Here is a 71,820-nt window from a genome sequence, read left to right as displayed (position 1 = left end):
CCACGACTAACATCAGTGATGAGTGATATCAGAACTGGTCCTGGTCCCTTTCCCTCTTCACCAACCTTCACCGACCAGTGTGGCGAAGTATGGTCGACGAAGTAACAGTACAGCAGCAAGTTGTTGACTAATGTATGGATTATTTTAAGCGTTATACCCATGCGTGCGTGAGGTTTTCTCCGGGTACACTGGTTTCCTCAAACAAGCAAATTACATTGCAATAAATTGTCCAAACGTCTGCTTTGTAAACAACCCAGGACATTTTGCAACAAAAAGGCTTCAGTTACTTGTGGAAAGAATGAAGAAGTAGAGCAGCAGCTAAAGCAACATATCGGCAGTGACTCTACAGAACTACAGTAATGCCAGAATATCCCAGCGAAGATCCCGAGATTACCCTTGGCTTTGCGGGACCTCAAAGATCCTTGAATCATCCTCATAGACCAAGGGCCAAGTGCGGGTGTAGGAGCTCACATTCGGAGCCAGGAGCAGAACCGCGGCAAATGCATTTCCCTGACTGCCGCCCTCCCGATAGCACGCTGTAACGATGCGGTTGCGGTGAGGCGCCGTGTGAATGTAATTGTGTTTTAAATCGAGCGATAACATTTAACCCGTACAACACCACCGTATCGGGATGTTACCGAGGCAGCGACGTCGCGACATTACGGGGTCACGCGATGCTCGCAGCAGTTACCATGGTGGAGGTTGCCAAGGGAACGTGGAAACTGTTGCCATGGAAACATGCTTTACATGAGAACACCATTTAAACATGAGCGGCGATTTTAAGCCAAACTGAAGGACAGGGGACTGGTACCAGACACCCATCACCGGATGCAGGTTTGCTGGCTCATGTGTGTACAGCAATCCGCCTTTAGGCTAACGAAGTCTCTGTAGGAAGCAATACAGAAACTCAGTGTTATTCTCTCACGTGAAGGAAATCAACCCGGTTCTGTGTAACCAATTTAAAACATGCGAAGCATTCCATGTAATTCACCTCAAGGGGGTATTTTAAATTAGTAAAAAAAAAATTCAGTTTGGTGAAAATGGTTTAGTTAAAGCTGATTTTGTTTTGCTCTCCTCTTCAAACTGGAGAGCCGATTCCCTGCCCATGCTGAAGTTCAGGCTGGTCACCTACCTTCCACTTCTCGCCTGCCTGTCACTCTCCATCTTCTGTCTATGAAGTATCTTCATATAGAACGCCCTCTCGCTGGTTTCGGTGGTTTTCCGGAATGCGTGTGTTCTGATTTTTATGCAGCGTGTTGAGGTGCAGCTGCTCGTGGTGGCGAGATGCTATCTCCTTCGCCTGGTACACAGGAGGTCGTGGGTTCGATCCCAACCCTTGATGCCTGCTACCGTATATTTGGAGTTTGCGTGTCCCTCTCTCTGCTCGCGTGGATTTTTCTCTGGTTCCTCCAGTTTCATCCCTCCACATTTAGAATCAACTTCACGCGTTTTAGAGTATTTGGCTGCTATACGTTTCCACGTGATACGCCACTTCGTTGAGCTATCATTTGTGGCCAGGTCGCTTCTGAAAAAAGAGCTACATAGCTCGGTGGGCCTTACCTGGTCAAATAAAAAAAAAAAATAGTTTAATCGATCCTATTTGAACCCGAGTTGTATTTTAATTGCAATTGCAAGCAATGAGACGACGCACGCCTCGTACAGCACAGTGAAGCGGAGGCTCGGACGCCACCCTCCCTTGCAGAGAACCTGGAGCGCATGATCACGGTGTCGCGCGAGCGCGCAGCCCAGCGCAGGGCACGCTTCGCCAAGCTGCGCGTCTGCGTCTACAAGGAGGAGCTGCCCGCCACGCCGTACGAGCGGCCCCTCTTTGGGGGGCGGCTGGCGCTGGAGAGGCCCCCGATGGCCCTCAACCTCGAGGGCGCGGCGATGGCACAGGGCCCCGGGGCCGGGGCGGACGTCAGCTCGGCCGGCCGCGCCGCCTTCCGGCACTCGTGCGACGTGGACGTGACGTTCGGGCCGTGGCAGGCCGTGGCGGACGTGTACGACCTCCTGCACTGCGTGGTGAGCGACCTGGCGGCTCGCGGCATCTCGGCCGAGCACCAGTGCATCGGTGTGTGCGACAAGCACCTGGTGAGCCACTACTACTGCAAGAGGCCCGTCTACGAGTTCAAGATCCTGTGGTGGTGACCCTCGGTAGGGGGCCGGGGGGGGGTGGGCGCTGGCTCGCTGCTTGGCACGCGGTCCCGCCTGTGCTTCCTCTCTCCGGCTGTGGCATGAGCCCCGTGCCGGCGTGTGTGACGTCGGTCCTCGGCGGGTGTCGCCGGTGGATGCGCTTTCGCTTTACCCTGCGTTGTGAAGAGTCGATGCCAAACGATCTGATCTTTCAAGCAGGGAGAAATATTGTGCCCTTTGTATTTTTTCGCGTGTTGTAATTATATATTTAATGATGTCTCTGTTTACCCAGAAAAGCCTCGCTCAGTCTCAATGAGGGTCCTGCTTTTGGAATGTTAGACCGATGCCTTTTACTAAGTGTACGTGGAGTAATTTTGCACGAGGGAGGGAACCCACGCACGTAAAAATGGGATGACGTGCACACGGATAAACCTGTACGAAATCTACTCGCTGTACTGCCTCATATGGGTATAACCCTAGTCCCCTGTAGGTGGATGTCTCACACAGCCTTCATCTCTGTGCCCTCCACCGATGCGGCTAGATGCATGCAGCACCTAAGCATCCAAGCTGAGAAAACTTGGGAGGGAGGGGAGGGTGGGGGCTGGGAAGGAGGGATCATGCCACGGCTGCTGGCAGGGGCCGTATGAAATGACCAGAGAAAGCTGACGAATCCTGATTGAGTGTCGCGTTGTGTCACGTGCTACACCGGAGGTCGGCAACCTGCGGCTCGGGAGCCGCGTACGGCTCTTTAAGGACGGCTCCGTGACGTTATTTTATTCAGGACCACATGCATTGTGGCTCTTGAAATTTCAAGGGCCGATCTGAGAGAAAAAAAGAGGCTCTTGTTATTTTGGTTGCCGACCCCTGTGCTATGCGCTCAGTCGCCTCGTATTCCCTTGGACCAGCTGCCAGTCTAAATATTTGTTTTCGAGCTTCGTAAACCGCGTTGGTTTGACGTAGCTCGGAGTGAAGTCACGGGAGCGATGTCTGTGCCACGGCCTGATGTTGCTCAGGACTCAAACAGGGTTACATAAGATGCGTGGTCACAAGGTGTTGAAAGAAGAAAGTTAAAGTTAGCGCAGACTGACTGCACCATTTTTTTTCAAATTACCATTAGCAACAGCTCAGTGCTGTAACATTGCGTGATTCTTATTTAAAGATGTGACTTCACAGTAGGCCAAACGTTACCTTGATTAGACTTCTTTGAGTGTTTATTTCTCGGACCTTTTTTTTTACGACCCATTATTTAACATCTTTTATCACGACTTCCCCAAATTTGTAAAAAAAAAAAGTACAAAGCACTGCTGCCTTGTTGTTAGCCGTCTTCACGCTGTGCAAAAAACATCACGCGTACGGTAACTACTGGAGTTGTTGGGTTCTGCGTTCCAGCATCGGATTGATTTATAGTGGTGATTTTTTTTCTCCTTTTTTATGTAAGTAACATAAGCTGTCAGTGGCCTAAACCTATTAACAGATTTTGTTAATAAACACAGATATACCGGGGCGCTCCAACCCTAAATCAACGTGGCATTTCGAGGTCCCACACTGCTAACCAGAATCAGCAGCTGTTTAGCATCCGAGATCCGGCAAGATATGGCACATTCATCGTGATTTGGTCATTGGCGAATGTGCTCCCTGGGCTGCACGTTGCTTGCTTCATTGGCCACTCGTGGTGCCACTGCGTGTGTTGGAATACAATTAGGCATTCAACAGAGCAGCTTCAGTAGGGATGAAAACCCCTTCTCAAAAACAACCAAATACCCACACCAAACACAGGGAGGGACTGCCACGTGGTGGTGACACAATCGCTGTGAATGTGCCAGGCTAGGTCCACTTTGAGGCCATGTGGAGATGTGATAACTGGCAAGCGGTCTTGAGACAAATTCAGCTGTTGTTAGTTAACAGACCACGGTGACTGGCAGATGCACCACCTGTACTCTCCACTCTAACAAGTCTCACTGTGATTTAGTCACTTTTTCCTTTTTGTTCTGAGCATTGCCTCTGTGCCTCCTGTTCTAGCTGGAGGGTGGCTTTTTGGCAGCTGCCCAGTAGCTTCCTTCACAAGCTTCCTCCACTCCTTCAGAGAGGCCGATCCTGGTACGTTTGGCACCAGAACGATGTTTCCCCTGGAAGTAGTAGCGGATATTTTTTTTTTACGAGACAGTCAACAAAGGTTTTTCGAGCAAGGTTCTTGGGAACTTTGCATGAATTTATTGTATGGCGATTCACACAATCACAGGCTGAATTATTTTCGTTCAAATTTTCTTCTCGCGTTTGTTACCAATAATTTTATTGAGCTCAGTATTTATGTAACGTTTATGGAATGAGTAGACCTTGTTGAGAGTTTGGTTGTGGATCCGTATCGCTCGAGGCAGTGTCACCGCATGGCACACGTCGGCAGGGTAGATTTCAAAATCTTTGGCCACTCACGACTTCATGAAACCCTCGATAATTGCATTCACTGTAGTCCTGGTGCTCAAAGCGTGAAGATACTTTGCAATCCATCCATGGCACTTCAGCTAATTCGCATTAAAACGAATTCCCTGTCTGTGTGCACACTTAATTGAGTCCTGCGGATTTATGCCTGGCTCAACGACGTGCTTGCCCAAAAAGAAGCATTTCAACGACTCATTCGTAAGCACAGAGTTTTATTTTTTTTGGCACCGTGTTTCATATTTTTTTATTGTGAGCAAGCAGTGTACCTCTTTTAAACAAAAAAATTGTAACAGTTTGACTGGAACCGTCGAGGCCCATGTGGCCAGCTTTCCTTGCGTGTCGGGCGCTGTGTGAAACGTTTACGATGGGGGAAGATAAAAAGTGCTTAATGTAAAGTGCAACGCTCAACTTTGTTAAGCTGTGCTGTTTTAAGCCGTTGTATAAGCTCGTTGCAAATCCTGCACTGCACATTGTGCAAAATTGTTTAAATGTTAAAAGCAGTTTTCTAATTTGCATTACGTTAATGTATCATGTGTATCTTGTAAATGTGTAATGTGTGTATGGAGCAGTGGGATGGTACATTGCCACACTGCCCTACGATCCCAGTAACCTGAGTTTAATTCGTGGGCCATGGCCATTACTAGCAATCGGTACCAGTGTCTGATGTGGAAATCCCCAATATTACTAGCAATCGGTACCAGTGTCTGATGTGGAAATCCCCAATATTCACTCAGCCTAATACGAGTACTTGGCATGGTGTGCCGACACTAGGACTGGGGGAAAACAAAATCTTTATCAGTCTTTATTAATCCTGGAGAAATACAAAACAAAGGCGGATGGTGCATTGTACTGGCCCCACCGCGTCTCGTGTGCTTGTTGGCCTTAATAGGTTCTTACCAACAGCGCGCAGTCTAAGCGGGATTGTGCAGTGTCACAGAATGTCTTAATGACTCCCTGCGTGGCTACCAACGTAGAAGACCCATGATGTGGGCACGGATGCAGTGGTGGAGCCTCGTGGCGTCAGCATGCGCACCTTCACCGCTGTCCGTCACACAGCAGCTATGTACAAGAGCACGCGCCGATAACAGGCGATAAGGCGGGACCTGCGTTCGTTGGGTGCCATTCGGCAGACGCTGTGCTCGCGCTGCGCCAGGCCTGTGGTGGGTTCTGCTTCACGCTGCACAGCTGTGACTCCCAGCCTGCGGCAGTGTGCACCTTAATACACACGGATAGGGGCTGTTCTCCACTCACCCAGGCATAGCAACGAGCAGCTACTTTGTATATTCCAAAATAAAGGCACACTGAGGTACTATATATATACTAAACTATTTAAAGCTATTTTTTTTTTCATTTTTACCAGGTAAGGTCCACTGAGCTATGCAAGCTCTATTTCAGAAGCGACCTGGCCACAAATGATAGCTCTTACGAAGTGGGCTTATCACGTGGAAATTTATAGCAGCCAAATACTCTTAAACGCGCGTTGATTCTAAATGTGGAGGGATAAAAACTGGGGGGAAACATCCACGCAGCCACGGGGAGAACATGCAAACTAGAAATATACAAGCATCAGGGTCGGTATCGAACCCATATATATATAGCTGCAGAGATAGATCTATAGTTGTAGCTGCTCTCGCCAATGTTCTACAAATATTGGGGGAATAATGTGCACGGTCAGCACGTTGCAGGCAATCGTGAGGTAGATATGTTGCCCGGTCTATTATTCTTAATGATATTTTTTGGCAGTCGTTATGTGTGTTCATACGTACCAAAAACGAGATCTTACATTGTGAAGCATTGGTCAACATTACATTGTTATGGGTGCACGTGAAACCCATTTGTCTTTCCGTCTCTCTGCCCTCATGAAGAGCACATCGAAGTGAGGTGCGTGCTCATTACTCGCCCCGTATTTTAAAGAATTTGTCATGATCTGGGGTCACGATTCGATTCAAGAATTCTCCCGTCATGCGCCCACCTCCATGGGCTCACCATGGTCGGCTCCCAGCATGCACCGCTCATCCTCGCGCACAGGGTGTCACACATTGTCCCGTGATATCCCCATCTTATTCCGTACCATTGAATACACGAATTCACATCATCAAAGCATTCACTTTTAGCTGTTGTCCAGAGGGTCAGTATGCATCACAGTTATTCAGTCTCATGATAAGAGATAACCCTCCAGCACATTCTGTGTGGCATTCTTTTCACGATCGGTGCTTGTACCAGCCGAGGTCATAGCCTCTAATATACACAAAATAGTCAAACCAGACACAACCCGAGATGATCTGCGCTGGAAAGGACAGTGGGGACGCCCCATGGATTGAAAGTTATATCACGAGGGTGCACTGTGGCGGTCTTCCTAAAAGTGACTTTTAAATTATTTATTTCTCATCAACAGACGTTCAAACGCACGTCATTTGTGCGATACACATCCTGGGCAATTCGGGGGTTTAACAGTTCATCCATTACGCCACTAAAATCAGTTCGCATACTCAGGATGCATCAATTCATGCTGCGAGGATCAATTATTTTTCATATGTTGTATGTTGACCACTGCAGTCACTTGAGGTGCGACAGTGTGCCAATAAGATTTGAGTCTTGCCTTTCAAAGCCAAATCGTGACAATTTATGGAATTGCAGAGGGGGGGGGGGTGTCCAGCTCGAAAATAGACGTTTTGCTTTGGGTTGCATTTTCCTCTAAGACGTGGTACTTGATTGACTCAGCCATGCCAGTGCCCTGGTGCCAAATAAACAAAAAAAATATCACGCCTGCTTGATCAGCGTATAAAAGCGGCCTCGAAATTGACTTGCTCACCTCCTGAAACAAAACTTCATGCCACCACTCGTCCTAAAGAGGTGGCTTCGTGTTAAACAGCGTTGCATACTTTTGCGTTCCAGTGCACTACTGTTTACATTGCTGTGATTCATAAATCTGACGAGTTGTAATTCTGTCATGTGGAGTGTGAGGATGAATGGGGCACTCTGTCTCCCTTCGCCATGTGCTGGGATTTTCTAACTCGTGTGGAACCCGGCCCAGACGTGCGACCCATCTTGAAAGCGCAAGTTTAAAGCACACTGCCGCAATGCCCCACACACACACCTCCCTTGCCCTGGCGTCTCTGGCGAATGATTTAAGCAGCAGCAGCAGCAGCAACGGCAGAAGAGATATTCTAGTTATTTGAAGCTGGAGAGAGCAAGGGTGAACTGGGGTCTCAAGCAATAAGTAAATATATTTTTTTATACTTCCACACCTTCGGTAAGTGTACGTGCGCATGCAAGCAGCACTTGCATCAGATATAAGCTCGTGTGGGCTTTGGGGACAAGGGGAATCAGTGTTTGCGGTTTTTTTTTTCCTAAAATGTTCAGAGCTTCAGATACAGTTATATTAATGATTTGATGGTGCATGTTCTAAAAAAAAAAAATTCAGATTGTTAAACCAAGCATTTTTCTCACGAAAAGTTTGTTGTGTTTGATAATGACTACGATAATCACATACTGCCACCAAGATGTAACGATAAATAGATCGTCGATTGAAATCACTTCTTACACTCGTGATATATGCATCAAATTGTGCAAGCTTGTAAATCCGTTCTTTATGATGTATGCAAATTGTGTGCAAATCATGTACTGTTCATTTAGGCTAATGGAGCAAACAAAACTCTTATCAAAGAGGGAGTATATGAATAAGACTGTAAAAACGAGACAATATGTATTCTCGAATAGAATTGTAATGGTTAATGGAAGCGCTAAGGTGGGGGTGATGGGGGAAATCTATAAGAGCTGTCTCTGCCGAACATGATAAATGGATCAGCAGTTCAGTTGCTCAGAGCAAAAACATAAATAACCACCTGAATACTGTGCAAAGGAGTTTGATTAAATGAAACTGTGGGATAATTCAGGAGACCCAAAGATAAACACATTGAGAAAATTGGTTCTGAAATCATTACAATCACAAACCAAGTAGCCTTTTGGAAAGGACTGGACAGAAAGGTGATGGGAAACCATTTGGGAGACGCATAACAGAACCATAAAAAATAGGCGATGGAGAAACAGAATTGTAGCTTAATAAGAACATGGCCATTGACCCCAGCATTGTAAGCCTGCCATTCAGCAAGTGCTTTGAAAATGGCTAATAAGCACAATAGTTCACCATTCCTTGTGCGCACTCCATCGTGAATGTCCTGTGTGCAGTGTGACTGCCACCGGGATGTGTCGTGTTGTCTGTGTTAGAGGCTTCCAGTAAAGCACAGTGAGTTTGCCCGCCTTTCTACGGTGAGCAGTGTGGTTGCTTTTTAATGATATCGACAACTGTGGCCTGCTCAGGGGCAGTGGAGGGGCGTGTGAACTATTCAGATATTGACGGATGAGACGTAGCATTTGGCTTAGGCAGCCCAAACCCTGCCACCGTTATTTTCAGTCACGCTTTTCACAATAACCTTTAATACAGTATGTGTAAAGTTTGTGCTGATCATTTCAGCACCTTGGACAGTTTTACAAAACAGATTTGGAGAAATTTGTGCTCGACCTTTGCAAGTCCGAGCAGATATTTCTTTTGAGGCTGAAAATAAATGCATGGCTGAGGTTCAACAGAGGCACTGCTTTAGTTCGCAAACCGTGGCCAACACGCTGAGTTTAATCTTGTAGGAGATGTCGGCCTTTCATTGGAATGTATTCGACCTCTGGGTGCGAGTTGAGCATAAATCAGATCGCATCACTTCTCCACTCAAAGGGTACTTACATGGCCATCTCACGTAATTTTAGTTATGCCCGCATACGTACCATATATTATAGTGCTGCTATTTTTGGTGTATGTACTCAATACACCAGGTAAAAAAACGAGCTCAAAAGAATGTTAATAGTTGTATTATTTAACTATTGCATTTGTTATTTTGTGTGTATTTGTTCAAATAAGAGATATAATTTACTTTCATTTTGAAAAAAAAAATTCACGATGAATGCCTCTTCATAGTTAACTTGGGTAATTATGACGAATAATTATGGACAGTTGTGTGTGCTTGGTCATGTTTTTCAAAGTGCGTTCGTTCATGAGTGGCCGACGTAGGGCATTATACTTTTTGTATTCACATGTAGCTCATGTTGACTGCAAAGGCCCCAAACCATTGGGCCCACGGCTGCATTGAACACATTTACAGCAAGACAATTCATTGGAGTCGTAACAATACATCGATTCATTACTATCGATTCTGTGTAAGAATGTTTTATTTCGATTTGTATATGTTGTATGTAAGAATTTTACGTAAGCGCTACAGCCACTAGTGGTTGCTAAATGAACCACATTGTAATAAAAAGATTCCTCGATCGAATCGCGACTGAAAAGTGACAGTTTGCCGATCGCCGGGTGTGCATCATTACACTTTTCGAATATACCGGTACATTCTGTAATTCCAGTGTTATTTTCATTGCAATGTTTCACTTTGTTTTAAAAATCAAGAGCAAACTTGTGTTTGTGAGTTTGTGCAAGCATAACACGTGGCTCGCTTATCCGATGTTTTGTGCGTTAAGAGCATTTGGATAAAAGTGTGTGGAAACGCCTCCAAATAGCATAGAACACTGTGATGGATACTTTTAATGCAACGCTCGGGTTTTATAAGCAGTAAACAATACAGAAGGGTCATCGGTGTTGTGGCAAAATGCAATCGCATATACAGTACTCGTATAATTTGAGCTTAACGTGTAAGGGTGGAACAAGTGTGACTCAGTCATTGACCGCACCCCAAATTACGTGAGACGTTTATCAATCATCAGGCGCGTGCGGCATGTAGCAACTTAATTTGCATTTGAGGGGAGGCAGATTGTTGAACTCAGAAAGACGTGCGTGCCGTGGTGGTCGCAAGGACTGGGGTTTGGGAAACCTTTTCCGAGATCATGGTAAGGTTGTGCAACTTCCAATCACTTTATTTGAAGTGTTTCCTATGCACTTAAGTCTCTGTGTGCGTTTGAGTTTCGTCAAATAGCTGTTGGACAGCAGAGATGTAATGAAATGATTTCACATTCAAATAAAAAAGTGAATTGTGTTAACCTGCCTCTGATATCCATAAAAAATTGTTTTCAGTGTGGTCCAATATCTCTGGGCCTGTGTCCAGGCTTATACGGTGGAATCCCAATTCCTACCCGAAAATTTGGGATGGACGTCAAAGGTGCCAGGTGGATTGTTGCATCGCAATGTTATATTGATGGATGCTTGGGGCAGGCAGCCTTCATCCAGCGGTGGATTGAACATGGCCGGTGTTTAAATTACACCCTTGTCAAAACGTTTTGAATAGAATATCAACAGTTCAGCACTCAAACATGAAACATGTGCGTGGGATATTCGTCTTCACGTAAATAACGGGGTTTGTTCAATTAATGTAAATACCGGTGGTATCTCCAGGATTTTCCACGGCTACGGTCTGTGACCACGTGGCATCTTTCAGTCGATAAGGCCAAGGATGAGCCTGGTCAGGGTAATTGTTCTCAGCCATGTGGTTGCTATTGAGCAATCACGCTGCTGGGCGTAGTAGATCACCGGATACGTTTTAACCAGTGACGACAACCCCCAATTTGCCCTCGCATGAAGCATTTCAGAATTTTTTGTTTTCAGAATCAGAATTCTTATACTGGAGGAATCCGATCAGCTAGAAAGCTCTTTTTCACAGATGTCCAGTAGGGGTGCGGGGTCAGAACATTGCAGCAAAAAAACCGATAGCAATGCAAAGTAAATGAAAGTTAAGCAAATCATTTTAAAATACATCATCGATCTAAATGAAGACCTTAATCTGTATGTCTCAAAAACCTCGATGGTATTCCCCGACAAGGTAGAGAGCTGCAATTCGGTACATATGTAGCTTTTAGGACAAACAGAAAAATCTGAATTTCCGAAAAATGAAATTTTAAAGCCCCCCAAATCTCCATTTTAAGTGCATCATAAACATGTTTGTGCGTGTCATTTAGAAACCATTTTAAATGTGTTTTTTTCGTTTGATAGAGCGTTAAACAGAAAATAAAGTGAAAGTGAGAACCATTGATCTATTTTTGATTTAAAGCTTTCGTGACTGCAGTGATTCATATTCTTGGTTCTTTCGGTAAAGTCACGTTGAAGGGAAACAATAAAATAATAAAATATATATAACAATATAAGATCCATACTCTTTGGTTCTATTCGGTAAAGTCACATAGGTAAAAAATAAAAACAACAATATAAGAACCAAGAATATTGATCTCTTTGTTTTGAGATATTTCGGATTCAAGCAGTTTTGAATGGAAAAAATACGCATTTTATGATGTTCAAATTTGAATAATTCCAAAACGGTAAAAGACAGGAGCTTCCCTCAGAGTATTAAGTAAATTAAGTTTTGTAATAAAATGTATGGATCTTTAAATTGAGCTGTTTCCGATGGGTACGCTTTTAAATACAGGAAGTTGAATCAAGTCGTCAACAAATTTAGTTTTGTGGGAAAATACTATTTTTTGTAGTGTCTGATCGTAGATAAAAATGGTAACAAAAATACATATCAGGTTAATTATTTATATTTAAAATGTTTGCCTGGCGAAGAAAGGCTTTATGAACTAGTATCCGAAAAAAACTATTTTTTCTATCTTACCAGTTAAAGCCCATTGAGTCGATGTAGCTTATTTTTCAGAAGCAACCCGGCCATCGCGAATGACAGCTCAACGAAGTGGATTATCTTCTTTGGTTCTTTCGGTAAAGTCACGTAGTTAGAAGTCAAAGTAAATATATCACGACGTTTCGATTGCAACACAAGCAATCTTCATCAGGTGTGACAACATACTCTTTGGTTCTATTCGGTAAAGTCACGTAGGTAAAAATAAAATAACAAAAATCACGACGTTTTGGCCACAACACAAGTGGCCTTCATCAGGTGAAGGGACCGGACTGTCCAGAGGACAGCGTTGGAGTGAAGACAGCCAAGCCCAGGTCGCGTCCTTTAAGCTGTGTGGGAGGAAACAAAAAACGTCTTGACAAAGGAATTAGCATAAAATTATGTACTGTGACAACCCCAGCAAGAAAAAAATGCTGCAGTGGGCGAGAGAGCATACTCTTAAACGCATGTTGATTAAAAATGTGGAGGGAAAACTGGAAGAAAAAAAAATCCACGCCAACAGAGTAAACACGCAAACTCCCAAAAAAATACTTGAGACGTCAGGATTGGGATCGAACCCACGACCTGTTTTAATATAATAACATCTCGCCACCACGAAGCAGCTTGCACCCTCGACACGCTGCGTAAAAATCAGCACACGTGCGTGCATTCCGGAAAACCTCCGAATCCAGCGAGAGAGGGGGAGCTCTATCTGAAGAGACGGGAGCCTCCCGGAGAGAACTCTCGTCTCGCTTGCGGCGGGGGGTTAAAGCGTTGGTTGATCGCTGCACCGTGTCGGATGGCGCCGGATTCCATCCAGCGGCGGATCGATCATGGCCGGTTACGCAACGCGCCCTTTAAACGGACGAGGGAATCTCTAATCACGTGACGACCGATAAACCAATCGCGAACCGCATTGGTGGTGGTGGTAGGAGGGGGGGTGTGAGTTTGAAGGAATCACGTGATCAGAATATTTATACTGCAGGAGAAATCCGATGAGCTATGAAGCTCTTTTCCACAGATGTCCAGTAGGGTGCGGGTAAGAACGTTACAACAACAAACTACATTTAAAAAAACACGATAGTTCCAAAGCCAGCACTGATATGGCATCTAATTAAACTACACGAAGCTGACCATGTACCGGTACACGTGGCGGCGCTTCGATCAATCAGCGCAACAGGCGGTCAAGGGTGGAGGTGTCTGGAGGATTTATCTGAACCGGTCCTGGGCCTCTCTTAAGTCGACTCAGCCTCAAATGAGTAACCTGGTAGCGGTGGTGTGTAGTTAAACATCACCAGTGGGGAGACAAAGGCGGCCGGGGGTGGTTGTTGGCCACCCACCCCCCTCGTGTGTCCCCGTGGCCGACCTTCATAGGTTTCATAGTTTCATTTATTTTGGTATAGCCCTGTGAGCCATTCGGCTCTTGAATCGGGTGCAACCACAACAAACAAAAAAACAAAAACACGAACAAGAAAAACATCTTAAAGTGACTTTGTGTGACTGTGCAAACAGAAAATCCATGGAAAAAAAAATCAAAATATTCCTGAAAAAGCACCGTACACCAACGCTGCGTGCAAAAATCCCAGTGGGATGCAAGTCAAACAACAACAACAACCACAAGACAACTAAGACTAAGGCCATCAGTCTAACTCCGTACTACAATAAACAAAAACATGGCCAAACCAAAAAAACTTTTAGAAATCACCAAAATAAAGCCATAAATGCAATGTAACAGTGATCATAGGAACTGTGACCGAATTTTTAACAATAAACTACATAAATAACACGTAACACCAAACCCTATAGAGCCACAGCTGGCTGTATGAGTCACTCCACAAACAACAGGAGCATCAAGTCGGAGTATCACATTCTTCAATGCACCTTTAAGATCAGCACACTAAATCAAAATACAAATAATACTTTGCAGCGGTCATCCGGAGCGAAAACATTTTATTTTATTTTAGGCCACTGAATAGCAGTGACAGCTAGGGGTGTACAACTCCTCTAGAGCACTTGTCCCAACAGTCTGTTAAGGCTACACGGGCGACCTTTATATTTGTCTTGTATGGAGGAGGCTCGTGAAGGACGCTGCCAGTTACTGGGCTGTTGGAGGCAGTCGCCCTCCAGCAACAACAACAACGGAGGAGCGACGCTCACAACAACGAGCGGAGCGCTGGGCGGATAAAACGCAGCAAGTTGACACAGTAGGGGGTGGGGGGGGGGCACAGGTGGTGGTGCATCAGACTCTCGTCTCAGTCGTCTCGGTCAGTCGACACGTGGCACCTGCTGGGTCTGCCCCGTGACCTCCTCCCTGCCAGCGGGCGTTCGACACTTAATCTTAGTTGTCTTGTGGTTGTTGTTGTTTTGCCTTGCATCCCACTGGGATTTTTGCACACAGCGTTGGCGTACGGTGCTTTTTTTCAAGAATATTTTGCTGTTTTTTTTCCATGGATTTTCTGTTTGCACAGTCACACATAGTCACTTTAAGATGTTTTTCTTGCTCGTGTTTTTGTTTGTTGCGGTTGCACCCGATTCAAGAGCCGAATGGCTCACAGGGCTATACCAAAATAAATGAAACTATGGAACTATGGACACTTCACGTGGCCTCAACGTGCACCTAGCCTGGCACAAGCGCCGTGGTGATGTCACCGCCACTTAGTGGCGGTTGTTGTTGGTAGTGGAGGGTGGTGGGGGTTAGATGGTGGGGGGGTGGTGGGGGGGGTGATGGTGGTGGGGGGGGGCAAAATCCCCGAGCCGTATCACGTGACGACCTCCGAGCCAATCGCGGAGCACGCCGAGGGGACCAATGAGAGCGGCGCGAGGCGGATGTTGGTGACTGCTGCTCGCGGCGCCTTGAGGTCGCGGGCTCCCCTCGGCGGCGGCGGCGACATCGGCGGCTCCGAGTCTCGTGAGTTCCTCAGAGAGACGGAGACTCGGGGAGAGGGAGGGGAGAGAGACAGCCCCAGTGTGTGCCAGCGCCTCTCGCGATCGCGTCCGCTCGCAGGGCGGGGTGGGGTGGGCTCGCGTCTCGGGTGAGCATCTCGCTGGGCCGCAATCCCTTTTGACAACACCCTGCCGCTAACGCTGCAAACTACCACGAGCCATAACACTACCACTAACTAACACTACCACTAACTAACACTACCACTAACACTACCACTAGCCATACCACTAACTAACACTACCATTAACTAACACTACCACTAACTACCACTAACACTACCACTAGCCATACCACTAGGCCATACCACTAACTAACACTACCACTAACTAACACTACCATTAACTAACACTACAACTAACACTACCACTAACTAACACTACCACTAACTAACACTACCACGAGCCATACCACTAACACTACCACTAACTAACACTACCACTAACTAACACTACCACTAACTAACACTACCACTAACTAACACTACCACTAGCCATACCACTAACACTACAACTAGCCATACCACTAATACTACCACTAACTAACACTACCACTAGCCATACCACTAACTAACACTACCACTAGCCATACCACTAACACTTCCACTAGCCATACCACTAACACTTCCACTAGCCATACCACTAATACTACCACTAACTACCACTAGTCATACCACTAACACTTCCACTAGCCATACCACTAATACTACCACTAGCCATACCTCTAACTAACACTTCCACTAGCCATACCACTAACACTACCACTAACTAACACTTCCACTAACTAACACTACCACTAGCCATACCACTAACACTACCACTAGCCATACCACTAATACTACCACTAACTAACACTACCACTAACTAACACTTCCACTAGCCATACCACTAACACTACCACTAGCCATACCACTAACACTACCACTAGCCATACCACTAATACTACCACTAACTAACACTACCACTAACTAACACTTCCACTAGCCATACCACTAACACTACCACTAGCCATACCACTAACACTACCACTAGCCATACCACTAATACTACCACTAATTAACACCACCACTAGCCATACCACTAACTAATACTACCACTAGCCATACCACTATCTAACACTACCACTAGCACTACCACGAGCCATACCACTAATACTACCACTAACTACCACTAGCCATACCACTAACTAACACTACCACTAGCCATACCACTAACACTACCACTAACTAACACTACCACTAGCCATACCACTAACCAATACTACCACTAGCCATACCACTATCTAACACTAGCACTACCACGAGCCATACCACTAATACTACCACTAACTACCACTAGCCATACCACTAACTAACACTACCACTAGCCATACCACTAACACTACCACTAACTAACACTTCCACTAACTAACACTACCACTAGCCATACCACTAATACTACCACTAACTAACACTACCACTAGCCATACCACTAACCAATACTACCACTAGCCATACCACTATCTAACACTAGCACTACCACGAGCCATACCACTAATACTACCACTAACTACCACTAGCCATACCACTAACTAACACTACCACTAGCCATACCACTAACACTACCACTAACTAACACTTCCACTAACTAATACTACCACTAGCCATAACACTAACACATCCACGAACCATACCACTAACACTACCACTAGCCATACCACTAACTAACACTAACACTAGCCATACCACTAACTAACACTACCACTGGCCATACCACTAACTAATACTACCACTAGCCATACCACTTCACACTACCACTAACACTACCACGAACCATACCCCTAACACTACCACTAGCCATACCACTATCTAAAACTTCCACTAGCCATACCACTAACTAACACTACCACTAGCCATACCACTAACACTACCACTAGCCATACCACTATCTAAAACTACCACTAGCCATACCACTAACTAACACTACCACTAGCCATACCACTAACACTACCACTAGCCATACCACTGGACGTCTGAGAAAAAAGAGCGTTATAGCTCTCATACATACAGTATTCAGATTCTGACTAACACTGCCACTAACGCTACCACTAACCCTTAACACTAACCCAATCACGAACTAACGCTATCACTAACGCTAACCCCTCGCTTCTCTTTAATCCTTGCCGTACCCAAAAAGCCTTTTCAGTGTTGAAGTTGGCTTCCATTGGTAGTGACTCAATTCTCCCATGTTGACATTCATTTGTAGGAGACGTGCTATAGTCTTTTCACAATGCGATACTCATTTTTTTATGAGACGTAGAAGAATGATGGTGATGATGAGATTAAGCTACCGTGGATGGTGGTATGGACGATGATTGAGTGGGTAAATGGTGATGTGGTTGATAGTGATATAATCGCAGTGATGTTGATTACGTTAAATTCAAGCAACTCGACTCCATCTGAAGGTGAGGGAGGGGGGGTTAAATCCCAGCCAGGGATCAACCATAGCCATCGTCTTCATCATCCAGAATCAATTGAATGGGGAGGTACCACTTTGTGAGAAGTCAATAGTGTTTGTCCTATGGGTGTTACTGACGCCCCGAATGAATGGGGAATTTCCACCGCCGAATCGAGGCCAATCTACCTATGAGTACCACCCAGAGGTTATTTTAGTGTCGGAGCACATGCACTGTGCTGTACATTGACTTTTGACTCAACACGTTGATAGCATCACTACGGTATCATTATGTGCTGTCGTTGGTGAACACGTGTTTCATGTCGGTTGGTTAGCTGAGATTCGTCTCTTAGGGGAGTCCTCTGAGTGCACCGAGCTCACTTGCCAGGATCGACTCAAATCCAACCCGTCATCATTGATGGTTTTTACACGCTTTTAATTAACTCACTGTTGTATCCTCAAATCTTGTAACTCAATTTTAACCCACTTCCCAATGTGGTATCGACTGCAAACTTGGTATACTTATGTCATACTGATGACAATACTATATTCTATCATTAAAAATAATATATTTTTTGAAACATTTTTTATATGTTATGTTTCGGCTTTGGTCTAATTGTCCACGGTCAACTGACGTTGGCTGTAAATCACCACGGTCCCCTTACGTTGTGGCAAGCTTCGGGGCCACTTCCTGGAGTCGTGGAGTTCTTCCATTACTAGTAGGGTACATTTCATTAAAGCGTGTTTTTTAAAAAGTATTTTTAAATATTACTTATTTTAAAATGATATTACGATTGTTTACCCGGGAAAAGATTCACCGAGTCGAGTGACTCCTTCAAGAAAGGGTTCGGCTAAGTTTCCCAACATCATATTCATCACACCATGACATTATCATACAATCCACGTAGGATTTATAAAGCATCTAAATACATTATAAACTATTTTTTCAGAAGCGACCTGGCCAGACACGATAGCTCAACGAAGTGGCTTCTCACTTGGACATTTGTAGCAGCCAAATACTCGAAATGCATGTCTAAATGTGGAGGGAATGCCAGAGGACCCGGAGAAAAATGTAGGTGACCACGGGGAGAACATGCAAACTCCAAATATTCAGGTGTCAGGGTCAGGATTGAACCCACAGACCACTTGTATACTAGGTGAGGTAGTGAACACATCGCCACCAAAATAATCCTCATTCCCACCATTGTCATCTACGCAATCATCCTTACTATCAGTTTCCTCCGTGCCATCATCCACAAAATTATCCTTACTATCCTCACCAATGCTGTCATAAACATAGCTATTATCTTCCACACATCACACAACATCCTCACCCTTATTGCCATTGTCACCTTCATCTTCATTCTCGCTTTCATCTTCCTCACCATTTCTGCCATCATTCACTCTGTCATGCAATAATTTATTTCAGCTGGGTCTGTCCAGAAAATATTTCCGGACCCGGCACACCACATACAGTATACATCGCGATATTACTACTTCTACTAGTCAAGTGCCTATTGTAGTCGACCAGGTACGGGGGAATATTTATTGGGAATTTAAGCCCTCACACCACCATTGTCCTTACCATTCTCATGATCCACACAGTATTCGTCGTCATCAAGATCGATAACTGCACACGTTTTAGATATCTTGGCGATGGGCATCATCCCGTTGGACGCGAACTGAAATTGTACAAATGCACTCCCAGCCCTCAATACGGCGTTAAGACCGTGGGCTTTCCAGATGTCCTTTCGCTGTTGGACAGACTGCGTACTTTTCACGCATTGTCAACGTTGATCTCTGATGTGTGAGCACACAACTGAGCGCAAGTGAAGTTTTTAGATGCTGTAGGTGCCTTTTCCGACCAGGAAATTGTGCACCGAGACCACACGTCTCTTTAATAATAGCCTCGTAGAAGTATTTAGAGTGCCACTTACGAACTCCAAAGGAGCTCTTTCATCAATATGTGACATCACGTTGATTTCATGAAATCAAGTGTGATGTCCAGTAGAACAGAATTCAGCAAATCGGTTGTTTACTTGTACTGCATCTAGATTTGCAGTGATATGCTCTGGTATTCATGGGGCTTCTCTTCGTGATCTGCTTTCCTCCCACACGAGTTGTCAGTGATGAACATGTATTAAATACCTTCCATTTCAAAAGCAGATGCTTTCTTTGTGCCTGACAACTCAATGCACACTTATTGGTGGTGTTTAATATTACAAACTGCACGTGGGGTTTCTGACCGCATGTGTCTTCACGTGGAGAAAACTTAATTAATATTCTACCGTTAGTCCAGTTGAAACAACCTTTCACCTGTAAGTCACTGTTAATGGAGATATACTCGGGTAAGCTACCTGTGTGAACAGGGTCACATTTGAATGCATAATAACCTAGACGCTTTGCCCTGAGTTAATGAACCTTGTCAATAATCTATCGGTTATAGCCACAGCGACTGCACAGTCCTATGCATATCTGCAACAAAAAGTGCCTGGTGTATGAGTTAGGCTTTTTTTACGATGCACGGAGCACTGTGCATGTCAGTGTATTGTATAATTCACAAGGGTCCTTTCAAACGAGTGTTGGGAGATGCGTATCGCTTGGTCCTGAACTCGTGTTGGATAGTCCATATTAAAACTAAACTTTAGAGTATTCTTTGGGTCTTTCGGTAAAGCCACGTAGATAGAAAGATAAAATATCACAACGTTTCGATCGCAACACAAGCAATCATCATCAGGTGAAAAAATATAACAGGAGAGCTACTGAGGCAGGAAAAATATATATTTCCTGCCTCAGTAGCTCTCCCCGATTGCTTGTGTTTCGACCGAAACGTGATATATATTTTTTAATTATTTTCCTATCTACATGGCTTTTCCGAAAGACCCAAAGAATATGAATTCATGCAGTCACGGAAGCTTTAAGTCTATACTATAGAGTATTATCTTGATTGGAACCAGCTTCTCTATATGGTCACCACTGTTGAGTTCCCACAAAAGTGGGTCTCATTTTATCGACCCTCAAGGACTGATGATGATAGGCTGAGTTGACCCCTGGAGATTTAATATTCTGAGAGGCATATGAGATGTTACTATCGTAACGGATATCTACTGCCGTATTCATAGCAGTAGCTATGAAATAAATACAGTGATAATTGTTCTTACCTTGTCGACACTTTCCTAGGCTGTGTCTCAGGCTGTCTAATGCAAATTTCAAAATTGTGAATGAGCAAAAATATTCTTGAAAGTTACAGCCACACATGTCACCGGAATGTGTTTTAATATTATCATTGCATTGACGTTGAAATATATGCAGATGACTTTGCAGTGTTCTCACTAGAGTGTGAGTGCTATTCTGTTAACTGTTACTTCAACGTATTTTATTCTCACGAACAGATAACCACAAAACACATTCTAGGTGCGTGTGTACAAGATAAGAGCACAGACATGGTTACAATCCCGATCGGTCTCAGTCCCACTGACTTGCACTGGCCCTACGAACCTTCAGGAAGGTAGACGCACATCCTGCGGCCTTCAGAACCGGTATTTAAAGGTCTCTGTAGCTCCACCACTGAGAAGGAATCACACCTCGTGACAAATCACACCTTGTGACAAATCACACCTCGTGACAAATCACACCTGCGTAACCAGTCTTGAGGCAGCCGTGGCATGAGCACCGATTCTCATGGCACAGTTGTATCGCTGTCATAGGTAAAATTTGAGGCAAGCAATAATGGCATCGTTTGGTTTTCGTAATGTTGTGTTTTTTAAAAATCTGATTGCCAATTTGTTCCAAATAAAAAAATCGTGGTGCGGGGGTCATGCCACAGTTGCTCTCGACTGGCTGTGTAATTGTGGCTCGTCACAAGGTCGCCTTACCCCTCAGTGATAGAGGAACAGAGATCTTTAAATCAGTGTTGTTCATTGCAAGGCCCGTGGGCCACTGGCAGCTCCTGGTCGCCTTTAGTGTGGTCTCTTGACGTACGGCCCCCGACAATATACGCAAATGTGAAAACACCCCATCATGATGTCAAACCCCAATGGTTTGAAACGTGTGGTGGCCCTGACACTGATGATATCTTATTGGCGAAAGTGGCCCACCGCTTTAAATGTGGGTTCTGAGGTTAGCTGGGCACGTCCACCCCTGATGAAGGTTTGAAGTCAGATTTGACTGAAGATGGTCTCGCTCTGAACTGCGTAATCCCCGTGCTCCATCTGAGATGGACTCCTTTTCCAGAGTACAAAGAAATATTTCACGAACATGCCTTTGAAACTGTTCTGAAATCTGATGATGAGAGTGTTGCTTTGTTTTTTGTTTTGCTTCTCTGCCCGCCCTCGTTCCATTAAATGTGCCTGGGCGCGACGGACAGGAGCGACGGTGTGTGCCTGCCTGCGGGAGAGACTGAAAGGCGCGCGTGGTTGTGTGGGAATGCAGGGGTGTCGAAATGAGTGTCCGCACGGTGCGCAAGGGCATCCACGTGGACCAGTCGGAGCTTCTGTGCAAGAAGGGATGCGGTTACTATGGCAACCCGGCGTGGCAGGGCTTCTGCTCCAAGTGCTGGCGCGAGGAGTACAACAAAGCACGCCAGAGGCAGATCCAGGAGGATCGCGAGCTCGCCGAGAGGTCTGCGGGAACCCACAGCTACAGCAGGCACTGCAGTCGCACCAACTGGGTTCTGTCAGACAGTAAACGCCTCGGATCACAATGCATGCCTTGTGGCTACTTCCACATACCCCTCGTGACATTTTTTAGCCTCGGATGTTTTCGGATTGAGTTGCTGGACGAGCGTGTTGGCCTTCTCTCAATGCACCCAAATCCTTCCATTAAGGAAAGGATGTGGAGGCTGGTCGATGTCCCCTTGAGCATTGAGAGGCTGTATGGACAGATCCAAGCTGGGATAGTAAGACTGCCCGCTTTTTCTTGCTGTATAGTTAAAGGTGTCTAGGAAAGGCTGCTTCATAAACCTTATTGTGTCCTGAAACAATCTACTCCAAAAAAAAAATCTGGGTTCACTCTATCAGTGCAGTTTGCAGTTCCTGTGCGTTGGCTCTTGACTGTCAGGAAACCTATAAATGAGCCACTTGGTTGCCCCAGAGACCGACAGGCTCAGCATTGAAACCTCTTCTGAAGCTCATTTTTGGCCGGGCAGTATTCTCTGCCGTAGCCGATGCTTAGTGGATTTCGCACCGCTATGATGACGACATGCTTGTTGCTTGTCCAGTGGCGATGCATTTCAATCGAGGTTCGAACAATGTTGCAGCCCACGCGAAGCTGAACAACACGTGCAGCCAGCATTGCTTCGTGCAACATTATTGCATTAAAGTGACACCGCTAAACCTCATCGAGAGGTGTCGCGATGGCCGGGCCTGCGTCGTGATCCGTGCGCCGTGCCGTGTCGCAGGCTCCAGCGAGAGGAGGATGAGGCGTACGCCGGCAACCCCAGCGGCTCCCAGCCCATCACGTTCGCCAAGTTCGAGGAGAAGAAGACCCAGGAAAAGACGAGCAAGGTCAACACTGTCAAGAAGTTCTTCTCGGCTTCCAAGACCCCGCCAAAGAAAGGTTTTTGACTCTCGTCGCATTGAACTCGAAATTAAATTTTTTTGTGATTTAATACAGGGGTTCTTAAAAAAAATGTTAACGTTTCGGAGAATTTGCAGCAATACCACAAGAAATGTGGCTCTGGGCTCTGGAGAGACCACCTAGAGAAGATTCCAGGCACGCGTTGACAATGATGGCGAACAAGTGGAGACTCGTTGACTTTTTGAAGCTATTAACATTACATTTGGTATCATGTCACAGTGTATTATTATCCGTTCTTTTTCCATTAAAATCGATAGTCCCATATAAGTGTTAACATTTTCTTTGAAGCACCTTTTAATTATCAGCCAAGATGAATCCACTGCAGGATGAAGGCTTCCCAAATCCCTTCCCCATTACAGCACCATCCCATATGATGGTCCCGTGACACCAATATCTGTATCACACCTGCATTACCTGACCTCTGATCTCGTCGTTTCACCACCTCGGTGATCATCCTTTCAGGTGCATTCTCTCCATAGACCGCTATTCCATCATCAGTTGCATCCATTCACCATTTTCCCTTGCAGCGGTGTGACCGAGCCAAGGCAAGGTGGTACTTGTCTGAACAGTCAATATGATATCTCTAATTTGCGTTCGCTCCCTGATACGTACCTTTTGCGCTTTCTGCCTGTCATTGTAATTCCATACATGGATCTTTCCACGCATTATGTAATTCGTGTAATTTGCAGCATTGTTACATTTCTTAGTCAATGTCCATGTTTCTGAACTCCATGTTTCAGTCTACCTCCCAAACTATATTTTTGTATTGTCAGCTGTCTTGTTTTTGCCTATAATTAGCTTTAGCCTCTGGCAATGTTGCATTGTTACAGAATGCCGTGTTCACTTCCTGTGTTTAATTTTTCAGGGATAGAGCAATCTATAAAATGTTTGGTTTTGTCCACGAGAGTCAAGTGAATTTCAATTCTGACATGTTTTTCTTATTTTTATACCATCTAAATATAATTTTTTATAAATGTCCAACGTTTAAAAGTTGTAGAGTAACATACAATAAAAATCTAACCTAGACATATCAACTATAATAAGCAAACTGTAAACAAGACCGACGTTGACCATGCCAAAACACAACCGTACATAACATTTTCTCCGTATCATTGTTAGCCGGCAACAGTCGCCATGCAGCAATCAGAAACTCAACTTGTGTAGCTGAATGAGCCCTTTGAAGATTTTCAGAGTTCACATTTTTCTTTCTTCCCTGTTCCATTACATTAGAGTTTGTCCGTGTGTCGGGAAGCTCACAGCGCCACGTTACCCAGACTTCTCCATTCAAATGCAGATAATTGCGTGCGTGTCATGCCGTTGCACGTTGCGTGCATTGAAGTGAGATATGTGGGCAGTGGGTGTGACGAGAGGAGATGAACAGTGACGTGGCCTGTTTAACACGTAGGCTTTCGCAACCGGTATCCACAATAAAGGTTTTTTTTTTGGGTTAGATCGCGTAAATAGAAATGTGTCGTTAACCCACCACCAGCGGTCCCTCGTTCGTCGCTAGATGCAGAGGTTTCTGGTTTGAATCCAGCAGTCGCCCTGATTATTACTGTGTGTGTCATAGCCGTGATAATACGCTCCATCTGCTTCAATCGCAATGGTTAGTGCCGGCACCACGGTCCAAATATTGCCAAATTCGAAAATGACCCACAGATTGGCTTCATCATTGCAATCCCTTTGCCCCCAATGGACAGATTAATGCCCGTTTACACGGATAGCTGCCACTGGAGGTTTCCTTTCAAACGTTTGAGATACGATGTGATGTAAAGCGCTCTGAGACACGGTGACATAAGAGGTCATGATATGAAAGGCGTGATTATCCTGATTAACATTCCCTTATAATTCATAAATTGCAAGTGATGGATTCTTACAAAAATCGTTACATGTCTATTGGTATTGTAGAAGATTTGGCTGGATGAGTCCTTGCTGGCTGCAAAAGGGGGTAATGGCCCAGGTGACCCTGGCTCTCAACAGCTGGGGTGGCTCGCTCGGTAGAGCACTGGCCCTCTTAGTCACAGAGTCGAGAGTCCAAATCCAATCGGGGAGCATCTCCATCCATCAGTCACCAAGATTGTCATTCTTCCGATGTTCATTTAAGCCAGCGGTGCATTCTCTATTGAGAGATGGATACCACCGTATAAATGTGGACACATTTGGGAAGCGTATTAAGCTAATGCAAAAATGAAATAAATATCCGTGTGAAAGTGATATGGTAATGTTACCATGAGCTGTGACGGTCACGTCATCATGCGTCCATGCAAAATATTACATCAGCATTCGAAACTGGTGGTGTCTTGAAAAATTGTCTTGATGAACCCGCTTATATAGTAGTTTGGGAGCCATAATAGCAGCTGTGTGAGAAACACATGCATGTTGAAAAAACCCAACCACCAACAAGAACAACACACACACACACGATGCTGATAAAACGTGCGTGTAACGGACGGGCGCGTCGCGATCGGTCAGACGTGCCAGATTCCAGGCCTCCGGATAGCCGCCCAGTGATGCGCCAGCAGAGCCTGGAGAGCCAGCGCGTGGCCGGCGAGTTCACCGACTTCCTGAAGCTGCTGCGCAAGCCGGCGGCGCAGGACATCTACAAGCGCTGCCGCGCCTGCATCGAGGGCATGCAGCTCAAGAAGGTACGGGCGGTGTGGCGAATTACGGCGGAGCTCGCTTGCTTCTCGTGGCAGGCCCATGCCGCTGCGATCCCGGGCTTCAATAGTAGTCGTGTATTCTAGATTTAAAGCTTTCATGACTGCAAGGATCCATACTCTTTGGTTCTATTCGGTAAAGTCACGTAAAAATAAAAAGTATGTATTGTTGAATTTTCGCACCATGTCGCCAACCGTGCTAATCAGAGGTGCGGTGGGGAAGGACAGCAAACTAAACACAAAGCCGTAGAATCTGTTATTTTCTTCGGGATACTTACATTATTCTTTGGCATGTGTCGTGACGGATAATGCAAGATTCGGCAATGTCCGTCCAGTGCACACTGAGGTGCATTGGCTTCTGGTTTGCCGAATGAATACGTTATAAGGTCGCGCTCATTACACACAAAGTGCTTGCCACAAATGAACCACAACACCTTGCTGATCTCAAATAGCATAAATCATCACGCCAGCTACGGTCGTCCTCGCAGCCACTTCTGGCTGCGGTCGCTGCATCGCGAGCTTTCAGATGCGCTTCTGCGGCCGTCTGGAATGCTCTTCCTACAGATATTGGGAAGCCACTGGAGCTATGCACTTTTAAATCTAGATTGAAAACTCATTTCTTTAGAACTGCTTTTTGTGTTTAGTTTTGTGGTTCTTCCCTGGCCCCTCCAATTAAAACGGTTGGCTACGTACGGTGCAAAAGAAGTTCAACATACATACACGCATTGAATTGTATGTGTAACAATCATATTTTTTTAATCACTTTTAATCGATAACCTAATTGTAACATTTAAATTGTTGCTCAATTTAGGAGGTAGTAATGACTATTGCGATTCGATGAATGTCCATGATTCCGGTCACCATCTCATTTAAGAATGAATTGAACATCTCATTGGTATGCTTGTTTTTTAAAAATCTCATTTATGCAGTTTTGTTTGTGATTTTATCCTAAATGTAACTTTTGAATCTCTTTTTCCTTTCTAATTTACATCAATTATAATTAGGCCATCTTGAACAATTTGAATTTTTGGTGAAAGTAACGAATTCTATTTCATAGGTTAATGGGCGCATAAATACTTGCTTGCCAGTTAGTCATACACACATCTCAAGGCTTCACACGCACACTTAGTTTGTTCTCCTTCCCCTGCACCTCCGATTAGCACGGTTGGCTATGTACGGTGCAAAATAAGTTCAGCATACATACACACATACAGCGGTTGGGCAAAACCTTATGAAACCACTCCATATGGACAACCACAGGGCCGCAGGCTGGTGCTTTCTTTAAGACACACATTTGAAGGGTATCGTACAAAGCCTCTGGTGTCACTGCCAGCTTTCCTGCAGTAATGATGCGTGTCATTGTCACGACACGAAGGGGATGCATAAAAGCAGGTTTATGCATGGCAGATGGCATTGCTTTCTGATTAGACGGCTTGGGATCGTATTGATGAGATGTAAAGGTTTATTATGCAGAAACCAGGTAGAACTGCCTTACTACAAAAGCTCTTGGGCTGTTCCACCACCACCACATTTTACACGGACTGTTAACACCACAGTTGTGAGGTTCACAATTACAGGCCAGATGTCTGTCTTGACTTCCAGTTGCGCTCATTACACAGTGCTTGCCACGAATGAACCACAATATCGTGATAATCTCGTCAAGGAGCATAAACCATCACGCGAACCCTGGTCATCCCCGCAGCGGCTTTTGGCTAGCCGTCTAACAAAGATGGTCACCCCATCGCGCGTTTTCAGACGTGCTTTTGCAGCCGTCTGGAACGCTCTTCCTTCCAGTATTAGGAAGCCGCTGGAGGTATGCACTTTTAAATCTCGATTGGAAACTCATTTCTTTAGAACTGCTTTTTGCTTTTTTTGTTTGTTGTCCTTCCCCCGTACCTCCGATTAGCACGGTTGGATACATACGGTGCAAAAGAAGTTCAACGTACATACGTACATTGTGTGTAAGAATCGCCCTGTGGTCACGAGACGCTTCCAGAATTGCACCAAGCCTGCTCTTTGAGAAGGCGGCAGTGTTCCACGCAGTACTGTACGTGTGTGTAATGTAATATGTGCGGTAATGCAATATTGACATGACACAACCGCCCATTGTGCGATGCCACATGGGGGTCTCTGCATTGTGTGGTCTGTGGATCGTTTTTTGTGAGCACTCAGTGTGTGAACTCCTGTGTTGACTGCCTTTTACCAACCGCAGTTTGTTTGTTAGCAAAGCGGAGTCGCCCATTTGAACTGATGTGCAGCCTATCTTGACTAAACAAAGCGCAGTTCTCACTAATGGATTAATGTTGTATTTTAACACCTCTGTTCATTTGTGTTTTTTTTTTTTTAAAGGACAAGAGCATTGAAGCACAGTCGGACTTCGTACAAGACTTTTACCAGACCATGGCTGAGCGGCTGCAATGTCACTCTGTCTTCAAAGGTACTTTTACGCCGCGTTACTGCCGGGTTGGCTTGACCAGCGCTCACCATTCAGGACTCCCGAGTGCTTAATGCGAGGCTCAATCATTGATAAATAATGAAACCTCTTGGAGCTGTCATTTTCAATCTTGCACGCTAGGCAAAACTAACTTGGGCTTTGACAATATGAAATTCACTTACAGGATGTGCCTAATTACTTTGACGTGACTTTAATGAAAAATGCCGACGGCATTGGGCGAGCCACCCCGCGCGCCCGCGTGTACACGCATTCAATAACGCGGCGCCGAGCTGCAGGGGCTTCAATACTCGCTCGCTCGCTCGCATGAGCCGATTTAATTCGTGGGGGTGTCAAGAGGGTGGCCGCTGCAGCTCAGAAATTCTGTCTCGTGCTTCCTGCTGTATGCACCGACGCGTAAACGTGCCCCGCCGCAGAGGCTCCTTTCTGTTTGTGCGCGATGCGGCGGTCCCCGCTGCGCCCGTGAGCGAGCAACGCCGCGTCGGCCAAGTGCATCTCGCCAAACACGAGATATTGCGGATAATGAAAAATGAATGACGCCACGATTCAGGATCGTGAAACCGCTCCCCCCCACCCCCCCCCCCCCCCAATTCTATAAATAATTCATATATGCTCAGGACAATGGCATAAGGCTACACAGCTTGTATGACTTGAGTGATTGCGTGGTATGCTGAAATGCATTAAAAGGATAGAGGTTACGTTTTTATTATGAATTGTCATTGCTGTACCAGCAGTGCGTTCCCGCCGCATGGTACGTTGTTAAAGTCAAATGTTAAGTTTTAGGAATGATGGTATCGTTGGCGTGTACAAGGAGCGGGTGGTAGGGCCCACAAGTTGCACTCTCAAGGTTCTCCGAGTCCAACTCCTGGTAAAGGGTCAAATCAGCCCTCAATCCTCTGGGGTCAATATGTACTCTATGTATTGGTGACACGATATCAACAACGGTTCTGTGGACAGACTTGCCCCACCAAAGAAATGTGGGATTTCCACCACCAGCTCAGATCTGTAAATAAGGGATGAGTGCAGCCCCACGGTCAATTGGGCACCACACCACTTTAACCTTTTATCTTTAAGTGTTGCATTTATACTCATCCTGTGCTTCCCAGCACACTGTGTAAAGCTGACCCATGAGAGCTCAATAGAAGGCTCTCATGGGGATAGCCCCCATACAATTGTTTTCAGAATCAGAATGTTTATTTATACTCGAGGAATCCGATAACCTATAAAGCTTTTTTTCAACACGTCTCCAGTCGGGGTTTGGTCAGAAAGTTACAACAGCAAACAATATAGAAGCACGATAGGGGTGCAGTGTATGGGAAAGGTAAGCAAATCACAGAAAAATACAAGTACATCTAAACTATTTTTAAGTTACCAGGTTAAGCCCACTGAGCCATTGGCTTCTTTTTCAGAAGCGACCTGGCCACAACAAATGATAGCTCAATGAAGTGGCTGATCGCGTGGAAATTCATAGCGGCCAAATAATCAAGATTGTGAGCAGTGCCTGATTCACACAGTGGTGGAAATTGGTGGAAAAGTCACTTTTGTCCCAGACATGAATTTTTGTCGCTCGGTCTCTCGGGTCGTTGGCCGCAAGAGTAGAAACGATCTTCCCATGTCCCCGTGACAATACGGGATCCTGTACGTACAAATATGTTCTCGCTTGTCTTCAAAAGAAGTGATTTCATTCTTGCATTAGCAGGGAGGGAAAGCATGTCCTGGCAAAACTACCTACTGCATAAATGTGTCGATTTCCCAGCACGGAATGCACTGAGCACGCCGGCTGCTCCGGAAGCGTAAATCCGAGCGTTCCACGTGAGCACGTGAAGCTACGTTGTGTAAATTTCAACCGCAAGGCTCGCGGTACGTTATGAGCCGTGACCCCATCGGTTGCATTATGTGAACATCACTTCCCTTGGTTGTCGGATGCTGGTGTTTCTCGGCTATGCCTCACAATGACTCGTGTTATTTGTGTGTTTTTTATACAGCACGTTCTGTTGGAACGCGGCGCTCGTTACGCGGGTGCTCAATATGGAAACGCCCTTTAGTCTTGCTTTGCGCTGGGTGGGATTGTGTAATGAAAAAGAAGAGTGAGCAAAGCTGTGGAAAGACCTTTTCAATAATCATGACTGTGTGGAAGTAAAAAATATCGTGGCAATCTTTACACTGGAGATAAGGTTGGCAGATTCAATTCTAGGGGCAAACTAGCACCGCGCCTTGCCTCTTATGACCCCATTTGTTTTCCCACGGTCAGGAATCTTTTCTTGGGAGATTGCGTTTTCATTTTCCATTCGAGGCATCGCTCAGTGGTCCGCTGCAGTCCCAAGCCTCGAGCTCTCGTCGTCGTAAAAAAGCAGAACTGGCGATCGTTGGTGACGAGTCGCAGCGCGAGAAATAAAATATATATATCGACAGTCACGTGACCTGTCACGACATCCTTCGAGTACTACATATTTTACTAGTGTCAAAAAAATTAATGTTTTTTTCATATAATTCAGTGTAATTTTTACTCATTAATAAGCGAATACTATTGATGATTAAGCGCGACATATATGCATCAAATCGAGTTTTTTAAATGTGATTGTAAATGTTGTGGATTTGCTCTCCAACACACCGGTTTGCTGTACTAGTCGGGTGGTGGCTGGTTTGACGACACATCTATTTTTAAGCGATTGAACTAAAAAAACCCTATATTATGGTTAAAATGTGATGTTTGTTGACAAGTATATATTGTTATTGTATGTAATGGGATTTACAGCAACTCAAAGCACTATCATTTCACCACAATATTAACGTAATAATTTATTCTTAAATGGAATACCAATTACGAGTTGTAAAAAGTCATCAATTCACCAGAGCATTGTAGGGTGTCCGGTAAATATTTCTATATATATGTTTTGAAAAACATTTTCAATGTGCCCCCCATTTTTCATTAATGTCAGTTAACTTTCATCTCTAGCAACTTTGATAGTGCTGTTTGTTGCTGGCTTTTTGACATTTGGGGCCTGCGGCTTCGCAATGGTGTTAAAAACAAATGCCTCCTTATTTAAATTTGCATTTTCAAAGAACGGAAGTATAATTGTGCACATGTAACCAGTTCTGTTTTCCTGCTTATCCCAGATGACTCATAAAGTAGCCGGCCCCGTGCAAAATTAGCGAAACTGAGCTGTTACGATGCAGATCTCTGCTCGAATCGCTGAGGGATTGTGGCCCACTTGATGGTGCTCGTTAACACACTCAGGCTAACCCAGAGCAGGTGATGCTTGAAAAATTGCTACTGTTATGAGCTGTAAAAAAAAAAAAAAGCACCAAACTCATTGTTCATTTGTTTAAATGTATGTGTGTTGAACTTTCGCACCGTACGTAGCCAACCGTGCTCATCGGAGGTGCGGGCTACACAGTAGCTCGGTGTAGATTTGTTTTTTTACGGGCTAACAGATGCATTGTGTAATTCAACTTTTGTGGAATTAAAAAAAAATTGCCCTTTAAACGAGCTACTTCATCCGGCAGTAGGTTCACCAAGGGGTGTAAGTTACAGGAACAATCGACCAATCTGAGGAGACGCTGACGCCGTGGCCCCACAATGCCCCCCCCCCCCCGCGTGTTCCCACGTTCCCCCTCACCCATGGGGGGAGTCGCCGCTAACCTGTCTGGGGTGGCATGGTAGAGGCGGCTTGCGTCGAGGGGGCGGTGGGCGGCGGCGGCGGCGGCGGCGTCGGGCCTACGGGGCTCGCGGAGGAGTCGCGCATCTCCTGGTTGAGCGCGCTTCGACGCCGCAGTTCCCTGGGCCGCAGCGCGGCGGAGCCCCTAGCCCAGCCGTGGCACGCACAGCGCCGGCAGTCCAACACGGCGGCCAGGGAGAGTAAGGGCAGCGGCGTCTTTTGTGCACGCCTGGGTTGGATTTTTTTTTCCTGTTCTGGCATCGCGTCCGACTTCTTGATTGCACGGCCCTTGCCTCTGTGGGGTTTTCCTGGTTCCCTGTGTGTGCCCCCCCCCCCCCCCCAATTCCCGCGTTACTGTTAAGTACGTTTAATGGGTTGCTCTGGCTGGCAAACAACACTGCTAACATTTTAGAGAAAACTCTTTGAGCTATTAATGACTCCAGATCTGCACACATAGCTATGGCATATTTCCTTCAATCCATCAAGTATTCGCCCAAAAACCTTGCCCACATAATAACAACTAAATACCAAGAACGACAGCGCTGCATTGTTATGCAAAGGTTTGTTAAAGCATGTCGCTTTCATTAATCCACTCCGTGGGGCATTGAGGGTGATGTGTAGTACTTGAATTACCATTTTGGTTCACACACGCAAACAGATACACAGGATGTGAACACATGGAGCTACGCACGTAGAAATGTTTAACATATTAGTGTAATTTTATATACAGAATATGAGTACTTGTAAAAGTCAATTTACCTACATTTCATATTGATAACTTTATTAGACGATTTCATTCAGTGTAGGCAGTGTTCTGTCGCCTAACATTATTTCGTGTGGTTTTTATTCTGAGCAGTCGGGTTAATCGTACCTGACAGTTCCATCACAGCCACGATGATGCATTACCCACAGTTGCTACACCACCATGGTGACGTTTCTGATAGCTTCCATTCTCACAGGCAAGCACAAAATTGTCCTGTTTGCTCTTGCAATTGCCTTTGCTTGCGAGTCGGCGATCGGTTAGGAGAGTTTGATTTGTTTTTCCATCCGTTTTGCTGCTAGGATGAGACATGCTTTAACACGCTCGCATTGATGAATATTAACAGCAGCACTGGTAATGCCACCAGAGTAATTCTTTAAAGCTGCTGTGTCTGGTGAGTATTGGTAATTTGTTAAATTTTCCCACATTTAGGTGAATTACAGTTTTAAGCATCGTATTTCCAATCTTGCCCGAATGATGGACGTTGCTCGTCCTCTGATAGGCCGGTGAATCGTTGCATGAAACATCTTAAGTGTTTTTTTTCCCCTCCCCCGTAGCTTCGCATTGCAATTAAATGGCACACGTTGGGGGCAATTCTGCCTTCAGGCTTTCTACACACCTGGCCGCGAAAGCCAAGACACTCTTGGTCCAGGGACCAAGTGTCCACCTCCCAACCGGCATTGCAGTGGCACCGTTTGGCGCATCATTTTACCCACCCGCTAGGGATAAGAACTCATGGCTGCATGATTGGCAGCCCTGTCGCCCTGTTGTCCGAGCTATAAACCCTGGCTGTCTGATGCAGATGATGCCGGGTGTCCGTAAAGGTATCATCCGTCATAACATTTTTGGGGTTATGGGAACAACAATGCATTTACCAGAAAGCCACATAGCTCGTGATCTTCAACAGCACAACAAAAGCAGTCAAAATAATAATAGTAATAACCCCCAGATGTTGGCAAACACCTGAAACTCTGGAATTTCGGATGATACCTTCCACGATCATTCGATAAAATAAGTTTTGTGCAATGTTCTCTTGATCAGTAAAATCGTACTAATTAGACGAGCAAAAGTAACACGCTCTTAGTTTTAGTCCGTAATTACACAGAAGTTAGTGTGTCATTCTCCACTTTAAACCGTCCATCGACCCGAGACCAAGCCTTCCTGTTGATAGTCGTGTCGCCAGTAGCGTAAAACAACCGAAGTAAAAAAAAAAAGGTGTCTTAGTTGGCACTGATATGGACGGGGAATGAAGGGAAACCCTCACTTTTAATGTTTTATGCAACTGGCCACCGTGGTGTGATACCCTGAGAGTTGGCGTGGCGCTGTGCGCGGGATTTTTGTGTTCGCACAGCGCTGGGTCCTGCCTTAGCGTTAATGGTGGAGCCACGGGTGTTCAGCGATGGGATGTGCCCCGAAGTGCCTCATTGAAGCCATGGCCTTGCACAACATTCGGAGTGAAAGGCCCGAAATTGCTGTGGGCTCTAAAGAGGGGCTGTAGCATGTGCAGTTTGCTATTCTCTCCGCAAAGGACATAGAACAATTGCTACGTTTTGTTTATGGATTTTTTAATTAATAGTTTTGACGTTTTTCTTCGTTAAGCGGGCGGCGATGGGGGGGGGGGGCCCATTATCTGAACACCTGCAAGAGTTTGATTGCCACTGATCTACTGGCTAGGATGATTGCACTTTGCATGATTGTCTTTGGGTTTGCTGTATAATCATTGCTAGACAATATATGCTGTTTCCTCAATTAACCGGTGTGCTTTTCAAAAAAATGATCACGTTATTTTTTATTCAACATTTCAGGATAATGGTCTGTATAAACCTATATAGTCTATTGCATTTAAAAAAAAAGTTTTATTTCCGAAATATCAGTCTTTTTGTCATTGTCATGCCTTAATGGTACAAGAGGAGACATTTGGATAATTGTTTAATGAACGATAAGTAAAACAACCGTCGCACAGTTTCGCATGCTCGCGCGCACTCCTCTGAACAATGTTGAGCTGTCAAGTCACACTCTGCAGAAAGTAGCCTTGCAGAAAGTAGCCTCGCACGCGTTTTAACGCTGCCTTTCGCAACCAAGGCGAGCTCACCGCACGCCTCTCTCCGTCGACCAACGTCGTACTTGTCTTGAAGTCGCGGCTCTCCGTTATATATTTGTTAAACAGGCACCAACGGTGGCGAGATGTTAATGACCTTGCCCCGTATACAGGAGGTCGTGGGTTCGATGCCGACCCTGACGATGCCTGTATATTTCGAGTTGGCATGTTCTCCTCGTAGCCGTGTGGATTTTTTTTTCTCCGGGTCTTCCTGTTCTACCCTCCACATTTAGAATCAACATGCGTTTAGAGTACTGTATTTGGCTGCTATACATTTCCACGTGATAAGCCACTTCATAGGGGCTATGATTTGTGATAGCCAGTTTGCTTCTGAAAAAAGAGCTATATAGCTCAGTGGGCCTTTCCTCGTAAATAAAAAGTAGTTTTTTTTTATTTCAATAGTAAACTAGGAATTGGCTAAAGTTGGTCGCACATTGGGTGTGCTTGCGCGCAAGCCGAGCGCCCTGCTGATGACGAGTGTCTGATCGGTGTGACGTGAATTTGCGGTGCTCTAATTTGGTGTCAGAGGAGCCATTCTTCAATGGGGGAGCGATTGCTCCCACGAGACTATACAACTGAAATGAACCCGTTCATTGCTGCCACGTTAGGCTGCACCACCACGTGTCTCGGTGGCAATCCAGAGTCCATTATTGAATGCATGCTGCGTGAGAACATTTTTGTTTCTATAACAACCAAAATGATGCTTCGGCTAGATTTTGTGGTTTTTTTTAGGCTTGTGTCCCTTGCTGAAAATCCATTCCTGTGAAAATCACCGATGTGATTCTAGTGATGAATATTGGCAGTTAAAAAGTCCTCATGGAGCTGCCCCCCACATCCCAGGATGGTTAGATTTAGGCAAGACACAGTTAAACCAATGACTTACATCTATTAACAAATTTTATTTTTTTATTTTACTAGGTAAGGCCTCACTGAGCTGCGTAGCTGCTTTTTCAGAAGCGACCCGGCTATCACAAATGATAGCTCAACGAAGTGACTTGTCACGTGGACATTTATAGCAGACATTTATTTCTCATTCGGTAAACAAACTCCCCCTCTCTTTCAAGAGTGGCACTACGCTGTGGTGAATAATGGACGGTGGCCCTTAATAAATAACCGGCACGAAACAACCCTTGAAAGAGCCGCATGCGTCTCCGGAGCCGCAAGTTGCCGACCCCTGCTCCAAACGCGTAACGTTGATTCTAAATGTGGAGAGAAATGCCGGAGGACCCAGAGAAAAATCCGCACGACCGCGGAGAGAGAGAGACACGCAAACTCCAAATACACAGGCGGCAGGGTCAGGATCGAACCCATGACCTGCATACTAGGCGGAGTGAAAATCTCGCCACCGTGGCGCCCTGCGTTCACTACCCACGTGCCCAGCGAGCACTGCATCTTCGTGGATAATAATGAACACTTTATAATGCACATATTTCACAAATCGGATGCGTTGTTTGATCGAGATTTCCGAGACGCTCCGAGCCAGGGCTCAAAGTCCCTCGTGCGCAGCCTGGACGGGTGACTCGTGCAAAGGAGAGGGAACGAGACGCAGACTCGCGTAGAGATCAATATGCATCGTATGCAAACCTGAACACGTGCAGGTAGAGAGGCGAGCGGTTGAAGCAAGCAGCAAACCAGAAAGCAAGTTACATGTTTTCTCTTTCATGTGGTCACACAGGATGTGTTTCCAAAACAAGTGTGAAGACGCTTCATGAACGAGAAGGAAACACTTTAAAGTGGCTTTCGGCAACTCTGCTGTAGCGGCCGAGTGACGTCTCTGCAGTAATGCATTGAAACGTAAATAAGTGACCTTGCAGTGAGAATTGGTTATTCACTGAAGCGAAAAATACAGCACAGCAAGACACAACGGTACAAACGAGACAGCGAAATCTATACAAAAAAAATACCAATTTTTCCTTTGATTCGCCACCTTAGATTGTGACGGCTAAACTAGTTGTTGTGGTGAGAGTGGATCGGGACATGCTTACAAGGCTAGGACGTTGAGTGAGTGGTCCTGTGTTCGCTGCCTCTCGTGAATTGAGGAATCGGCGAAGGGTCCCTCTGAAACCGTTTAACTTTGGCCCGGCACGTGTCGTGCGCGCATGCTTCCGCAGGTGCTTCCCCAGAGCAGGTGGAAAAGATGATGGACAACATTGAGAAGTTCATCATGACGCGATTGTACAAGAACGTCTTCTGTCCCGAGCACACGGACGACGAGCGAAAAGACCTGGCCATCCAGAAGCGCATCCGGTATGCGTCGCTCGTGTGCATGTTGGTTGGCGTCTGGTGGGGGGTTGGTGCAGTGGGGTTGTGGGGTGGCTCTGACGCTTGTCCTCAACGATTATCGTCGTTGGTGATGTGAAGTACCGTAAGCAGGCGTGCGTCACCGTGCCGGTAATGTAGTCCGCGGGAGCATCTGCCATGAATCATCTTTAAGCAGAGGAGATTCGTAAAGAGGTCTAGGCATGAATCATGCCACAGCCATTGCGGTTTAACTTCTCAGTTTTTTTTTCTCATTTGCCGTTTTCGTGTAGAGACTATTGCTTTGCTCTGCAGACTGTATATATGCCAGAATGTGTGCAACTTTCAATTGCTGTCAAATACGTGCGGTCTTTGCAGTGCTGGTTTTTGCACGATTCTTTAACTTTTGTTGCCGTCTGCAGTTTCCTAGCTCTCCAATACAAATGAGAAATGTTCACCATTTCCTGCCTACTTATAGCAGGAAGTGGCGGGGGGGTGTAAATTGTTGCCGAACCACCGTGTGGCTGCCTTTCCCACTAGCCTGTGGTTCCTCCTCGCACCTCCCAGTCATCCTCTTCTTCTTCGAGAGAGAGAGAACACTCCGCGGCACGTTACAAGTCGAAATCATCACGCGAGATGATAACAAAAAATTGCACTTTTTTTAAAATCGCTTTTGCCCTCTGCGTGGGCGTGCAGGGCGTTGCACTGGGTGACCCCCGTGCTGCTGGGCGTACCCATCAATGGGGACAGCCCCCAGGTGATCGACATGGTGGAGAAGGCCATCACCGGTACGTGCATGCGGGGGACGCGCGTCGTGCTCCCACCCCTCCCCAGCGAGCCGCCGCACCTGTGGCTTGTCGTGGGTCGAACCGCAGCGTTGGGCACCCGTAGGCTGGCAGTATAGCACAACCGGCAAACAACGCAGCGAGGGTAACGTCGATAACGGTGGATGCAGAGACGTCCACGTACAGGCGTTTTGGTGCGAGCTTGCGAATGAGAGAGACGTGTCAGGAAAACGTGTCTGATGTGACTCGGCGAGTCTCTCCTGTGTAATTAAACGGCATGCTTATTTTAACACGTAGACTTTCGCGCCCAATATCGTCCATGAAATAGTCTTTTTTTGGGTTAGATCGTGTAAGTATAAATGTGTCTTCTTTGGTTCTTTCGGTAAAGTCACGTAGAATGAGAATAAAATAATAAATTGATAAAATAACACAATATATAAATTTATTATTTTATTCTCATTCTACGTGACTTTACCGAAAGAATCAAAGAAGATGAATCATTGCAGTCACAAAAGCTTTAAATCGAAATATAAATGTGTCGTTAAGTGGCACAGCAAGACTCGGATTGTAAACGTGGAGTTGATCTTCAACACACCGGTGTGCTGTATTAGTAACGAATTGGCATGTTCTGTTTACGTGACAAACCTTACTAATTGGTTATCTTGGGTGGTGGCGGGTATTGCGACACATTGATATTCACGTGGTCTAACCCAAAAAAAACCTCTAATGGCACGCTTATTGTTAATCATCACCTGTTGGCCAGCCTTGTGAAGAAATGACTACCGCCGAGCGGCGTTGTCGACTTGGCGACTCGTTGCGCGATGGTGCGCGAGTGTGCGCGATGGTGCGCGATGGTGCGCGAGGGTACGCGAGTGTGCGCGAGTGTGCGCGATGGTACGCGAGTGTGCGCGATGGTACGCGAGTGTGTGCGATGGTACGTGAATGTGCGCGATGGTACGTGAATGTACGCGATGGTACGCGAGTGTGTGCGATGGTACGTGAATGTGCGCGATGGTACGTGAATGTACGCGATGGTACGCGAGTGTGTGCGATGGTACGTGAATGTGCGCGTGTATGCACGATGGTACACGATGGTGCGCGAAGGCCGTCGCGAGAGCGCCGCGTGGCGCGTGTGGCCTAAACCTCCGTGCCCACCCACCCCTGCCACCCCCCCCCCTGCCCCCACTACCCACCTTCCCCGCCCCACCATGTGACCCCCGCAGACATCATCGAGATGGACTCGAAGCGCGTGCCGCAGGACAAGCTGGCATGCGTGACGCGCTGCAGCAAGCACATCTTCAACGCGATCCGCGTGTCGCGCGACGAGCCCGCCACGGCCGACGACTTCCTGCCCACGCTCATCTACATCGTGCTGCGCGCGAACCCCCCACGCCTGCAATCCAACATCGACTACATCACGCGTTTCTGCCACCCCAACCGCCTCATGACCGGGGAGGCCGGATACTACTTCACCAACCTGGTATACGCCGCAAGGCACACACGCAGCGGTTTGCTCGTTTTACCCACCACGGAGGAGTCGGTGGTGGTGGTGGTGGTGGTGATGATGACGATGATAATTAGGGTATATTCTTAGCTCGTTCGGTAAAGTCACGTTGAAGGGAAACAATAGAATAATAAAATATATAGATGAAACAATAAAATTCTCACCCAGTTTAAATACAAAAAAGATAATAATGATAACACTATATTCTTGGTTCTTTCGGTAAAGTCACGCAGAAGGGAAACAATAAAACAATAAAATTGTAGTAATAATTTTTTTTTTTAATTAGGGTGTTTTGGTGCATCGATATGGCACGCTCGCGATACGCATGTGGAACTGTGCGTTGTGAGAATGCGTTATTGTTGATTCTTGTAGGGTATTTTTTATTTGGATTCACCGTAAACAACCATTTTTTTAAATAAAAATTTCCCCCCCGAATCGTGACGATTATACAATCGGGAGGGATGTGAATTATCCAATGACGATGTTGATGATAAGTCGACTTGGCCCCTGACTGGGATTTAAACTCGCGCCCCTTACGAACGGGAGCTGAGCTCGCGGATCCTCTTCGCGATCTTTGATGACGAGCAATGTCCCGGGTGCAGCTGTCAGCAGTCGGTCTCGTGACCGCTGCAAAGGACTCCAAGCCTCCGCGTGCTTTGCTGCCATCTTCTGAACAAATGTGCTCGGTGAACGAAATCGGTTTGGGGGACGCGGCAACGACGTTTGACTCGCGTCTCTTGTCATGTCGAGATTTGTGTCGCCCCATCCCATTCCGTGAGCTTGACAATCCACCTTATTATTCTTGGTTCTTTCGGTAAAGTCACGTAGAAGGGAAATAATAAAAATATAAAACAATAAAATCACAGCAAGAAAATTTGAAAAAAGTGGCGGTTTTTTTAACGTTAAAAAAACCGCCACTTTTTTCAAATTTTCTTGCTGTGGGTTTCACACCTGATGATGATTGCTTGTGTTGCAGTCGAAACGTCGTGAGAATTTTATTGTTTTATATTTTTATTATTTTATTGTTTCCCTTCTACGTGGTGACTTTACCGAAAGAACCAAGAATATGAATCCCTGCAGTCACGAAAGCTTTAAATCAAAAATCCACCTTCTGCCAACAGCATTCCCATTCCTATCTAGATTAAGAACAAATTTCTTTACAACTGATTTTTTTGTATTTAGTTTGTCGTCCTTCCCCCCCCCCCCCCCCCCCACCTCCGATTAGCACGGTTGGCTACGTACGGTGCGAAAGAAGTTAAACATTCAGTGTCTTTACCCATGTTCGACCTTGCCTGGATCTGTCTGATTTTGTCTACATTGCCTTGTGTCCGTGTCTGCTTGCGTGGCAGTTGCCTGCATCTCACCGCCCGCGCGATTGTTTCTGCTTGTTTCTGAACGTGTCCGACCCCGCGTGCCTCCTCCGTATTCCCGCGCCTCGCCCGCGCTGCCCCGCCGCGACCCCCCCCTCAGTGCTGCGCGGTGGCATTCATCGAGAAGCTGGACGCGCACTCCCTGAGTCTGACGCCGGAGGAGTTTGACCGCTACATGTCTGGGCAGGCGTCGCCGCACCGGCCCGGGGGCATGCACCTGAGCAGCACGGAGCCCGAGCTGAGCCCGGCTCTGCGGCTCATGAACCACAACCTGAGCGCGCTGCATGAGCTACACGAGCGCCAAGGGAACGTCATCGCAGGTAGCGGCGGTGGTGGCAAGAGGGCGGTACAATGCCCGCTGCTGTAACAGTGCGGGCACAGTGCGGGCGAAGGGCACTCGTCGACAAGCAGATGCGCGCATCTCGCCCTGTGTCACTGCCCTTTTGTTTCAGGGGGCATGTAACAGATTCATCACTTGGAATCGACTGCTAATCTAACGACAGGTGTATCGAATCGTGAGCAAATCGAATAACCTTACGTGTATAAGCAACCGAGTTGTGCGAACTGTGAGCTGTGAATTGTAATATTCACATTGCCCAGTCGGCGTGAGCGGTGGCACCGCCCGGCATAACGCAGAATTGGAGGTTGTAGGTGACTCACGCTGTGCATGTGAAATAACAATTGCAGAAAGTTACCCCGCCCATAAGATGGACTGCTCCATTCTTGTTTGAGATGTTTAACATTTTATGCAATGTTACATTTGTGCATTTGAAAAGCAAGACCGCACTCGTGAGACATAACAAGTGAACCTTACAATGCCAATGCGACAGTGCGTTAGGACGTGTACATTTTTGTTGTTAAAACAAATCATGACCTCCCGACTTGAGAGTTCGTCTCAGCGTGGGGGAGGAGAGGTGAATTGTTACGTGCCTGCAAACGTAGCCACGTCGGCAGCGGTGGGATCGCATTGCTCAGAGGTAGCGTACGTCAATTTGGCACTCGCTGTGATGCATTAGCCCGTTGCGGTTGGTGACTCTTCACGGCAAGACCAGGGTTAGTGTCATTCCTTACAGACACACCTGAGCAATAATAATACATTTTTGTTTCCAGGAAAGTTCACAATTTAGGAGGGGGGGTGGGGGTGTGTCCTACATTTGGCTGATTCACCACTTACTTGTGCAGGGCTCTTATTTCGCTTAAAGGAGATCAGAGTACCCACAGGAGAAAAAAAAGAACCACACACACACATATAGGAGTGGACAACACTACTAGGTGCACGGCGATGAGTTAACAAACCCACTTTCGGTTCTAACATCTACGTGCAGCGTGCTACCCTCTGCCCCCCCCCCCCCCCCCCTGCAAAAGGTGCTCTTTGTAAATCCCATACGCAGAAAACCGTGCAAAGAAGAGGAATAGAAACGTTTGCTCCAGTCCTAGGTGTGCCGTGTCAGAATGAAATAAACTACGCTGCCCTAACACACATACCCAGTCACCAATAGGTGGCAGCACATATGTGTACAGTATTTTACTCCACACACACACACACCACTTGCTCTGTGTGTGTGTGCGTGCGTGGGTTAGATTTTTTTCCATGTAATTTAAGGGTAAATCATCTCAGTCTGTCAACCCATGGCACCTGGGTCTGTCCCATGACCTCCTGCCAGCGGGCATTCGACAATTCACGTGGCCTTGAAGTGCACATTGCCTCGCACAAGCGCCGCGGTGACGTCACCGACACTGGTGAATGGCGGTTGTTGGTGCGTTGGTGGGCATTTCGTGTAGGCAGGGGTCAGCGCTGACCATTAAACATTCTCACTTGCCTAATAACTTATCCAGGTACTGTAGTAATGTATGGCCTTGGAAATAGACTTTTGCGTTACCTTCATACGAAGCTTGAGGGACTGCGCGAACGGGACAAACGCCTCTTCCCAGGGCCTTTGCCATGAACGCTGCCCGAATAGCAGCAGCCTGCGTAATAGGTAGTCGAGGACTTGTGCGTTGTTTGACGGAACTAAAAGGCGGTTCTTGTAACCACGATGGATGCAACGAATTGTCCGTGAGAATTGTGTACCTTGCGGTATGTGCACATCTTTTCACAAATCGTGCTCGGTTGTTTCGCTTGGGCTATGAGAAGCAAGTGAGGGCTCGCGTGAGCGAGAACAAATGGGAAAAAAAAATACAACATGCCAGTCGACAAAACCTAAACTCAACACTTATTAAATCTTATCGCGACTGCAAATCTTTACGATTCACTGGAAGTGTTTGGCGGCTGGACTGTTCGTAATTTACGGCCTTTTGATTAATATCACTGCTGGATGAAGACTTCCCCCACACCGTGTCGGTGCTGGGAGTTGTGTGATCATACTTCACCGCGCTGGTCAGTGTGGGGTTGGCGAATGGGACGGGCTCTCGACCGGTTCAGGTATTGATGTACGACCGACTGACATTCAGATATGTACGACTGACGTTTAGCCATGGTCTGGAATCAAACTCGGGTCGTCAGGTTCTCATAGTGCACTGTGCTTAACCATTCCACCATCGCTTCCTGCTGCTCAACGTTGCATTATTGATAAAAGGCCATCAGTGAGGGCAGCGACCCTGCTAGGCAACAGGCGATGGTTACAATGTCTTCGCTGATGATGGCACGAACCCCTCCTCCAAGCCCCCCACACCACCGTGCGCTTCACAGGTGAAATCCTCAAAGTTTCTCATTCTCCAGCAGTACATATACTAAGATTGGAACGATACAGAGTAGATTAACATGGCCCCTTGCGCAAGGATGACACGCAAATCCGTGAAGCATTCACATTTTTTTGTTTGTCCTTCCCCCGCACCTCGTAGTACATACATAGATGTACACACATAGATACAAGTACATACATACACACACGCATACACGTACATACATACACACATTCATCTGTCGTATCCCTGCGACGGCGCCCGACCGAATCGCACTCTTTGCCGCGCGTGTGAACCTTGTCCGTCGGCAGGGGCACGCGAGATGGAGCGCCACCTCATCTCCTGGCAGGAGGAGGTGATGCAGCAGGTGCAGGACGTAGTCGACAAATTTCCACTGGAGGTGCGGCCGCCCAGCGCCCAGCAGCAACAGCAGCAGCAGCAGGCCGCGTGTCTCGCACCGCTGGACGCTGACAACGAGGACGACGACAAGCTGCCGCCCCCGCTACTGCCGCAGCCGGCAAGCAGCTAGCAGCAGCCGGTGGCCCTTCGGCACTCGCTGCCGCTGCCCCCACCCTTCCCATCGCGAAGCATCGAGCGCGCTTCCATCTCCCCCCCCCCCTCACCCACCCGCCCGCGCATTTAATTCAAAGGCGCCGGGTCATCGGGAATGTTTATCCGGCCGAGCGCAGCTCGCGCGCTCGCATCGCGCGAATATTACTCCCTCTGTGTTTTTTCCCGTGCCCAACCGCGGGCCCAGCCCCGTCGGCTGGAAGCTGTTGAGCTATCGCTGGGGAGACTTAAGCTGTACAAAATGAGACTGTAGTGTGTAGCTCACTGACCCCTGTGACGATGAAGCCCCGACCATAACGAAGCCACTTTGAAGCTGCTATGAATTGATTCGCCGATGAAAATGAATCGCTACCCTCGTGATACGTGCAACAAATTGTTGAGAGAATCGATCCTTTTTATGTTGTATACCTCGGTCGAAATGTGTTGACATGACCCTTGCTGCCACGAAGAGGCCACTCCAGTCACAAGGTAAAAAAAAAAACATTTTAAAATGTATTTCCGAATCGTGGCCTCGAATCTTGAGTTGGTGGCAAAATTATCGAATTGTACGGAGAGGTGCACGGAATCTTTCCGGCGTGGTGGCTGCAGCCGGCCACACTGGCATGAATGGTATGACCGGCTGCAGTCGCTGGGCCGCTTGAAGGCTCCGTGGCAGCCTTCAGAAACGCCGGCTGGCACCGCCGCCGTGAGTGTGTGAGGTCGTGCTTTTTGGTTTTCGTCGCCCTTGCAAGTCACGGCCATGCCAGTGCAGCACGTAGAACTGTGGGTGCGAGAACCACTATGCCAGTGTCGAGCCTTTTCTTTACCCGGGTGCGTGTATGAAGGCATTTCAGGCCCCTGTTCCTTAATCGACGCATTTCGAGCCCTGGTTCCTGATTGGCTTAGGTTGAATCGAAGACTCGTGTGAATTTGAAAGGAACTGCACGGGTGTCAGCTGACCCTCTTGTTGCTGTGATCTTCAGTGCGGTGCTGCTTTTGAAGCGCTTAGAAGATCAGCGATTTGGAATGAGCGTAATAGACGGATAGACGAGCCGCGTAGATTTTTCGTTCTTGCTTCAGAAGTAGGCGTTTAAACGGCAGAAGAGACGTAGCTGTGACATTTTTTTTTTGCACTTTCAGTCAAATGTAGGTGGGTAAATTATCGAGAGCTAATTTCACCTGTTGGAGTAGAAAATGTATTCGTCAACTAGCAGCGTTATTGCTCAAGTGAAACCGGGTAAGAATTGTCCAAGTTGAGGCTGGTTAGGTCATGGCGTGAGCGCCCCCTCCCCCCCCCCTTTGGCCACGATGGAACAGATAGCACTTCAGGGTTCACCGGTTCGAGAACGGGCGTCCGTCGCGCACACGCAAAACGAAACCGACCTTCGGGAACGCAAGTTTGCGACCAGGTTTTTGCAAAAACCTTTGCAGTCCGCCGTGCCTGCAAGCAGGGCTGCCGCGTACGACTCGGGAGAAGGCCTCTTTCGGACGATAACTGGGGGGGCAAGGCGTTTGCTCATTATCCCACTTGTAACTGTTTGACGTCGATTAGAGTTTTCAAACGTCGTCAACGCTTGCGCCGGAGGAACTCTTTACGCGGCGAAATTCCGCATCTCTTTTGTGATCCTTCACAGGTTTTGCGGGTATTTGTCGCCATGTTCGCTTCCTGCATCTGTTTTCCAATTGATGAAGCTCGGATGCCTTGTGCGAGACACTTCCCCCCCCCCCCCCGAGCGTTAACCTCTTCGTATCCGGAGGTTTCTTTTTTGTGTGCCTCCCAGCTCCATCCTTCTTCTCAAAGCTCGCATTGGTTTCACCCAAACATGCCAAGCGGGACAACTCCAGACAAAGCCACTGGGGCTCGGCGAGGCCCTCCTAGCTAAATAAAGCATTGGTAATAATAATAATAAAAACAATTTAATGCGACTTGAGGTGGGCAGCAGTCTAAACTGTTGCCGTCATGCCTGGCAGCTCTTCTCACAATGTGCTCTTTAATACCGCACCGTGTCGCCCCCCCCCCTTTTGTCGAGACAAAATTCACCAATCCACTGTCGGGGGCATTGCACTGCGCACATGGCAGTGGGCCGCAAAAATACTTGGGAAGAGGCTGGAGCCATGTCGCGTCTGCCCTGCACGCACTCCTTGCTGATCCCACGAAGCATCGCTGATTGAAGCCCCCCCCCCTCCTCGTCCCTTTTTATAATGTACACAAACACGCACGCACGCAAGCAAGCATCCAGAGTAGAGTAATTCCTCGTCCGTCAGTTTCGATTCCACAGCTTATGCTCGGCAGCGGCCGAAAGTCGAGCGTACGGCGAAACGGTCGCCGTACGCCTCCTCTTCTTGGGAGAGACTCCGTGAGTGTTCGCCCCCCGGTGCCCTCCGCTGTAACGACCGTGCCGTGACCCCATGTCGCGTGTCCTCTTGTACGCATCGTTAGTTCTGCGAGGTTGTTTAGCGTTGATGTGACTTCCCCCACCTCTCCAACCCCACCCCCCCCCCCCCCCCCCATTTTTTCTTCTCCTAAAGCCAAAGTGGCGTAGTTCTGTTCGGTATATTTATGAGTTCCAAATAAAAACGCGAGAGAGTTCTGTTTGGCAAGATTACCATTTTGTGTGTTTTTTGTGTGTGTGTCATTGACGCATCTATAATACAAGCCGGGCGTTCCGTTTGTCCGTTGACTAAATTATGAAAGCCTTTCGAAAGGCCTGAATCTAAAAGTTACAGAAAGTGGACCCCCCCCCCATCAGATGTGGGGGTAAAAAGCTGATCCAACAGGTTTACAACAATCGTCGACCCCCCCAAAAAATGTACTGCCCCCCCACCAAAAATAGATAACTTGTAGGCATATATACCTCGACACCCTACGTACAATAGTATATACTATAGAGTCATATATACCTATACACCCTACATACAATAGTATCTACTATACAGTCATATATACCTATACACCCTACATACAATAGTATCTACTATACAGTCATATATACCTATACACCCTACATACAATAGTATCTACTATACAGTCATATATACCTATACACCCTACATACAATTGTATCTACTATAGTCATATATACCTATACACCATACATACAATAGTATTTACTGTAGAGTCATACCTCGACACCCTACATACAATAGTATCTACTATAGTCATATATACCTATACACCCTACATACAATAGTATCTACTATAGTCATATACCTATACACCCTACATACAATAGTATCTACTATAGAGTCATATATACCTATACACGCTACATACAATAGTATCTACTATATAGTCATATATACCTCGACACCCTACATACAATAGTATCTACTATATAGTCATATATACCTCGACACCCTACATACAATAGTATCTACTATTGAGTCATATATACCTCGACACCCTACATACAATAGTATCTACTATATAGTCATATATACCTCGACACACTACATACAATAGTATCTACTATAGAGTCATATATACCTATACACGCTACATACAATAGTATCTACTATATAGTCATATATACCTCGACACCCTACATACAATAGTATCTACTATATAGTCATATATACCTCGACACCCTACATACAATAGTATCTACTATTGAGTCATATATACCTCGACACCCTACATACAATAGTATCTACTATATAGTCATATATACCTCGACACCCTACATACAATAGTATCTACTATTGAGTCATATACCTACACACCCTACATAAAATAGTCAATAGTATCTATAGAATCAGTAGTATCTGCTATAGAGTCATATATACTTACACCCTACATACAATAGAGTCAGTAGTATCTACTGAGTCGGTAGTTTCTACGATGTAGTAATATGCCTACACACCCTACATAAAATAGTCAGTATCTACTATAGAGTCATATACACCTACACACCCTACATAAAATAGTATCTACTATAGAGTCATATATACGTACACACCCTACATAAAATAGTATCTACTATAGAGTCATATATACCTATACACCCTACATAAAATAGTATCTACTATAGAGTCATATATACCTAGACACCCTACATAAAATAGTATCTACTATAGAGTCATATATACCTACACACCCTACATAAAATAGTATCTACTATAGAGTCATATATACCTATACACCCTACATAAAATAGTATCTACTATAGAGTCATATATACCTATACACCCTACATAAAATAGTATCTACTATAGAGTCATATATACCTATACACCCTACATAAAATAGTATCTACTATAGAGTCATATATACCTACACACCCTACATAAAATAGTCAGCATCTACTATAGAGTCATGTATACCTATACATCCTACATAAAATAGTCAGTATCTACACACATGGGGGGCGACGGGAGAGGCGCGAAGAACCAAGAAGCCCTCCCTAGGAGCCAGAATTTCGGCGGTAACAGACCGCCGAAATGCGAGTTTCTTAACTGCCTCTAATGCATTTCTCAGCTATGGGTTCTACTCTTCATGCTTGCCCGTAACGGGGGTGGGTGGGTGAGTAGGTGGGTGAGTAGGTGGGTGGCCCAAAGCTGCTTCGCTATTCTACGCGGATTGTTTTCAACATTAAGTGGGGAAATACGCGAATCTCGAGGCGCGCAACGCAATTTGCACTTTAAAGAGGCTTATTTGAGAGTCTCCGTTGGCCTCGCGGTAGGGGGGGGGGGCTCACGCCGTCTGGAGGAGGCGGCGTCGTTCCTTGTATCGTTCATTCCGCGTCCCTAGATGCGACTTGTGGGTTTTTACAAAATATATATTTATATAGACTATGTAACGTTTTCGCGATTTCCGCTGCGTTTTGTTTACCCTCTTTTGTTGTTGTGGCTGTGAGGCATAATTCATAAAAGCAAAGGAGGGCATTTGCACTGCGCAGTGCAAGGTTTGGAAATAACCAAAAAAACAATACATTAAGGCGCAGGGATCTGTCATGGCACAACTGCAGCTACCAATTAATTGGGCACCACTGTTGTGGGATGTTGACTACCTCGCCCGGTGTACAAGGTGGTCGCGGGTACGATCCCGACCTTGACGCCTGCTGTGTATTTTGGAGTTTGCTTGCCTCTTCCTCCTTGGTCCCCTGGGTGTTTTCTACTCCACACTTAGAATCAACATCACGCGTTTAGAGTTTTTTTTTGGCTGCCGCTTTCAGATATCCACGCGATAAGCCCACTTCGTTGAGCCGTCGTTTGTGGTGGCCAGGTCGCTTCTGAAAAAAAAAGAGTTACGTAGCTCAGTGGGGCCTTACCTGGTTAAAACGAAAATAGTAAATGTTTAAAATTGAAAAAAAATGGTTCAGTTTACAATGGCCTAGGAGACCGGCCTGATGAGATGAATTGATAAGCTGAAATGAATGTGACATGGCCAGGCACAAAGACGGGACAATCTGGAGAGAGACACACATCACGGACACGCACGGAATGCGGAGAGAGAGAGACAATGTTTGAGGGGGGTCTACTAGGAGGGCAAGGAAGCGAAATGTCCGTGGCAATACATAGATGTGGCGTTGACGAAAACGACGGGGCTAGGAGGTTGGCCGAGATTTGAACTCACGACCTCGTCCATGCCACCGCGCGGATATCCCCGCTGCCACTGTCGCGCGCGCGCGCGCGTGTGTGTGTGCGTGTCGAACTTCTTCCGCACCGTACGCAGCCAACGGCGCTCATCGGAGGTGCGGTGGGGAAGGACGACAAACGAAACAGAGAGAAAAAAAAGCAGTTGTGAAGAAATGAGCTCTCGATCTAGATGGGAACGGGAATGCTTTTTTTGGGGGGGGCAGAAGGTGTATTGTCAAGCTCGCGGAATGACATGGTTGCGAGACAAATCTCGACGGCACAGGAGACGTGAGTCCGTAGCGCTTACAGCAACAGCAGCAGCAAACACCCGCGTTAGTCTCGTTGTGTTTGCTGCTCTGACCTCTGCGCGCGCACTCATTGCGTGTGCGGCGTGGATTCACTCCCCCACCACCCTCACCACCACCACCCTTGCCTCCTCCTCCTCCTCCGTGCCTCGAGCCGCACACGCACGGCCCCTAAGCTCGTGTCAATCAGAGGCTCCTCTCGCCTCCTTTAATGCTTCCTCGGCCACGATCTACAATCATAACCTTTGATTCCACCACCCCCCCCCCTCCTTGCCTCCTCCCCCCTCTCTCAGTCACTGCACACATCCACAAGTCGACCTATAATCAGCGTGTATCTTTGTCTCTCCACCACGTCTCCCCACCCCCACCTCTCGATGCGTACGTGAACGTACAGAATTCGTGTTGGGTGGTTTTTTTTTTTGAAACGTTACTCGGTCTGACGCCTATTTTAGGTAACAAATCTGCGTTCCGGTCGCGATTAGTTTTCATCTCCATGAAAATGCTCCCAAAAAAAATCACAGATCCTGCCACGCGCCGAGGGTGTCTCCGGGTTTGTGTTGTTGTTGTTGTTGCTGTAGCCGGTAACCTTGGCGTCGCTGCAGATTTCGCTCCGGCAAAACGCTCCGAGTAGAGCGAGAGAGAGAGAGAGCTAGAGAGCTAGAGAGCACCACTCCAACAGCCTCGCCATGCATCAGTGTTGCCTGGAAACTGGGCAGAACATCTCTCCCCGGGGGCCCTCTCGGCGCTGTGATTGGTTCCCCAACAAGTGCGCTTGACAGCGGGGGGCGCCCACTTGAAGCAGCGCCTCATCCCGGGGGATCGGGCGAAGCGAGGAATGGTTGGGTGGCGGGGGGAGGGAGTGGAGGGTGGGGGTATTCGTAAGGAATAATAATCGCATTTAAAAATGAAAGACGTTTTAAAATGAAATGTAACCCCCCCCCCCCCCCCCAAAAAAACCCTTTGCAAAAAAATAATAGAATGTTTGCAAAGCGCGCGTTTTGCGCTTGCGTGTTTGTGTGTGTTTGTTTTTTTGCGCGTGTGTTTACGTGTGTGTTTGCGTGTGTGTGTGTTTGCGTGTGTGTTTGTTTGCGTGTGTTTGTGTGTGTGTTTACGTGTGTTTGTGTGTGTGTTTGCGTGTGTTTGTGTGTGTGTTTGCGTGTGTTTGTGTGTGTTTGCGTGTGTTTTTGTGTGTGTGTTTTGTGTGTGTAAGTGTGTGTGTTTGCGTGTGAGTGTGTGTGTTTGCGTGTGAGTGTGTGTGTTTGTGTGTGTTTGTGTGTGTGTTTGTGTGTGAGTGTGTGTGAGCGGCAATATCTTTTCATCGGTTGCGTAACGCTGTGTGGAAGCTACCTGGTCTGTCGCTCCGCACTAAGCTTCAGGTCTTCTCGGCCACGGTCATTCCCTCCCTTCTCTACGCTTGCGAAACGTGGACCCCCCTAATGGAACATCTTCGCCGGTTAGAAACATTTAGGCTGGCCTGCCTACGATCCATCCTGGGTTTAACCAGACTGGATTGTGTGAGGAGCTCACAAATCCTTGAAAGATCTGGGCAAGGTCCCATCGGTGAGCTCCTCCGGCGGGGAAGGCTGCGATGGCTGGGTCATGTAGCCCGCATGCCCAGCCACCGCATGCCGAAACAGCTTCTGTTCGGCCGCATAGAGGGGGCTAAGCGGGCGCGGCACGGGCTAGAGATGAGATGGAGTGATGTGGTACAGGAGGACGTGGAGCTGAGTGGACTTGCCGTTGACTGGTACCAGCGGTGTCAAGATCGGCCTCTGTGGAGGAGGCTCGTGAAGGATGCTACTGGGCAGTTGGAGGCAGTCGCCCTCCAACAACAACGGAGGGCGGAGGAGCGACGCTCACAACAACGAGCGGAGCGCCGGGTGGCTAAAGCACAGCAGGTTGCCACAGTAGGGGGCACAGGTGGTGCATCAGCCAGTCATCTCAGTCAGTCGACCCGTGGCACCTGGGTCTGCCCAGTGACCTCCTGCCAGCGGGCGTTCGACACTTCACGTGGCCTCAGGGTGCACATGGCCTGGCACAAGCGTCGTGGTGACGTCACCGCCACTTAGTGGCGAATGGCGGTTGTTGTTGTTGTTGTTTGTGTGTGAGTGTGTGAGTGTGCGCTGCTGTTGTGATCATGAGGATGCCTAAATTGATTCTTAAATGTATTTATAAAATAATTATTTCGAATGCTGAGTGTCTGTCTGCTGCTGCTGTTGTGTCCTGTACAACGCTTTTTACATCCTTGATGAAAAGCGATATATACATTGACGTGGTATTATTACGCGTAATAAGCCATGAATACCTCTGTTCTTTCAACGGGGGTTTGTGTGTGGGAAAAACATTTTTGGTATTGACCCTCTGGTTTTAACCCCCCCCCCCACTGGGTGCATCCGTAATGTTAAGTGATGTCTGCGCCACAGGAGGTGCATTTTGTACAAGGATCAGTGTTGTGTTTATTGTCGTTTGTATTTTGCTGGAGTGGGCCAATTCAGCGTGCTCGTGTGTGTGTGGGGGGAGCTGTCGTGTAGCGGGCAGCGCTACGCTGCGCATCGAACCCGGCGAATCGAGTTCGATTCCCGCTCACAGATTATCTGAACGGGTCCTGGGCCTCCCCTAGGTCGACTCAGCCTCAAATGGGTACCTGGTGCGATGTGTAAACATCGCCAGGCGGTCGGGCGTGGTGCTGGTCACCCACCCCCTCGTGTGCCGTTCCGGCCTGCATAGGTGCTCGCTAACAGCACTTGCCCCTACAGTCTGTTAAGGCTATACGGGGGATCTTTGTGTGTGGGGGTGCCTTCATTTTGTTGAGTTGTTGGGAAAAAAAATAATAGCAACAACACACGGATGTGAATGGCTGTCCATGGCACAGCCGGCATGAAGAGAGAGAGAGAAAGGGTACGTGTTCACGATAGACCACCTTTGTGAAATGAAACCAACTCTCCTTACGGGGTATTTTTTTATTGACCAAACATAAACCTGTTAGCCAGTGACAACGTAATAAATGTTACAGGGAAATCTATTGAATGTTTTTTTTTAGATTTCTTTAGATTTGTCGATGTTTCAAATACGCGTGTTGGGACAGCCAAGCGGGGGGAGGGGGGGGTGCAGCTTTGGCTCCGTACAGCAAGCAGCGAATCTCAATCGCGAGTGACAGGTTAAAATCCCGGTCAAGGTCGTCGATGGCTCGTTCCTCTCGTGCTCACTGGACCGAGGACGTATGGCTGAATTTGATCCACTGATTGCCAAGTCAGCACCGTACTCTCCTACGAGACGCAAGCTCCCCCCACCATAATAATGTGGAATTTCCACCCCCCCCGGCTGAGGACTGCGGTTTGGAAGCAAGCCACATGACGCTCGTTTGATCTCGGACACAGCCACCAACCCAAATGTCTTTTTGATACGTTCACCTCACTCGACAGGATCGTGAAGGGTGCATTCACAAGCACTCACATCCTTCCATTGTAAACCTTATCCTGGTCACTTCGTACCTTCTTTAATTGTGATTATAGTCAGCACTGAGACGGAGCGACTAGCCCCAGCTCGAGTGCGGGAGCGAGATGGATTTTGGCATCCCGTGACACCCCGAGAGATGGCGACAATAAATTATGGCCGATCATTAATTCCCACCACCCCCCCCCCCCTTTTTTTGTTCGGAAACTTAAGTGGGTTCCACTGCGCCTTCCTCCACTGTGTTCTCACACGCAAAACAATACTCAACATTCGCCTCCAGTCCAGCCAGGTCGGCCCTCCTCCGCGGTCAGAACAACAACCACGGGCGCGTCATTTTTACAAAAGCTCCTCCACGTGGCTAATGTGAGGTAGCAACATTGGTACACCCACCCACCAACCCCCACCCACCCACCAACCCCCACCCACCAACCCACCAACCCCCACCCACCCACCAACCAACCCCCACCCACCCACCAACCCCCACCCACCAACCCACCGACCCCCACCCACCGACCCCCACCCACCCACCAACCCCCATCCACCAACCCCCACCCACCAACCAACCCCCACCCACCCACCAACCCACCTATCCCCCCCCCCCCCCAAAAAAAGAATGCCATTTTAAGCGCAAAGCCGAGCGAATTGACTGACGCTTTGAATTAGAGGACTCTCATTCAGGAGCCGCGGCCGTTTACAATCGCGCGGCCCCCCCGCCCCGCCGCCGGGGGAGCCGGGGGGCCACCGGCAGGCCCACAGGGAGGTGCACTGCTCACCGCTGTGCCACCGGACGTGGAACGTCCGAGAGTCGCTCCACACGGGCTCACGCGCACGTCTCTGTGTCTGTGTCACTTGGGGGGTGGTAGCGGTGAGCGCTACGCTGCGCTACGAACCCGGTGACCTGGGTTCGAGTCCCGCTCACGGCCAACACCCAGTGACGATTATCTGAACCGGTCCTGGGCCTTCCCCGAGGTCGACTCAGCCTCAAATGAGTACCTGGTGCGGTGCATAAACATCGCCACTGGGGAGACAAAGGCGGCCGGGCGTGGTGTTGGCCACCCACCCCCTCGTGTACCGATCCGGCCTTCATAGGTGCTCGCTAACAGCACTTGCCCCTACAGTCTGTGAAGGCTACACGGGGGATCTTTGACTTTGGGGAGTGGTAGTCACGTGGCTATTGCGCTGCACGACGAACCCCGGCGACTCGAGGACGATTCCCGCTCGCCTACCAATAACAAATATTTGTACCGGTCCTGTACCTCCACTAGGTCGACTCAGCCTTAACATTCTAACTGGTGCTGAGTGTAAAACGTCAGCATGGGGAAGACGAAGGCCGCCCAATGCTGACCATCTATCGTCCTCAATAGGTGCTCGCTAACAGCACTCGCCCCGGTGGTCTGTCTGAGGGGCCGTCCATAAATGACGTCACGCTCCTAGGGGGGGGGGGGGTCAGACATTTGTGACGATGTGTGACGAGGGGGGGGGGTTGAGAAATGTGACGTCACGTCAAAATGCGCAACTTTAAATAAATATAGACAACACGTTCTACTTAATTAAATAGACTTTTTAATAAATGTTTTCTCCCGCAACATCAGAGTGCAGCGGCACATTAAATACGCACTACAATGACAATAGTTTAAAGCGATTTGAAATATGTTTTATTTTGGGGGGGGAACAGAGCTTTGTGACGTCATATTTGATGGGGGGTCTGACTTTTTGTGACGCCGTGTGACGAGGGGGGGGGTTAAAAATCGTCCAAAATCGCGTGACGTCATTTATGTACGGCCCCTGAAGGCTGTGCGAAGGGATTTTTGCCGGATGCCAAGTCAGCCTCAATAGGTGCTCGCTAACACATGACGTCACGGATAGTTTCGGCAACACTCTTCTTGCTGTTGTGTGTACACAAAGCTCTCATCCTCAGGCATTGTGCAAAACCCACTAGCTCCTGAAGAACTGCATTTTGTGGTCCTTTTGTCTTCGGCTTACTGACCTTCAGGCAACGTCGAGACAACTGTAATCCGATTTTCGTTCTTATTTGGACTCATCAGCACGGCGGTCACCGATACTCACTGCTGCCAAGTCTGGGCGCCCTCATGCACGTGACGAAAGCCAACGCGTCTACACCACGGGGACGCCGTTCGCGTGCCTGATGGCAACGGTTACAGACTAAACACGTGCAATGTCGCACTTATTTCTCACGCCGTACGTACGTAGGCCAGCCGTGCTCATCGGAGGCGCGGGGCTCAACAACACCGGTTCACTCGGAGCGCACGCGCGCGCAGTGCTCGCGCGTCTGAACATGGTCGAGGCGTCATTGCGTGTCCACAATCATCACCCTTGGCCCAGAAAGCCCAGCAATCGCAGCCGTCCCTAGGGTGCACAGCGAATGGGGGCGACCGCCCCGGGCCCCGCCCTTTGGGGGGAGGGGATGTCCCCGCGCTTCGACGTCACAATCACATCAGACGTGCTACTTCCGGTTTAGTTTAAATGCGTTGGGCGGTGCGGGTCCACGCGGTGTGGGATTTGCCCCGGGGCCCCCCGCAGCCACCCCCCCCCCCCCCCCACTACGCCTATGGACGGCTCTGCCCTCAAACGCAGAATAAGCTGACACGCGCGAGACGGGGAATCATACAAGCGACCCCCCCTGCCCCCACCGCGCGCGCGAGCGATAACGCGTTGAAGTGAATCAGTACCCTGAACCGTGCCAGATGATCGACTGTCAATATGCATGTGTTTACATTGACCGCGCTCATCAGAGGTGCACTGCGAATGCAGATCCCCTGATTCATTCACCAGGGTGGGTTGCCCATTGTATGCCTCCACCAGCATTCAGATGAATAATAATATAACAGGTCTTTGTCAATCATCTGCTGTGTAGCTCGTGGGGTTTGTTTGACGATGCACCTCATCGTTCCGGTCAGCGGGGTTTTAGGTTCAGAGTGCAGTGCGCTAACCACTTGCGCCACTGCTCCATCCATTCATCACTTGACGTCACAGTGGCGTCCCCGCGTGACATGAGATGCCATCTCGTGTATTGCAAGGGATAAAGAATCTTAGTCGCTTCCGATTCGTGTCATTGTTTTATTGATAGAACAGAGAGAAACCCCTGGACGCACGTGCAGTGCCACAGCTCGGCAGATTCTCAGAAAACGACCGCGGTTTTAATTGTGGAACAACCCGGCGGTGTAAAGCTGCGTCAAAGCGGGACGCGAACTCTAATTTCAGTCGCGCCTTCAAAGTTACCGTTCGTGCAGTGGGGTTGTTTCTGTCTCGCGACGTCTACGTGCCCTCTCGTTGCAGACGAGCGTCGTAAACGCAGCCCACACGTTTGGGGGCTTTTGCGCGTTCAAGGCCCAACTAGCGGCAAACGGTCCCCTCCGACGGCGTGTCTCTGACTTCGATCGATCGATAGATCGCGCGCGCGCGAAATTCAGCCGTGAAATTTTGTTTTCAAGTAGCAGCGGCGTCGGTTTTATCTGGGCGGGCCCACGGTTCCAGACAAAACCCACCGGGGACTTTGCGTTGTGTGGTTTATTACACATTTTTGACCGTGACAATTTAGGTTGGGTTGGGAGTATATCCACGGTAGAGGTTTTTTTTTTTGGGGGGTCAGAGCGCGTCAATATAAATGTGTCGTTAAACCCGCCACCACTCGACACAACCGATGAGTCAGGTTTCTCACGTAAACAGAACGTGCCAATTCGTTACTAGTGCAGCACACTGGTGTGTTGGAGAGTAAATCCACATTTCTTACAATTAGACATTTCGCCAGTAATTACAACTCGCATCATGAATTGTAAATGTTGTGGGTTTACTCTCCAACTTACCGGTGTGCTCTACTAGTAACGAAGTGGAATATTTTGTGTACGTGACAAACCTTACTAAGGTGGCTGTGTGGGGTGGTGGCGGGTTTTACGACGCAATTATATTCACGCGATTATAAACCAAAAACCTTTATTATGGATAACATTGGTCGCAAAAGCCTACTACGTGTTAAATTGAGAATATATCGAGAAACCCGAGACCTTTGACTGGATTCCTTCTCGTGCTCAGCGGTGGCTGGCTTGGTGTCTCTGCGCCCGTGGTTTCGTGGGGGCTTTACGGAGTTTCTCCAACTTCGCCTTTGAAAGGCCCCCGACACTCACATGTCGAGGAGGTGGTCTGGTGCAGCACTGCGACCCGGTGCTTATGCTTTCACGCCGCACCAGGCACGTACCCCGTTTGAGGCTGAGTCGACCTGGAAGAGACCCCCGCGGGATCGGCTCAGGCATCACGTGCCACTGATGTTCGCTGCGTGTCAGGAATCTAAATTTGCGTCGCCGGTTCCTCTGTGCGGTGTGCAAATCACTGCATCACACATGGGTACAGAACTCCTCCGTTGTGAAAAATGTTAGGTTGTAGATCATATTTTAGTAAAAATACAAGGTGCTCCAAAACAATGTTAACATTTCGGAGAATTTGCAACAGCAATACCACAAGGAGTGTGGCTCCAGCCTCTGGAGAGACCACTTGGAGAAGATTCCAGGCACGCGTTGACAATGATGGCGAACAAGTGGGAGACTCTTTGACTCTTTGAAGCTATTAACATCACATTTGTTGTCATGTTTCAGTGTATTACTATCCGTTCTTTTTCCATTAAAAACGATAGTCCTATGTAAGTGTTAAAACAATTTTTTTGAAGCGACCTGTATATTGACGCATCCGTTCCGTATTTGTCCCCACATACTTACATTTCAATTTAACGTGGAGAGAAAAAAACACACGTTTATTTTGTTACGGACAAACAGTAATCCACAACGACGCTTAACGATTGCCTTGTGCTGTGTATCTCACCTGAAGCCGCGAAACATTTCTAAATTTTTAATCATTTCAGTTTATTGACCCTTTCAGGTCATAGGCGGTCTTGGTTGGAGACCCATGGAGCGGTTTGCCGCATGTGAGACCACAGTGGAAGTGAGCGAACGGAGCAGGCGTGAGCTTGAGTAGCATCTCTCTCTCACACTCACGTGGGTCTCGGGCAGCGTTCTTCGTTGCAAAGGCCACCAAGGGGCCACTGGCGGCCCTTTGGTGGCCTTTAGTGCGGCCTCTGACAAGACACAACACGTGAGAACACTCTCCATCATCGTCATCATCATCGTCGTCCTCGTCGTGACCTCCGTGCTGCTGTCAAACCCCCAACGGTTTTCAAATGTTGTGGCGGCCCTCGCTCACGCCGATGATGTCTTCTCGGCCAAGGTGCCCCCCACCAGGGGGTGGGGGGCACCTTGGTGAGGGACGTGAGGGGGAAGGTGTGCACCTTCTGGGCAGGCGTACAGCTCCTCGTGCCGGCTGGCCTCGGGGGGACAGCACCTTGATGGGCCGGTTACACCCACTAGTGGTGTCTCCACCAGCGGTGTCTCCACCAGCGGTGTCTCCACCAGTGGTTGCTCCACCAGCGGTGTCTCCACCAGTGGTGTCTCCACCAGTGGTGTCTCCACCAGTGGTGTCTCCACCAGCGGTGTCTCCACAAGTGGTGTCTCCACCAGTGGTGTCTCCACCAGCGGTGTCTCCACAAGTGGTGTCTCCACCAGTGGTGTCCCCATCAGCGGTGTCTCCACCAGTGGTTGCTCCACCAGTGGTTGCTCCACCAGCGGTGTCTCCACCAGTGGTGTCTCCACCAGTGGTGTCTCCACCAGTGGTGTCTCCACCAGCGGTGTCTCCACAAGTGGTGTCTCCACCAGTGGTGTCCCCATCAGCGGTGTCTCCACCAGTGGTTGCTCCACCAGTGGTTGCTCCACCAGTGGTGTCTGCACAAGTGGTTGCTCCACCAGTGGTGTCTCCACCAGCGATGTCTCCACCAGCGTTGTCTCCACCAGTGGTGTCTCCACCAGTGGTTGCTCCACCAGTGGTGTCTGCACAAGTGGTTGCTCCACCAGTGGTTGCTCCACCAGGTAGCGACTGAGGCGGCTCTCGTCGTTGCCACACTCGGCATCCGCAGCGACCGGCACATGCGGCGCCGTGGACGAGTAGCAGCGCCGCTCGGCGGGACGCCACGAAGGCCGCCGACTCGGGCCGCAGAAGCACGGCGGTGCGGCCACGCCCGCCAGCTCGCCGAAGCGGCCGCGGAAATCCCTCCCACGTCGACGTCCACGCAGAACACGAAGTCGGCCTCTCCCCCTCCAGCTCCTTTGCGTCACGCGGAGGTGGCGGGCAAAGGCGACCACGTGGTCGGTCACCGCGTGGTCACCCGACGCGGAGACGCACCGCGAAGTGGGCGCCTGCGGGCGGAGGAAGCTCCGATGCTCCGCACATCTCACGCCGCCCCTCGGTCATCGGTGGGTGGAGGTGAGTGCAGGTGGATCGAAGTTTGGAGGGCGGAGGGCAACGTGGATGGTGGTGGTGATGGTGATGGACCTATCGGCGCTGGGCACCAACAGACCCGGTTCTACTGGGATGGTACGCGGGGCTGCGAGCGTCCGTCTGCTGGGACAAAAAGCGCTGATGATGAAGCCACTGGCCATGGAATTCCTTGTCACTCAAAAGATGTCTATTGTGAGTCTTGTAGGTCTCTCTGTGTGAGTCTTGTGGGTCTCTGTGTGAGGATTGTGGGTCTCTGTGTGAGTCTTGTGGGTCTCTGTGTGAGCCTTGTGGGTCTCTGTGTGAGTCTTGTGGGTCTCTGTGTGAGCCTTGTAGGTCTCTATGTGAGTCTTGTGGGTCTCTGTGTGAGTCTTGTGGGTCTCTGTGTGAGCTTTGTGGGTCTCTGTGTGAGCCTTGTGGATCTCTATGTGAGTCTTGTGGGTCTCCGTGTGAGTCTTGTGGGTCTCTGTGTGTGCCTTGTGGGTCTCTGTGTGAGCCTTGTGGGTCTCTGTGTGAGCTTTGTGGGTCTCTGTGTGAGCCTTGTGGGTCTCTGTGTGAGTCTTGTAGGTCTCTGTGTGAGTCTTGTGGGTCTCTGTGTGAGTCTTGTGGGTCTCTGTGTGAGTCGTGTGGGTGCCTCTGTGTGAGTCTTGTGGGTCTCTGTGTGAGTCTTGTGGGTCTCTGTGTGAGTCTTGTGGGTCGCTGTGTGAGTCTTGTGGGTGGCTCTGTGTGAGTCTTGTGGGCGTCTGTGTTAGCCTTGTGGGTGCCTCTGTGTGAGTCTTGTGGGTGCCTCTGTGTGAGTCTTGTGGGTGCCTTTGTGTGAGTCTTGTGGGTGCCTCTGTGTGAGTCTAGTGGGTCTCTGTGTGAGTCTTGTGGGAGCCTCTGTGTGAGTCTTTTGGGTCTCTGTGTGAGTCTTGTGGGTTTCTGTGTGAGTCTTGTGGGTCTCTGTGTGAGTCTTGTGGGTGGCTCTGTGCGAGTCTTGTGGGCGTCTGTGTGAGCCTTGTGGGTCTCTGTGTGACTCTTGTGGGTCTCTGTGTGAGTCTTGTGGGTCTCTGTGTGAGTCTTGTGGGTGCCTCTGTGTGAGTCTAGTGGGTGTCTGTGTGAGTCTTGTGGGTCTCTGTGTGAGTCTCGTGGGTCTCTGTGTGAGCCTTGTGGGTCTCTGTGTGAGCCTTGTGGGTCTCTGGGTGAGCCTTGTGCGTCTCTGTGTGAGTCTTGTGGGTCTCTGTGTGAGCCTTGTGGGTCTCTGTGTGAGTCTTGTGGGTCTCTGTGTGAGTCTTGTGGGTCTCTGTGTGAGTCTTGTGGGTGCCTCTGTGTGAGTCTTTTGGGTGCCTCTGTGTGAGTCTTGTGGGTGCCTCTGTGTGAGTCTTGTGGGTGCCTCTGTGTGAGCCTTGTGGGTGCCTCTGTGTGAGTCTTGTGGGTGCCTCGGCTGGCGGTGAGGAGTGGAGCGGCTTGTGCCCGCCGACTGCAAATACGGCGGCGAGTCCAGGGTGCTGCTGCTCCACGTGCGTGCCCTGCCACACGATGGGCGCAAGCCACGGGGGGAGTGAGCGCGCTCACATCCCGTCGGGAACTTCCACGCCACCACGTCCACGCCACAAAGACGAGAAGAACCAGGCGGAGGAGGACGGCCAGATTAGCACCGTTCAGATAACGTCACTCAGAAGAGGGCGTAAATTCGGATAACATCGCCACCCTGGGATGACACCGCGTTCACGATAACGGCGCTTGTCAGATGACACCGCTTCCCAGGTAACGTCACTCAGACAACATCGCACTCGGATTAACACGATTCGGATGGCGTTACTGACAAGGACCCCCCCCCCCATCACTACCCCCACCTCCATCAGCAGCGGGAGACGGCTCCTGTCACCACGACACTTGGGTGTAGGCGTCGGGAACACCACTCACCGCGTTTGTAACAACAACAATGAAAACAACAACACCAACAACAACAATACAAAATAACCACACCAATAACAACAATAAACAACGAAATAACTGCAGCGGCCCCTTCGCTTCGTTGCCACGCAATCCAGAGGGCAGGCACGCGCTCGTTCAACAACAACAACAACTACAAAACAACTACTAGACAACAACAACAACCCCCATGTTTTATTTAGCAAGGTAAGGCCTCACTGAGCTATGCAGCTCATTGCCAGAAGCGACCTGGCCATCACAAATGATCGCTCAACGTCGTGTCTCATCATCTCCGGGAGGACCCCGTATAGCCTTTACACGCTGTTGGGGAAAGTGCTGTTAGCGAGTAGCGCCTTTGAAGGCCGGCACTGTGGCAGACGAAGGGGGTTGGGTGGCCAGCACCACGCCCGGCCGCCTTTGTCTCCCCAGTGGCGATGTTTACACACCGGTCCAGGTAGTCAAAAATTGTGTTTTTTTTTTAACCAGCCAATGCCCCACTGAGCTCCGCAGCTCTTTTTTCAGAAGCGACCTGGCCATCACAAGGGATATCTCAAAGAAGTGGCTCATCGTTTCATTTGAGGCCGAGTCGACCACGGCGAGATCCACGAACCGGTTCGGGTGATCATCGAAGCGGGTGATCGTCGAAGCGGGAATGGAACCCGGGCTCCGCCGGAGTCCGCGAGAGCGGCCTCGGAGCGGCTCGCCGCCGGCCGCTCCGCCGCCGCCGCCGCCGCGCTCCCCCCACGCCCCGCGAGGCCCCCCTGAGCACGCGCTCGCCGCACTAAATCATTCATCGGGCGCCTGCCGCGTGCCTGGCCGCGGTGCAACAAATTGACGAGAAGGTGCCCATTGGGGGAGCTGGCACGCGTCACGGGGCTGCGTCAAGTCCGTGCGGCTCTCGGGTGCGAGAGATGAAGTCCCCGTCGAAGGAGCTAAAAAAGCGCACGCGGGCTTTAATGATGCACGGCGCGTGTGTAGGCTGCGGCGTCGCTCGCGGGGTGACGGCGAGCCAGGGCGAGCCAGGGCGAGCCAGGGCGAGCCAGGGCGAGCCAGGGCGAGCCAGGGCGAGCCAGGGCGAGCCAGGGCGAGCCAGGGCGAGCCAGGGCGAGCCAGGGCGAGCCAGGGCGAGCCAGGGCGAGCCAGGGCGAGCCAGGGCGAGCCAGGGCGAGCCAGGGCGAGCCAGGGCGAGCCAGGGCGAGCCAGGGCGAGCCAGGGCGAGCCAGGGCGAGCCAGGGCGAGCCAGGGCGAGCCAGGGCGAGCCAGGGCGAGCCAGGGCGAGCCAGGGCGAGCCAGGGCGAGCCAGGGCGAGCCAGGGCGAGCCAGGGCGAGCCAGGGCGAGCCAGGGCGAGCCAGGGCGAGCCAGGGCGAGCCAGGGCGAGCCAGGGCGAGCCAGGGCGAGCCAGGGCGAGCCAGGGCGAGCCAGGGCGAGCCAGGGCGAGCCAGGGCGAGCCAGGGCGAGCCAGGGCGAGCCAGGGCGAGCCAGGGCGAGCCAGGGCGAGCCAGGGCGAGCCAGGGCGAGCCAGGGCGAGCCAGGGCGAGCCAGGGCGAGCCAGGGCGAGCCAGGGCGAGCCAGGGCGAGCCAGGGCGAGCCAGGGCGAGCCAGGGCGAGCCAGGGCGAGCCAGGGCGAGCCAGGGCGAGCCAGGGCGAGCCAGGGCGAGCCAGGGCGAGCCAGGGCGAGCCAGGGCGAGCCAGGGCGAGCCAGGGCGAGCCAGGGCGAGCCAGGGCGAGCCAGGGCGAGCCAGGGCGAGCCAGGGCGAGCCAGGGCGAGCCAGGGCGAGCCAGGGCGAGCCAGGGCGAGCCAGGGCGAGCCAGGGCGAGCCAGGGCGAGCCAGGGCGAGCCAGGGCGAGCCAGGGCGAGCCAGGGCGAGCCAGGGCGAGCCAGGGCGAGCCAGGGCGAGCCAGGGCGAGCCAGGGCGAGCCAGGGCGAGCCAGGGCGAGCCAGGGCGAGCCAGGGCGAGCCAGGGCGAGCCAGGGCGAGCCAGGGCGAGCCAGGGCGAGCCAGGGCGAGCCAGGGCGAGCCAGGGCGAGCCAGGGCGAGCCAGGGCGAGCCAGGGCGAGCCAGGGCGAGCCAGGGCGAGCCAGGGCGAGCCAGGGCGAGCCAGGGCGAGCCAGGGCGAGCCAGGGCGAGCCAGGGCGAGCCAGGGCGAGCCAGGGCGAGCCAGGGCGAGCCAGGGCGAGCCAGGGCGAGCCAGGGCGAGCCAGGGCGAGCCAGGGCGAGCCAGGGCGAGCCAGGGCGAGCCAGGGCGAGCCAGGGCGAGCCAGGGCGAGCCAGGGCGAGCCAGGGCGAGCCAGGGCGAGCCAGGGCGAGCCAGGGCGAGCCAGGGCGAGCCAGGGCGAGCCAGGGCGAGCCAGGGCGAGCCAGGGCGAGCCAGGGCGAGCCAGGGCGAGCCAGGGCGAGCCAGGGCGAGCCAGGGCGAGCCAGGGCGAGCCAGGGCGAGCCAGGGCGAGCCAGGGCGAGCCAGGGCGAGCCAGGGCGAGCCAGGGCGAGCCAGGGCGAGCCAGGGCGAGCCAGGGCGAGCCAGGGCGAGCCAGGGCGAGCCAGGGCGAGCCAGGGCGAGCCAGGGCGAGCCAGGGCGAGCCAGGGCGAGCCAGGGCGAGCCAGGGCGAGCCAGGGCGAGCCAGGGCGAGCCAGGGCTGCCGAAGGGGACAAAAGGAGATCTCGGCGCTCCGCATTGTTTATTGTTACGTCGCGAAGCAGCGCAGGGGAACGCCTCGCGGAGTTTTCTCACTTCTCGGCGGTTCACCTCCCCCCCCCTCCGCCCTCCCCATCGCGCTCGCTGGGTTCAAACCCGTGGCGGTGGAAAGGGGTCGTCGTTGTTGTTGTCGTTGTTTTTTATTTTTTTATTTCGTGACAGAAAAGTGCCCCTTCAGAAAATAGCGTTGCATTGTTTCCTGGTTTTTCGAGAACTTGATGTCCGCGGTTTTGGTTATCCGCGAATTGCATCTGGAACTCTGTACGACCGCATCGACAAGAGAGAGAAAGTGACCAGATAAAGAGATGAGAGAGAGAGAGAGATCGAGGGAACTTCTCAAAGCTTTATAAGCATCTGCAGACGTTGCGCGCACGGTATTCGTAGGACAATATTCTCCGCGAAATTTGCAATTTCGCGAGCATCCCCGGAACGTATCCCTCGCGAATAACGCGGGAACGCTGGGATTTGACGTCCCCTCTGAGCGAAACACCGCGGCTCCCACCGACACGGTCACTGAGCGATTGCATTGGAGGAGGAGGATGGTGGTGATGGTGGTGGTGGTACAGAACATCAGCGCGCATCGCACGCTGATGTGCCGGCGGGAATCCAACTGTTGACTCCGCGGACAAACTGTCTCAGTTGGCGAGCACGCTGAGCGGACATATTTCACTGGCACGTGGGACGGTGTTCAATTTTGGTGGCGGGGAGGGTGGTGCGAGTGGCGAGGGGGGCAATTTTCCAAGGTGGTGGGGAGGCGGCGGGGGGGTGGGGGGGGGATGCATATCCAGTAGCCAGCGGGGACCCGTGGAGGTTATAATTTAGGGGGTACAGCACGCATGTGTATGTGGTGGTGATAGGGGGGGGGCAGATCTGTCCCAGTGCTTCCACGCCCACGGGACACGCGGTCCTACACCAGCAATGATAATAGCTTTGCAGCAGCAGCAGCAATAATAATGCTGCCGCGAGGAGTGTGTTATTCTTGTTTGTGAGAATATGATGCTCGGATAATTCCGTTGCCCCGCTTGCAGTTTTTTTTTTATTTTTGGGTCAGATTGGCTGGTGCCCGTGGGACTGAATGTAACGCAATCTCGTAGTCGTGAATGGAGGCGGCGCTGGAACGGGCGGGCGGGCGGTGGAGTGGGGGTGGTGGTGGTGGTGCTGCTGTGATTGTCGCTGTTGTCCAATGTGTTTGTGGCGTGCGTGTGTGTGCGTGTGCGTGCGCGTGTCTCCTGGGCCTCCTCTAGGTCGACTCAGCCTCAAAACGCGTAGCTGGTGCGGGTGCCGTAAACATCACCGCTATGGGGAGACAAAGGCGACCCCGGGCGTGGTGTTCGTTGTTGTGCCACACACCTCCCTCGTGTGCCGTTGTCGGCCTTCAGGGGTGCTGCTCGCTAACGGCACTTGCCCCTAGAGTCTGGTCAGGATGTACGGGAGGCGGTGGGGGGAGGGGGGTCTCTGTTGTGCGTACGGCAATGTAGGGAGCGGTGGTGGAGCGGTTAGCGCGCTACGCTACGAACCCGGAGGACCGGGGTTCGATTTCGCACTCACGGCCAACACCAGCGACGAATTTCCGAACCGCTCCTGGGCCTCCTCCCCTAGGTCGACTCGGCCTCAAACGAGTACCCTGGTGCGGTGTGTGAACGTCACCACTCGGTGAGACAAAGGCGGTCGGGCGTGGTGCTGGCCACCCACCTCCCTCGTGTGCCGTTCCGGCCTTCAAAGGTGCTCGCGAACAGCACTTGCCCCTGCAGTCTGTTAAGGCTACACGGGGGGAGGGATTTTTGTCTTTTGTGCGAAGCAGCGTTCGTGTCCGTGGCCCTGTGGCCCGCGGGTGACGATTCCAAACTTCGATGAGACGGCCAAGTCGACCCATGGCCAAGTCGACCTCACGGCCAAGTCGACCCCACGGCCAAGTCGACCCACGGCCAAGTCGACCCCACGGCCAAGTCGACCCCACGGCCAAGTCGACCTCACGGCCAAGTCGACCCCACGGCCAAGTCGACCCCACGGCCAAGTCGACCCATGGCCAAGTCGACCCCACGGCCAAGTCGACCTCACGGCTAAGTCGACCCCACGGCCAAGTCGACCCCACGGCCAAGTCGACCCTACGGCCAAGTCGACCTCACGGCCAAGTCGACCCCATGGCCAAGTCGACCTCACGGCCAAGTCGACCCCACGGCCAAGTCGACTTCACGGCCAAGTCGACCCATGGCCAAGTCGACCCCACGGCCAAGTCGACCTCACGGCCAAGTCGACCTCACGGCCAAGTCGACCTCACGGCCAAGTCGACCCCACGGCCAAGTCGACCCACACGACAACCGCCACGTGGAGGCCGCTCGCAAGAAAAGCCCCCACGCTGCGGTAAACATCTTGAAATGAGCGGCCGAATTGCATTACCAACGCGCCATTCATTTTGTTGTTGTTGTTGTTACGACGACAGAAATTCCAGCGAGGGCCTCGTGCAACTCGTTCCACAGAAGGAGATGACGCGGGTGGGGTTCTCGCGCCCCCCATCAACTCACGCGAGCTGCCTCGCTCACACACGTGTGTGAGCTGCCTCGCTCACGTGAGTGAGCTGCCTCGCTCACGTGTGTGAGACAGCTCACACACGTGTGCGAGCTGTCTCACACACGTGTGCGAGCTGCCTCCCTCACGTGAGTGAGCTGCCTCGCTCACGTGTGTGAGCTGTCTCACACACGTGTGTGAGCTGTCTCACACACGTGTATGTGCGTGTGTCAGCGGCCACCACAGTGGCTAGGAGACGTGAACTAACCTTCGCCTGGGTATGGAGGAGGTCGTGGGTACGATCCCGACCCTGACGCCTGCTGCATATTTGGAGTTTGCGGTGTCTCTCTCTCTCATCATCATCATCATCACGGTGGCTAGGAGATGTTAACTACCTCACCTGGTCTACAGGAGGTCGTGAGTACGATCCCGACTTTGACCCCTGCTGCATATTTGGAGTTTGCGGTGTCTCTTTCTCTCTCCCCGCGGTCGCATGGATGTTTTCTCCGGGTGCTCCGGTTTTTTCCCCCCTCCACATTAAGAAACAACATCACGCGTTTAGAGTATTCGGCTGCTATGCATTTGCCACGCGATACGCCGTTTCGTTGAGCTATCATTTGCGAGAGCCAGGTCGCTTCTGAAAAACAAAAAGAGCTAGAGAGTATAGCTCAGTGGGCCTTAGCTGCTAAAATAAAAAAATAGTTTAGTTTCAGTGTGAGCATCGCTCGCGCGTTGGTGTCTCTTTCAATTGACGCCACTCTGGTAAAAGCATCCCCGCTTCCAGAGCGTTGTCCACGCCACGAACTTCCACGGATTTCCACGCGACCCACGAAGCTCCCTGGGACTGCAACGCAGCGACGTCTCAAGTGTAGAGTGGAGCTGTGATGAGTGGTCAGTGATGTCACCTGTAGTGTAGAGTGGAGCTGTGATGAGTGGTCAGTGATGTCACCTGTAGTGTAGAGTGGAGCTGTGATGAGTGGTCAGTGATGTCACCTGTAGTGTAGAGTGGAGCTGTGATGAGTGGTCAGTGATGTCACCTGTAGTGTAGAGTGGAGCTGTGATGAGTGGTCAGTGATGTGACCTGTAGTGTAGAGTGGAGCTGTGATGAGTGGTCAGTGACGTCACCTGTAGTGTAGAGTGGAGCTGTGATGAGTGGTCAGTGATGTGACCTGTAGTGTAGAGTGGAGCTGTGTTGAGTGGTCAGTGATGTCACCTGTAGTGTAGAGAGGAGCTGTGATGAGTGGTCAGTGATGTGACCTGTAGTGTAGAGTGGAGCTGTGATGAGTGGTCAGTGATGTCACCTGTAGTGTAGAGTGTAGCTGTGATGAGTGGTCAGTGACGTCACCTGTAGTGTAGAGTGGAGCTGTGATGAGTGGTCAGTGATGTCACCTGTAGAGTGGAGCTGTGATGAGTGGTCAGTGACGTCACCTGTAGTGTAGAGTGGAGCTGGTGATGACTGGTCAGTGATGTCACCTGTAGTGTAGAGTGGAGCTGTGATGAGTGGTCAGTGATGTCACCTGTAGTGTAGAGTGGAGCTGTGATGAGTGGTCAGTGATGTGACCTGTAGTGTAGAGTGGAGCTGTGATGAGTGGTAAGTGACGTCACCTGTAGTGTAGAGTGGAGCTGTGATGAGTGGTCAGTGATGTGACCTGTAGTGTAGAGTGGAGCTGTGATGAGTGGTCAGTGACGTCACCTGTAGTGTAGAGTGGAGCTGTGATGAGTGGTCAGTGATGTGACCTGTAGTGCAGAGTGGAGCTGTGATGAGTGGTCAGTGATGTCACCTGTAGTGTAGAGTGTAGCTGTGATGAGTGGTCAGTGACGTCACCTGTAGTGTAGAGTGGAGCTGTGATGAGTGGTCAGTGATGTCACCTGTAGAGTGGAGCTGTGATGAGTGGTAAGTGACGTCACCTGTAGTGTAGAGTGGAGCTGGTGATGACTGGTCAGTGATGTGACCTGTAGTGTAGAGTGGAGCTGTGATGAGTGGTCAGTGATGTGACCTGTAGTGTAGAGTGGAGCTGTGTTGAGTGGTCAGTGATGTCACCTGTAGTGTAGAGAGGAGCTGTGATGAGTGGTCAGTGATGTGACCTGTAGTGTAGAGTGGAGCTGTGATGAGTGGTCAGTGATGTCACCTGTAGTGTAGAGTGTAGCTGTGATGAGTGGTCAGTGACGTCACCTGTAGTGTAGAGTGGAGCTGTGATGAGTGGTCAGTGATGTCACCTGTAGAGTGGAGGTGTGATGAGTGGTCAGTGACGTCACCTGTAGTGTAGAGTGGAGCTGGTGATGACTGGTCAGTGATGTCACCTGTAGTGTAGAGTGGAGCTGGTGATGACTGGTCAGTGATGTCACCTGTAGAGTGGAGGTGTGATGAGTGGTCAGTGACGTAACCTGTAGTGTAGAGTGGAACTGTGATGAGTGGTCAGTGATGTCACCTGTAGTGTAGAGTGTAGCTGTGATGAGTGGTCAGTGACGTCACCTGTAGTGTAGAGTGGAGCTGTGATGAGTGGTCAGTGATGTCACCTGTAGAGTGGAGGTGTGATGAGTGGTCAGTGACGTCACCTGTAGTGTAGAGTGGAGCTGGTGATGACTGGTCAGTGATGTCACCTGTAGTGTAGAGTGGAGCTGTGATGAGTGGTCGGTGACGTCACCTGTAGTGCAGAGTGGAGCTGTGATGAGTGGTCAGTGACGTAACCTGTAGTGTAGAGTGGAACTGTGATGAGTGGTCAGTGACGTCACCTGTAGTGTAGCGTGGAGCTGTGATGAGTGGTCAGTGACGTCACCTGTAGAGTGGAGCTGTGATGAGTGGTCAGTGACGTCACCTGTCGTTTAGAGTGGAGCTGTGATGAGTGGTCAGTGACGTCACTTGTAGAGTGGAGCTGTGATGAGTGGTCAGTGACGTCACCTGTAGAGTGGAGCTGTGATGAGTGGTCAGTGACGTCACCTGTAGAGGAGAGTGGAGCTGGTGATGAGTGGTCAGTGACGTCACCTCTAGTGTAGAGTGGAGCTGTGATGAGTGGTCAGTGACGTCACCTGTAGTGTAGAGTGGAGCTGTGATGAGTGGTCAGTGACGTCACCTGTAGAGTGGAGCTGTGATGAGTGGTCAGTGACGTCACCTGTAGTGTAGAGTGGAGCTGTGATGAGTGGTCAGTGATGTCATCTGTAGAGTGGAGCTGTGATGAGTGGTCAGTGACGTCACCTGTAGTGTAGAGTGGAGCTGTGATGAGTGGTCAGTGACGTCACCTGTAGTGTAGAGTGGAGCTGTGATGAGTGGTCAGTGACGTCACCTGTAGTGTAGAATGGAGCTGTGATAAGTGGTCAGTGACGTCACCTGTAGTGTAGAGTGGAGCTGTGATGAGTGCTCAGTGACGTCACTCCGATAGTAGGTCGTTAAAATCTCGCCAACCGTGGCACCCAGTTCACCAGGACTCGATTGAAGTAAATTTCCACGCCATCAGTCAATTATAATAATTATTGGGTTTCTGCTCTTGTCAAAGCGGTGCCAGTGAAAGTGGAATTCCCTTGCGAGGGAGGGAGGGAGGTCAAGTAAACCAGGACCTCGAGTCAGTTGCAACACTCATCTGAGGTGAAAATTCATCCGATGCTATCATTTAGATCGCAGGGTAATGGGAAATTTCACTCTCGACAGCCTCAGTTCCATGTTCACCCCGTGGTTGCGTGGATTTTCCTCCGGCTCCTCCTGGTTTTTTCCCAGTACATTTAGAATCAACATCACAACGCGTTTCGAGTATTTGGCTGCTATAAATGTCAACATGATGATAATACGCCACTTTGTTGAGCTATCGGTTGTGACCAAGTCGCTTATGTAAAGGAGCTATGTAGCTCAATGGGGGCCTTACCTGGTGAAATTTAAAATATCATGGGGACCTTTTTGCCAGGACCAAAGTTTGAAAAAAGAATAGGGTTTCACCCTTTCTGGCAACAAAGCAGATGTTAAGATGTTCAAACACAACATATAAACTTTTCACAAGGAATCGAGTCTACATTAACCACAAATACTTGTGGTGAACATGCAAACAAACATGCTCTGATAATTATATGTGCATTGTATTTGAAACTTATTGGCCTTCTTTAGAGCCTATTCTCACGATCAGCGTCGGACCAGAGAACGCCAAAAGTGAACAGTACAAAGACAATGCACTATCAGATCATTTATAGCTAGGGGTGAGCGGCTATATCACGAGACCGTAAGATCCCATGTAGTTAATGCAGACTTGATTCCTTACAATAAGTACTATTAAAACAAAATTAAACACGCTTTTATGAAATGTACTAGTAATGGCAGAACTGCACGACTCCAGGAAGTGGCCCCGAAACTTGCCCACAACGTAAGGGACCGTGACCATTTACAGCCAACGTCAGTTGACCGTGGACAATTAGACACAAGCCGAAACATAACATAAAAAACAATGTTTAAAAATATATATTATTTTTAATGATAGAATATAGTATTGTCATCAGTATGACACAAGTATACCAAGTTTGCGGTCGATACCACATTTGGAAGTGGGTTAAAATTGAGTTACAAGATTTGAGGATACAACAACAGACAGAGTGAGTTAAATGAAAGCGTGTAAAAAGGTTTCTATTTGGTATTTGAACATCTTAACCATTTCGGGTCTTAATTGATTGTTCACGCTTACGGTGGCTATCAGACCACATCCATTATTTTCGTCTCCCCCCTCCTCTTTTCCGAACATAGATGGACTCGTCCATCTGAATAACTGCCAAATCGCTCTCCGTGGTGCTAACGTTAAAAAAAACCTGCGACTTTTTTTCAAATGTTCTTGCTGTGGTTTTCACACCTGATGATGATTGAATGTGTTGCAGTCGAAACATGTGATAATTGTATTGTTTAATATTTGTATTATTTTATTGTTTCCCTTCTACGTGACTTTCCCGAAAGAACCAAGAATATGAACATCTTAACAGCCGTTGCATTTCCAGAAAGGGTGAACCCTATCCTTATTTTTCACAAAATAAAAATACAGTTTTTAGCAAAGCGTGGCCTTCTCTCCGGTGTTCTCCAGCATCGTCCCACTCGCCCTTGCGGTGGTGGTGCCTTACACTCGCCTTGCTAACCCCCCATCCCCCCCACCCCCAGCGCACCGTGGAAGCAGCCAGGGTTTTGGCGGATCGCGGAAAACGTCGTG

General features: G+C 49.3%; 2 protein-coding genes and 1 non-coding gene across 6 annotated transcripts in view; all 3 read left to right on the top strand.

Moving 5' to 3' along the window:
- The window catches only part of KCTD7 (potassium channel tetramerization domain containing 7), a 17,333-nt gene extending 14,604 nt beyond the window's left edge, over positions 1-2,729 (top strand). For both annotated transcript variants that reach the window (XM_032967682.2, XM_032967683.2), the window contains exon 4: positions 1,703-2,729. In XM_032967682.2, the coding sequence (XP_032823573.1) occupies positions 1,703-2,148 (446 nt within the window). In that variant the 3' untranslated portion in view covers positions 2,149-2,729. The remainder of the gene's footprint in view (positions 1-1,702) is intronic.
- A 12,239-nt stretch (positions 2,730-14,968) lies between these two features.
- On the top strand, positions 14,969-46,472 carry RABGEF1 (RAB guanine nucleotide exchange factor 1). Of its 3 annotated transcripts, none has more exons than XM_032967686.2 (10): positions 14,969-15,075; positions 21,972-22,160; positions 22,939-23,096; positions 25,590-25,762; positions 28,124-28,211; positions 36,855-36,990; positions 37,678-37,769; positions 38,990-39,246; positions 40,741-40,960; positions 43,634-46,472. In XM_032967686.2, the coding sequence occupies exons 2-10, from the start codon at positions 21,982-21,984 to the stop codon at positions 43,849-43,851; spliced, it is 1,521 nt and encodes a 506-aa protein (XP_032823577.2). In that variant the 5' UTR covers positions 14,969-15,075; positions 21,972-21,981; the 3' UTR covers positions 43,852-46,472. The 3 variants fall into 3 exon arrangements, with proteins under 3 accessions (XP_032823577.2, XP_032823576.2, XP_075928742.1); XM_032967685.2 differs by having other exon boundaries at positions 14,970-15,199; XM_076072627.1 differs by lacking the exons at positions 14,969-15,075; positions 21,972-22,160; positions 22,939-23,096; positions 25,590-25,762; positions 28,124-28,211 and adding an exon at positions 31,916-32,085.
- Positions 43,351-43,454, top strand: LOC116950349 (U6 spliceosomal RNA). Its single transcript, XR_004404008.2, has one exon. It is a non-coding gene; the product is annotated as a U6 spliceosomal RNA (small nuclear RNA).
- Positions 46,473-71,820: the final 25,348 nt, after the last annotated feature.

The sequence above is a fragment of the Petromyzon marinus genome, chromosome 38 (assembly GCF_048934315.1).
Source record: "Petromyzon marinus isolate PM22_M1 ecotype Great Lakes invasive population chromosome 38, UKy_Petmar_22M1.pri1.0, whole genome shotgun sequence".
In the NCBI taxonomy this organism is placed as follows: Eukaryota; Metazoa; Chordata; class Hyperoartia; order Petromyzontiformes; family Petromyzontidae; genus Petromyzon; species Petromyzon marinus.
The sequence above is the reverse complement of the archived record's forward strand: the minus strand, read 5'-3'. Positions and strand labels throughout refer to the sequence as shown.

Bases quoted from the DNA above. Each gene is read 5' to 3' on its own strand.
- RABGEF1 (XM_032967685.2), top strand. From the start codon at position 14,994: ATGTTGGTGACTGCTGCTCGCGGCGCCTTGAGGTCGCGGGCTCCCCTC. The intron at 25,763-28,123 runs GTACGGGCGGTG...TTTTTTTTAAAG, and splicing joins AGGGCATGCAGCTCAAGAAG to GACAAGAGCATTGAAGCACA. The intron at 37,770-38,989 runs GTACGTGCATGC...TGACCCCCGCAG, and splicing joins GGTGGAGAAGGCCATCACCG to ACATCATCGAGATGGACTCG.